Here is a 72,089-nt window from a genome sequence, read left to right as displayed (position 1 = left end):
GCGCTCATTCTATTTATTTATTTATTTTATCTGTCCAGTCCCGACACTAAGACAACACGACAGTTCACCCTTGCATATCAAATAATAGGGAGTGAATTTAGGCCAGGAGTCACAAAGATGCCATTTCTGTACATTTATTGTGCTTGGCCATTAACGTCAGCAGCTGTGAGAGCACAGTGAGGGCAAAAACATCAAGGAGTGATGGTTCCGTTTGAATGACTGATGCTGCCATTACCTCGTTCAGTCACTCTACCTGTAATCCCTTCTGGTCCTAGCCCTCTCCAGCCACCCATCATTCTGAAACTTAAACATATAATGGCCATTTGCACTTTTCCAGTTGGGTGGGTTATGAATGGAGTTTGCTGCCACGGAAGTCTCGTCCAATGCTCGTTATCCGTCCGCGCGACAGAGCCAGGACGTAGTTTAGGCCTCTGTCCTGGCCTGTTTCTGTGCTTCTCACGTTGAAGATCTAAGATGATCAGGGTCCAGGTTCATAGTAATCGCATTACATGATAGATGGGGCGGCTGAGTGGGTAGAGAGGGCTGTGGGAATCCGATGGTAGCCGGTTCACCCCCCCCCCCCCCCCCCCCACCCAGTATACATGTCGAAGTGTCCCTGAGCGAGACACTTAACCTTTAACAGTTCCCCCGTGCGCTCAAAGCCACAATTTCCCCTCCCCCCGGGCGACCAAAAAATACTACCTTTCCCTTTCCCCGTTCCCTGGTCAAGAGCATCATCCATCAGTCACTCCTCCTCGTAACCCAAAGCACGTCTCTCACCGACTTCAAGCCTTTGCCACGCTCCATCTGACATTCCCCCCCCCCCCATCCCATACCCCACCCAGTCACCAAGCACCAGCGGGCACCTCCCTCCCCTCACTGGGGCCCCAGGCCCCCCAGGGTGCTCTGGCCGTCGTTGTGGTCCGTGCCCCACAGCCTGTAGAACTGGCTGAAGTCCACGTAGGGCGGCACCCGGCCCGTCTCGTCCGGCTGAGCCGCCTGGCTGCCCCTCTGCCGGAACAGGCTGCCGTCCCCCGAGCTGGAGCTGGAGCTCTGCGTCTGGGTGTTGGTGGACTGGAGGGTGGCCGTAGGGCTCTGGCTGCTGAGGAGAAAGGCGGAGGACATGGGGAGAAGGGGTAGGGAGGGGGCGATGGAGGAGGAGGAGGAGGAGCAGAGAGGGACGAGAGCGGGGAGGGGGTACGCCGGGGGAGCGAGGGTCGGAGGAGGTTCGAGGTCAAGGTCGGGGGAGGAGAAACACATGAGGGAGGTGGAGAGAGGGAGGAGCGGTGGTCGAGGCGCGGTGGAGAGAGAGTAGAGGGAGGTGGATGAGGGGAGAGGGGGGAGCGGGAGGGGAGAGGGGGACAATTCAATTATGGGCTGCAGGACGTCAACGGGAGAGAGGCGGGCGGAGGCGTGGAGCGAGCTGAGGAGCGGTAAGAGGAGAGGAACGGGAGAGGGAAGGGAGGCGCGCAGCGGGACGCCATGTGGACAAACATGGCAGGTCCAAAACGAGAGACAGGGATGAATGCAGAGAGCAAACGTGCAAGAAATTCATGAATACGTCACATTCACACGGCGGCCATTTTGCTCTTACTTCATCCTTAAAGGGGTGGAGTATGAAGTAGGGCTGGGCAATATATGGATATTATATCAATATAATACTGAATGGTTAGTGAGCACGCCTAGAGGCCCTGGTTGCCCCAGGTTCGAGTCCAGGCCAGGTCAGCATATGTGTCGATGAAATGAAATTTGTCCCTGAGCAAGACTCTTAACCCCTAATTGCTCACAGGTTCTCATTGGAAACAAGACCGCAAGGACTTTCATGAACGACCTGTTAAAAGGAATTATCCTTATTATCCTTATTGTGATAGGAGACAATGATAGATGATATAATGTCTGGGATTTTGAAAATCATAATAGTTCTGTCTTTTTCTTATGATTAAACATTTTATCGTGTAAATATTTTGTGAAAGCACCAATAATCATCCCAACTACATCGTCACAATATTGATGCAGAGGTATTTCATCAAAAATAATGATATTTGATAAAGCAAAATGGCCACCTTGTGAATATGACATATCTATTGAAGAAACAACAATATAAGCAAGCATTTCATGTTGAGACAGAGCATAATAATAATAATGTATTTTAGAAGAGAGAAAAAAGGCAAAAGAACTAAACTCTTGGAGATAGGAAGCACACGCATGCACCAAAACCAAACATTGATTCAGGACAAACATTGGTGGACACCAGATGGTTGGCTTGAGTTAAATGTTCAAGCTGCACAGGACTCTTGGTTCTGTGTTGGGCGGCGGCAACAATGATCCATCACTGAACGGACATAAATTTGACAGAGCATTGCTGTCCCTCTCAGTCTGTTCATGCGTAGCCTATTCAGAACACAGCAACTCTGAAACATATCCAATTCCAAAAGGTTCAGCCTCTCTGAACTTTTGTTCAGACATAAATCTGGCGGGGGCGGGCGCATCTTTAGCCCTTTACAACAACAGATCAATGTGGCCGTAACCTTAAACGTTGTACAAAAAGCTTATGAAAGGCATGCACATCCAAATGATTAAATCACAGGTGCTGGGCAGAAGAACACAACATGGGAAAATAAGAGTCTGCAAACTAGATCATGCTCCCAGAGTTAATTTATTATATTACCACCAAAGGTGACATTTCAAGGATCTAGCTCTTCCTCAGTGCAAGATTCCAACGTTACAGTATAGAAAGACACTCCAACCATGCTGATAATTCTCACGAAATATGGAATTAGTACTGGACACTGATAATCACATGCAGTACTAAAGAGCATAATTTACATACAGTGCACGTTGGTAACCACTGTCTAAGAGTGTCTTTATGTCTAATAATACTGACCATAAAGCCAAATACCCATTATTACAGCAAATTATGCCCTTGAGGGCTTAACTGCTAAAATAGTTATGTCCTCATACTATTGTATGGTTGCTACAATATATCCTTGAATAGCTGCCTCTACTACAGTCGTTATAATCAGGGGTGCACATAACTGGTGCGCAGGTGCGCATGCGCACCCAAAATAAAAAATGCGCACCACATCAGGCGACGCGAGGCGCTTTTGCGCACCAACAGCTGGGACAGGAATTTCCAAGCTTTTATTTTTTAGCAAAACTAAAAAATAAAAGCCTGGAGATCGAGGCTAGGAATTTACTTCCTGAAGCCACACTCACACAATCACTCTAAAGCACCCGTTGGCCCCATGTACAGCCATTAGGCGGAGGGGTAGAGATATGACTCGCGTCGCCTCGCATCGCCTCGCATTGCCTCGCGTGCACGCAGCCAGCAGCGGCTGTTAGAGGCACTCGTCACCGATGATGAACGCACCGTAATGGTGCAAAATATGCCGTGAACGTCCCAATCTGGCGGATAAAATCAGCGCAGCAGCACAGGGCACCAACCTTGGGGGCTTTATCTAACAGCGTGAGAAAAAAAACGGCCAAAATCGGCGAAATGTAGAAGCAGAGCGTCCGTTTTTTCCCCCCCCCCCCCCGTTGACAAAACTGTCCGGTGGGCACCGTGCTGAACCAGCCCCCCCACCCCCCGTTGTCAAAACTGTCCGGGCTGACCCCCCCCCCCCCCGTGGAAAAAACGGGACGGGCGCCATGCGCACCAAGTCACATGTCCAGGTGCTCTTCTGCGTACCAGACCTAAAAAGTTATGTGCACCCCTGGTTATAATCTCAACGAAAGCAAACTCTGCAGGCTCTGACCGAGCAGAGCAAACGGCAAAGAAAATGAGTCAACCTTTTCTGGACCAGAGCCCATTTGAAAATCTCAGAAGTGTTCGTGGCTCACCCATCTGACTGACCCAGATGACCGTTAGTGTTTTGCCAGTTATGTGGGTGAAACCACACGCAATATCCTCATAGGTTGGGAACGGCTGCCATAGAACCCCATGGAAACAGGGGAACAGAGGAGTGAATGGATCCAAGCTTACCCGGGTGTGGGGGTTCCTTCCTCCAGGGTGGAGGCGGTGTTGGTTCCGTTGGTGAGGGTCCCCTGTCCGGGCATGACCAGAGAGAGGGTGACGCTGGTCTTACTGGTGCTCTGGCTGTTGGAGTAGGGAACTGACACCGGGTAGATGCGACCACCTGTGTGACACACAGCAGTGTTTCTCAAAACCTTCTCATTTCAAGAGACGGGGGCCGAACCCCCATTTGAGAATTTGTACTCATCTCTGGGACCCCGATCTACACTGTAAAATTCTTAGTGTTAGTTTAACTTGTTAAATTGCTAACTTGTGGTAGCAATATTTATGGACTGTCAAATGTATGTATTATTGTGTATTTGTCTGCATCCCATTCAATCTCAGTCAATGCTAGTCAGCCACTATTCACATCAATGTGCTAATTCTAACTCGACTACAGCTGTCCATCTTAACAGGTGACATCCCCCACAGACTGCTACTCCTAGCCTCTGTCAGCATCATCTGTCTATAGTAAACAATGCCATCTATGGAAGAGTTCTGTAACTATTTGTGTCCTTTATCTTTAGCATAGATCCTTGTCAGACCATTTAGAATAGCATCTCTCGTAGAGTGGACACCATAAGAACGGGCTGAGATTGGTGCTCAAGAGGCTTGTGCCCGAGGGGCTGCTGGAACAGGCCAGGAGGTCTGGTTCCTTATGATCTGTATGCTCTTGCTCTGCTGAATCTTCCTAATAAATGGTCAACATTTCACCCGGACTGGATATTCATATTTTCCATTATAGTGTACAAAATGGAACCAAATGGACCCAGTAAGGGTTCCTTTGACTAAAAGCAAGTCGTCGACCTGGTATGTCCAAAACCATTACTTTTCAGGAAATGGGGGGAAAAAGAACCAGTGTTTTAATGGGTCCAACGTAGTTATTAGTTAGACATTAGTATTACTTAGTCACAAGCTCATTAATTATTTTCATAGCTTAAATATTTATAAAACCCACAGATGGACGTTCAAAAACAGCAAGCTTAACACGAGCTTGTAGGCTACCTTTGGTACTTGTTCATGACACTCTCTCACTAAGTAGGGTTTTAACCCATTAAGACCTGGAACGCATCTGTGTAACTTTAAGATTGCTTTGGCTATTAAAAAATAGCAGATATACAAGCTCATAGCGCGGCACTCAGTGCCGCGCTATGAGCTTGTATATCTGCTATTTTTGAAAATTCTTGATTTTTTTTTTTCTTTTTTTTTAAAAAACTGTTAGGATTTAGAAAACATTTTTAAGAATTGCCTCAGGTCTTAATGGGTTAATTTACGAAATAACATTCAAAAGTTGAAATGTGGAGATACAAGATGTCAGCCTGACGGCAACAAAACGTGCAAGGCGATTTGGACAGAGTTACTATATTGGATGATTCCAAAACCGGTCAGTAATCTGCCAAATGGTACCCTGTATCCTACCCTGTGTGGGTGTGAGCGCGCCGTCGGCCAGCGTGTAGTTGAGCGTGCGGATGAGCAGGGTCAGGTCCTCGTGGCGGGAGCAGTAGGGCGCCCTCTGGCGGCCGGCCGAGTACACGTCATGGTGCAGCCGCTTGACGCGCTCCACCACAGACTGGGCCACCGCCTCCAGGCTGCTCTGCTGGGCCAGCTCCGCTGCCACCATGGCTACTAGCTCCTATGACAGGACAGGGGACAGAGGGACAGAGGGACAGAGGGACAGGAGGAACAGACAGAGGGTGTGAAAAGGACACATACCAGAGGACGACACAGAAGTAGGGCTCATGACATTTTAGTTGACGATTAACCACTTAAAGGGATCGTTCACCCCCATAATAACTTTTTTTCTATCGATTACATACCCCATGGAGCCTTGAATGCATGGAGATTTATTTATTTTTCGCATTCCTAAGCCAATAATTTGATGACCGGCGGAGACTCAAAGAGTCTCCATTGAGTCTCCGCCGGTCATCAAATTATTGGCTTAGGAATGCGACAAAAACAAAAAAGATCTCCATGAATTCAAGGCTCCATGGGGTGTGTAATTGATAAGAAATAAGCATTTTTTTGGGTGAACTATCCCTTTAAACTCTGTTGACCGGAGTCCCTCAGGGCTCTGTACTAGTGTATTTTCTGTTTTCGCCCTACATTAAATATCTTGGCTGAAAATAGCCAACCTGCTATTTTCTGCATAAGATTTCCCCACGATGCGGATGTTGGGGTTTGTCGTACAAATAATTGCGATTAACGATTTGATGTTTTGTTTTTTTGCATTGAACGTCGTTGGAACATATAAACAAAAGATATTCTGTTTGCCTTTTAGGCTTTCTTAACATAAAATGCACCGGCAGATATGACAAATAACTACAACAAATACAGAGAAATCCGAACAAATTAACAGAAGATACATTTTCAGGTAGGTGACAAAATGTCAGCCGATCAGGAGAGTACCCATTTATCAGCTTCATTTTTATAGTGTTCCAGTTCCAATTTTGTCTGCTCATTTATTTGTGTTATCACTTCCAATTGCACTCGTTTAACTCATTCACTGCCAGAATTATTGCTGGCCGCGTTTGCCCACTGCCAGAGATTTTTCATTGAAAAAAAAAAGTACTCAGGAGCCGAGATACAGAATTTTTACTTTTTCTTCATTTGTGTGTGTTTTTGGTCTCCCCCACCTCTCTTCTGTTCCAAAAAATACCCGACTTCGAGCATGCAGGCTTTCATAGGCTATCTGTGTTTTTTATGTAAATTGGTCTGAAAACAGTCCGTCAGATTTGTTCCCCCTGCCTACGTCACGTCAGGGAACAATTCCTCCCGTTTTTCGGTTCCAACCAAAAAAAAAATGTTTTTCAAAAAACGTATATATACGGTTTTGGCACTCCATGGTTGTATTCCCAAAACCGTATATATACGGTTTTGACACCCAATGTGTTAATAAAGAAATGGACCGACATGGAGACTCCTGTTACTGAACAAACCCTGTATAGCAATGAGTACTAGAATATAGAGCTATGTAAAACTTATTTTAACCAAAGAAAATCACGTACCCTACCTTTAATAATACTTTTTAAATGTTTTAAAAAATAGTGGAAATAGCCAATGTACAAGCTCACAACGTGTCACTACGCAACAAGTTGTGAGATTGTAGATCTGCTATTTTTGAAAAAGTTTCAACAGATGGATTTACACAGATGAATGGCAACGATTCTGACGATTATGCCAAAAATAATTGCTATTATCTCAAACAATTGTGATCGGGCCATTATGTAATAATAGTGACAGGCCTACACATATAGGACCAGAGGCGAGGACCGTCAAAGGTCCGGGTTGCCAAAGTTACTGCAGGCCAGCTTTACCTGATTGGCTCCTTCTGGGCCGTGGGCGGATTCCAGGGCGGTGATGAGTCCTTCTGACATAAGCAACAGGAAGCCCGTCACACCTTCCAATGACTGGCTGCCGTGGATCTCTGGCTCTGCGATGATTGGTTTGCCTTTGGCCATGCTGATGCCACGTGCATGATGGACGGTGTACCATGGGAGGATAGGAGGATGACCAAGTATGAGCCAGGTCGGAAATAAGACAGAAAGATTGGGAGGGGGGGGGGGGATAACACAGATAGAGATATAAATAGGAGATCAATTCCAAGGTGATTTCATTGTCATACAGCTAGGTCAGTGGGAGTCAAGAGGAAATATGTGGTCTAGCACAAGAAACAGCTACCATTGTGGATTTAGAATCTTCAAGGACTTTATCCATTATTTGCCTTAAAGGAGTAGTTCACCCAAACAATTAATTATTTTTCATCAATTACACACCCCATGAAGCCTTGAATTCGTGGAGATGTTTTTGTCGCATTCCTAAGCCAATAATTTGATGACCGGGTCATCAGTCAGTACGAGACTCAGTAGGAGACTCTTTGAGTCCGCCGGTCATCAAATTATTGGCTTAGGAATGCGACAAAAACATCTCCACGAATTCAAGGCTTCATGGGGTGTGTAACTGATGGATGAACTACTCCTTTAAGTCTTAACCAAAATGAATGATAATTGATATTTCAAATGTTTAGTCCAGTGACTACATGCCATGTATACTTTACATTACTGAAAGTTTTTCCAAAGTAATAAAAAATGTTTGAGTAATATTCATACTTCCCTAATATTGTAACTCAAACTTCCAGGTGATAAACCCACATTAAATCTAATCCCACAAATAATCTACTTCTACAGCTAATATTCATGTCACCATGATTAAGTCATGGATATGCGAATTTCATTAAAATAAAGGCCACGTAAAGTTCACTGTGTTGGATTTGATCTATCTCAAGCAATTTTAAAGTCTTTGCAAATTGATTTGCATACCATACTGCAATGAATGGAAATTAGTGGTTTCTTGGAAGGTCGAGACAATGGAACATTCTCAGCAGTAATATCAAGTCTACAGTATCTATGACTTCTAGACGGTGAGCTAAACATGCAAAAATGCATGGCCCATTTAGTACACATTCAGTGAAAGGAATATTGTACTTGATTCATGGACCAAATATGACCTAAAACACTAGAGTACATTTAGACAGGGCTTAAGTGGTCAAAATAAGTTACGGAAATTCAGCTTTAATTTGGTTAACAACGGCATAGCACAGATAAGCTGATAGGTCTGAAAACGGGCTAGTCAGTGTTTTCATTTTCATGCTCTGAGAAAAGCACACTTGTGTTTCCCACCAAATGCAGACTTTCTCGCATGTTAATGAATCCTGCCGGAGACCTTTTTGAACGTTGCCGTTGTAAAATGTACACTCGTCCAGACATTTCCCAATATCCATGTCTTTTTGTTCTCCCTCCAAAAGTGACTTTTGCCAGTCGCATTCCTCCCTGCTGCCTGTTTGTAACTTAATAAACCCCAATTCCTAATTTTCCAAAAGTGGAGCGAGAGCTCCATGAACTGCTTGACTCAATAACTCCTAACATTTCCCACGCATCCCCACCTTGTCTCTGCTGTTTTGCCTGATGCGGTCTGCCTGCCTTTAAAGAAATTTTTTCTGTTTGCTGCCTGCCTCTCTTAATAGCTTTATTTGAGCATTATCTGGCCAATAGGAAATGGTATAATGCGTTCCTCCAACAAGCATTTCACCTTGGCATACAAGGACATCTGTATTAGTGTGTTCCATGTTGTTAGATGCTTGTGTTAAGTAAGGACTCGTGGGAGTTGTTTTGAAAGAATTATATCCGTGCTCTTTTTCAAACGCATGTAGACACTTAAAAATAACGTAACCACTTAAAACCTATATACTTAGTTGACCGGAGTCCCCCAGAGCTCAATATAAGATCTGCTCCTTTTTCCGCACTACACTAAATATCTTAACTGAAAATAGCATTTGTTCTACAAGCGTGTAGAACAAAACATGTTATTACATTCTGATGATCATTCTTGTACTAAAATAAGAGTGAGAGCAGCTGTTCATGGTTTAACATTTCAGGCTGATTAAGGAAGACTGAAGGATTGTTGTTGTTCATCTGTTGACGTAAAATAAGAAGTTAAAAACAATACCACATAATGGAGAGTTGAATGAAATGAAATGTCAGTAGAGCACATTCACCATGATGTAGTTATTGGGTAAAGCCTTTACTAGCTTAATTACTATATCAACAAAAGAGTCTAAGACATATACTCATATCAATTAAACACTTCTTTCAAAAGACGTATTTTAAGCTGAATAAATTATTTATATAAATGGTTTGGTCAATCTAAACAAATGATGTTGGTCTTTGAGCTGCGCTGCAAGCTTGAACATCAGCTATTTTTGACATTTTTGAAAAATCTTGCAAGTGTGAGAACTACTGATTTAGAAGGCATTTGTAGAATTGCCCTCAGGCCTCATGGGATAAAGAGACAAGAGAGAAGATGAGCGACAGAGAGGGAGTGTGACATAAAGAGAGGACATGATTAGACCTATAAAAAGTGATCGGTATAAAAGAAGTGATACAAGCTAAGGAGACAGAGAGAGAGAGAGAGAAATACAAGATAAGTGCCTACAACCCAAACATGACAAACCTTTATTTCATCTGACGGATCGAAAACCATCTCGCCGCCTTTTTTTCAACTTCCAATTTCCTGTGCTTTGCTTTCAAGGCGCTGAGGGGGAAATTCTATTAAGTGCATTTTATTGAGGATCACGATGGTTCAAGATTTGGGCCTCATGTGCTTGTCTCGGGCTATACACAGGAACAGGAAATGAGACTGGAGGGGGTGTGGCCGGATAATAGAATTTCAAGGGACTCAGCAACGGTAATAGAGGAGCTGGACCCCACTCAAAAAACACAGAGCGCTATAATACGGACAGGCCAGAAGAGAGAGAGTGTGTGTTCCACTTTGTAGGCATTAACACAGACAAACAAGGTACACACTGTGTGTGTGTGTGTGTGTGTGTGTGTGTGTGTGTGTGTGTGTGTGTGTGTGTGTGTGTGAGAGAATGCTGCAGGCGTGTGTGAGCGAGAGTGCATGTGCGTCTGCCATGGCCAGACTAATATCATTGCGTAGACATTAGTCTGGAATCTGTGTGGAACCTGGATTTCCAAGGGGCGGATTAAAAACAAATGCCTCTGGTGATAAAACCGCCTTATATTTGCATACTGGGCCCCGATTAGTGGCCCACAATTTTTTTTTTTTGCACAGGCAGATTCGTCTGGTTTCCTGGCTAAGTCTGCCAATTCTGTCCTCTCCTCTCACCTGAGCAGGTCGATGTCCGTGTAGTTGAACTTGACCCTGTAGTCTCCGATCCTCCTGGTGCTGCTCTGACCAGCTATCTGAGCTGCCTGCCGCACGCGAGCCGCATCCACACCTGGACAGAGGGGCAGCAACGCAAAAGGTACAAGGTTAGAAAGGAGAGGAGTGGAACTGATACCTCTGAGCAGTACAGTAGTTCCCAAACGTTTTCATGTCAAGAACCCCTAAATTAGTATGTATTTGGCCGTGGACCCCCCCCCCCCCCCCACCCATCTTAAAATATTTCATGCCAGGGACCCCCATACAAGATTTGTTATTAAAATGTTTTAAATATATATAATATATATATTTTTTTTTTAAATAGCCTATCTAAAAGCTCTCAACAACACATCACATGCTTGAAGATTGTCTATTTGCAAATATAGGGTTAAAGTCACAGGCCGTAAAAAATATTGACAGCGTTACACCCATAGACTCTACTGACCGTAAATGAAGCCTATTTTTCAGCTATTTCAAATCCGCCATCTTTCTATATCCTATTGGCTCGGAAATTAATGCTATTGGTTGGGACCAGATGCTGATCGCTGTTTAACATAAACCGCTGTAGCTTCAAAATGGCAGATCGCCGATCGAAACGGTCTTCTCTGGGCCACTCACACAGCTACCCTGTGTGTCTACAAACAGTTGAACGCGCAATTTTAAGGTATTTAGCGAGGTCTGTGGCGACGTGAAAAAAACAAAAAAACAACAATAAATCGCTGGCACTGGTGAGTACATTATGATATTAAACTCTGGCGTGGAATGTGTTAATAGATGGGAGCATAATTTACCAAAACGCATATCATGGTGATTGAAAGAAGACTTTAAACTAGCGACTGGAAGCATATAGTATTTATGACAATGTTTATTAAGGTAATAAAATCAAGTGTAAAGTTTGGCAAAAACCCCTCCGCTTGAATGGAGCCTAATTGCTTCTGACACCAGCAGGGGTGAAACAGCGGGACTACAGGCCATTCATATGAGATGTCACTTCCTATATAGCTTCAATTGCCTAAACCCCATTCTGATGGTATATTCAAAAACTTTGCTGGAGAGCCCCTGGAACCCTCTCAACGACCCCTGGAGGTCCCCAGACCCTACTTTGAGAACCACTGCCTCAAAGGACAGCCGAGAGAGGGAGTAAGAGAGTAATCCAGACGGCTGTGATTTTTCTCAACAGATTTCCAATGCTTAATTTCTGTGTCTCGTGTGGGAAACAGCGGATCTACAAGCTCACAACGCGTGGCACCCACGGCATGTTGTGAGGAGATGCGCAGGGGGTGGAATGGGAGGGGTAGGAGCGGTGTCACATGGCCTTGATGAAAAAACTAAAAACTGAAAAGAGGACAGGAGGAAAGCGTGACGCCCGACGTAAGGCGATGAGAGATGGGGAGGATGGGACGTGGAGAGAAACATAGGGAGCGAGAGGAGAGAACAGGTGGAGGAGACACAGAGGAGAGGACATACTTCACCCAGAGACATGGGAAGAGAGAGAAGAAAGGAGGTATAATATAATGCCTACCGTAATTTATGTTCCGTCGTACCACAGCATCGCAGACCGAAAACAGCAGCTCCATAAGCTCACAACGTGTAACCTCCGCGGGCGTTGTGAGCTTATAGATCGGCTATGTTTGGTCCGCGACGCCGCCATATGACGAAGTATAAATCAGGCTCAAGACTGGGGGAGAAAGGTCACCTTCAGTCTGCCGAACTCCGGGGTTGTCTCACTGTTACATCTTAAATCATTCCAAAAACGGCCTCACCTACAGAAACCATTGTCTGACTTCAAATTCACATTAACCACGTTCTGCCCCATTTAAACAAAACGTCACATGGTGACACGCTGGTAGGTAATATAGATCTGATATTTTCAAAACATTTTCTAAATTCTTTTAAAATGTTCACTTACGAGAGGCCAAAAATAGGGATGCCAGGCTTAAAGCGGTTAATGATTATGTGACGTAAGAATAGATTCCCCTGTCATGTTTATTATCTGTGTTGTTCTGCTGCTAATCGATCCGCAGATCACGTAATGATGACTTGACTGTTTCCGACTCTAAAACACTACCGCCACGAGAGGGGCAGACGGGCGGTCTGTATGCTTTATCTCACTGCTAGCCTTGTCTGAGAACGCCATCTCAATGCCTGCCAGCCCGCCAGTCTGAACAGTTGTCTCTCTGTGTGCCCGTCTGCTGTCTTGTCTTCTAGTCTGGACTGAATCGCTTTTTGTCAGTGGGTTCTTTGAAGGTCTGTCCGTCTCACCCAGGGCAGCCAGTCTCTGCAGCTCGTCCTCGTTGTCGGTGGAGTGGGGCCGACCGATCTGGAGCACCTGGTTCTGCCCGTCGGTGCTCGACTTGCACAGCAGAGCCCTGTTGGTGCCTGGTACCATACATGCACACACAGACACACACACACACACACACATACAAAATCTGATGAATGAAGATGTAGTACAGATTCTACATCATAGATGTAGAATCACACATGGAGTTGTAAATGCAGCTGTACATTTAACATTGTGCTCAACTATGTTGCGTTTCTTCTGTCCGTTTAGTTTTTTTTATTAGACATTTTACACCACTTTCAACCTGGTGTCCCTATTTTGGCCATTTAATTGTGGACACAAATGTTTTCAGAGATTCCACACATAATCTACAAGCAATGTTTCACATCACAAACCGTTGTGATCGGTCGGTGGCAGCGGTGGCCTAGTGGTTAGAGGGGCGGCCTTGATACCGGAAGGTCCCTAGTTCGATTCCCCAATTCATCACATCAATCATGAATCACCGCTGAATAGCCCTTGAGCAAGGCTTCCATGCAGGGTCCGGCTGGAAACAAGCTTCGTGCTTAGTCCGACACCCTGGGTAAACAACAAACTTTGCTTTTGCTTTGAGCTTGTAATTAGGTGTTTTAGGCTATTTCTGAAAGTATAAAATAGGGCTTACAGTAAGTAAACCAAACACAGCAAACAGTCAGCCAGCGGTTCTGAGAGCGGCCATCAGCAAATAGTTATTCTGCTCAACTGTGCAGCTGTGAATCTTTGTGCACGAGAAGGCAGCCACCAACCCTGGGTCTGGCATTAGGCCTTGCCGCTGTGTTTACATTTAAATTAATAGAAGCGGCAGCCGCATTGGCTGCGTCACTTTACCCTGAGTCACCTACATTGGGCGCCCAAGGAGCACAGCCCGACCTACGCCAGATGGTTGAGTCTGATGCCAATCCGGAGCAACATTTTCTAATACATTTGAAAAACTTGGATTTGATTAAAGTTTCTATTTGAGAACATAAATGCATATATGCAAATATATAAAATTAAACAAATAACTTTTAATTTAACCACTTAAGACCTATTCAACTTTTTTTTTTTTATGTTTTGAGAAACATTCTCCTACATGTGCATCAATTTTCATAAATAGGAACACCAGGTTCAAGGTGGTAAAAAAAAAATCAGGACACAGCAGCTGCATAATTGCCAACACTGGTGTCAAAAAAGTCAAATAATGCCTGATATATCGTCCAGAGCCATGTATCGTTCTGTCTCTTAAGGAGTGTTTTAGCATCTTGCTCAAGGGCAGTCTGACAGGACATGTGACTATGTGCTGAAAGAAACAAATTAACCGCTGTCGGGTTCACACCTGTGACCTCTCCCATAATACAGGATGGACTCTGTAACCACGAGGGCACTGTGTGGCGTCCACATCCAACGTCACTTTTTAATGGCAAATGAACATGCACGCAGCACAACCCCTCCGAGCCGGTTAGAAGTTCACATACCCTTGACTGGCCACCCCCTCAACATATCGAATTATGGGTCAAGCGACCTTAACTGTCAAATATATTTCACATCAAGCCACAGCTGGAAGTGCTTTACTCAGCCCCCCATGCATGCTGAAACCTCCCTGGGATTCATATACTGTCAGGTCAGACCCCAACACACACACACACACGCACACACACACACACACACACACAGCGGGTAGGCGGAGCTAATGTCCCCCTCTCTCCTATTCTACTAATTAATGATCCCCATTTTCTGCTCCCTGCCTGTCCTTGAGGAGACAAAGAGGTGGAGGGGGAAAAAACGGGGGAGGGGTCTAAGTTATTTCCTTTAATTAGCCTCAAACTCAGAGACAAAGGCAGCGACAGCTTTACCCTTGAAACATTACATTTGAGACGTGAAGCCGAGGCAAAGCTTCGGTTCCTTTAGTTTTTCTGTCGAGCATGCCAAGCCAGCCACGGTGCTGTTTTGCGCTTGCAACGGGTCGCATGCAGCCGCGGTGGTCAGGCAATACAGATGAAATCAAGCTGGCGTCTGTTTTTTTTTTTTTGCAGGGGAGACTGTACGAGGAGCTGTGGTAATTGTCCCGACGAGAAACGCTGCAGAGAAATGGGTCTGGTTTTCATCGAACTGCAAGGAACTCCCCCGGGGTTGGGGTGGATTCTGTGTGTGTGTGTGTGTGTGTGTGGCTGTGAGTGGCTATGTTTCAATCTATTCTTCTCATTGTCTGCCCTTCAATTCAATTCTTTGGACTTAAAGACCCAAAATGATTTGGGGTGTGTGTGGTATGTGACACGTTATGGAACTATGTTTTTCTGTCCCTTGGTAGACGTGTCAGGGTGGGACAGGGTTATGGCTCAACACACACACACACACACACACACACACACACACACACACACAAAGCTGTCAGGCTACTGCCCCACAGCTGCCGTGTGAGGGAGCCCTTCAGAGGCTGAAATAACAGTGGGTGTCATTCTGGACAGATGTTTTGGATAAAAAGAGCCAATTTCATTCCCCAATCTGTCTGAAAGGCTGACAGACTGGCTATATCAGCAAGGGAAAATGCTCTCTGGTTGCTCCAAGTAGGTTGAGCCAGGACCACTGCATGCAACGTTAGAGCACTATGTACGTGCCAGCGGTAAGGTGTGCAACCGACATGTGTGTCATGTCATAGAGCAGTGGTTCTCAAACGTTTTAAGTTTGAAAGACCCTGATAACTCTTGAGTGTACAAATGGAAACTAATGGAGCTGTAACATTTGGCTCCATATCAGAGTTACAAACATGTTAAGGGTCCATTTGGAACCCCCTCAAGGAACCCTGAGAAGCAATGTCACAGAGAAGACTTCAGAAGACATGTATTTGTCACATATGTCGTCTCTCTTCACTTATGGTTCCTTATAAATGTCGCCACTTAAGCTTATTCCACTGTTGCATTTATTGTAAAAAAAAAAAAAAAAAAACAGTTCTAGCCTGGCATCAGCCACCATGTGCGAAGACGCATGCTCCCATGGCTGACACTGACCTACCGCAATCGACCTTTCAATAGCTGGGTTTCAGAATTATCTTACATAGCTGCCAAAAATAGGCAGAGTAGATTTCTATTATTAGAGATAATGGAACAGTCTGGAGTGCGAACACTGTGTGGAATCAAATAAGAATGGGAGTGATCATATCATAAATAGGCTTTCTGAGCGTAAACATGCGTAGCTCTATCAGCTTGTGTATGCGTCTTTCTTCATACAAAGACCTGATTTCTGTTTGTGAGTATAATATCTCAGTTTGTGTGCTCGCGTATTTGAAAGAGTACATCTGAATAGAAATGGACACGAGACATATAAGATGAGACTGTATATGTGTGGTGTGTGTGTGTGGGTGTGCCTCTGTCTTCATCCGTACCCACGTTGGCAACGTAGAGCTTGTGGTTGAGGATGAGCGCCACCACGGCCGTAGCTCCTCCCGACACCTCCTGCTCCAGGTCCTTCAGACGCTCCTGCACCTTCTGACTCTGCGGGGGCAGCTGGTGGAACGGCACGTTCTGCAGCCAGGAGGACAGGCAAGAGACGGAAGGACAACAGAATGAACAAAATGTCTTCACGCGAGGATACAAAGATGAAAGATGTGGAAAATGACAGAAATATATATTTTCTGGTCCTCACTTTTCAAGAGACTGTTTTAGGGTTACAACGTGGGTTGAGGGACAAACTTAGAGTTAGGGTACTAGGAAGTAGGAGGATAGAAAAAAATAGAAAACCCACAAGAAAGCACTGACCTTGAAACCACTGGTAAACCTACCGGTAATTGTAACTATGCAAAGTCATGAACTATGTATTCACATATATAATCATGTGATGTATCATTGCAAAACTGTGGAATAAAACTTAAATATAAAAAAAAGAAAAAAGAGTTAGGGTAAAGATTGTGGTTAGGCATGTAGTGGTGATGGTTACGGTTAGAACTTAGGCGACAGAAATCAGTCAAAAGACCTCACAAGTATAGCAGTTAGATTAGAATGTGTGTGTGTGTGTGTGTGTGTGTGTGTGTGTGTGTGTGTGTGTGTGTGTGTGTGTGTGTGTGTGTGTGTGTGTGTGTGTGTGTGTGCGTGCGTGCGTGCGTGCGTGCGTGCGTGCGTGCGTGCGTGCGTGCGTGCGTGCGTGCGTGCGTGCGTGCGTGCGTGCGTGCGTGCGTGCGTGCGTGCGTGCGTGCGTGCGTGCGTGCGTGCGTGTGTGTGTGTGAGACAAAGGGAGGGAATGAGTGAGAGAGAAAAAGTGTGTGGAAAAAGGCAGGGATAGAAAAGGCGATGAAGAGGAAAGAGATGGATGCCGTCCAGGCGAGAGAGAGAGACGGGGAACAGAGCAGACAGAAGAGATTCCAAACAAGAGGAGAGAATGTGGCCGCTGGCTTATCTAATGAAACAACTGATGAGACCCAATTAGCACGTAATGAAATCCCATGTCCAACGGCTGGGCATTAGTTTGCACCACAATCGAAATGAACCGAGACGGTTCCCATTTATCAGGTCAATGTGCAAATATGCTTCGTCTACTAGAGCCCGACCGATATGTGGGTCTGGCCGGTATATCAGCCATTTTTATTGTTGACATGCAGCCATTGTGTTCTGATTTTTAACCACGTTCAACCTGGGGCCCCTCTTTCGGGCATGTCATGGGCAAACCTTTTCAATACATTTAAAAAATAGCAGATCTACAAGCTCGCAGCATGACACGTTGTGAGCTGGTAGATTGCTCTATTTTTTTATGTTTTGAACATTGACACTTATTTGTGTTTATTTTTTACTCATTTATTTCCCTATAAGTTTTCAAATAGAAACATTAATGAACATTGATTTTAAGATTTTACACTTTATTAAAGAATATCGGTCAAAACATCTGTAATCTGTGGCCTAGGGCTCTCAAAAATCAAAATCGCGACAAGACCCACAAACTCTGGCATCAGTCAGGCTCTTGCTTTGTCTGCATGTGTGTGCGTGTGTGTGTGTCTGTCTGTGTTCACCTCATTGTGTGGCAGGAGGTAGTTGGACAGCAGGTCTGCTTTCTCAGCCAGAGCGTCGTCTATTGTCTCAAAGTAGCTCTTCTCCACCACGTCAAAGGCCTGAAAAATGAAACGATTGCGACAGATATGCGTACGTCTCAAAATCCTGGCCACAAATCTCAGTGAAAATGACAAATTCTAATTTGTACGCAACCTTAAACGAACGGAGAAGAGTACCATTTGGGGACAAGCCAGATGTTATAAGAAAGATGTCATACAAATCTTTTCAGTGCTATGTCACGCCAGTGTCATGATTATGATTCTAAACAAGTTACCAAGATTTTTGTACAATACATTGCAACCCTGACTGTTTGTGGGTAGTAAATAAGAGGTAATATTGCACAGTACCATACTGGTAAACAATATAAAACGGCATCCTACTATAATTCTAGTAACCTCTGTCCGTAGTGGTGAGTGAGTGAGTGAGTAGATGAAGCTACCGGTTCTCCTCAGTGGCTGGACCAATTGCTCTGATTTTGCACACAGCCATTGACCATTACCATCTGAACTTAACTGTGAAGCCCGTTTTTCAATTTCATCAAATCTCAGCTTCTTATTAGCGTTTTTGTGTCAAACACTGTCGCCATGGTTACGGGGCTGCCCAGCTATGGGACGAACTGCCTCCCGGGTTGCCAGATCATGTGCGCATATCCCCCCACGGATGCGCTGCGCCGACCGGGTATGGTCTAGTAAAAGTAACATGATTCATATTCTTTGCCCACACACACACACACACACACACACACCCCTACCTGTGTAAGAATCCGGCGAACATCGTTGTCTGTGTGACTGGAGTTGAGTTGCCCCAGTAGGAGTTCAGCCGTCAGACACTGAGAAACAAAATTGGCCACTCTGCTGCCATCGTAACCATTGAAGACCCCATACAGGAAGCACCCGTCCTCGCCTCTGATTGGTGGAGAGGACAGAAAATACTAACAACTCAGCAGTACTGGAAATTCGGCTTTACCTCAGTATTGGGCAAGTTACTCAGGAAGAGTAATACGTTTCTAGTTACTTATACTTCCTCAAAAAGTAATAATGTATAATATATTACTTGGTATCAAGCTAGTATTGTTGAATTACATAGTAATGTATGTTATGTAATGTTGTACTACATATTATATGACTTAAGAAAACATTCTGCATATTCCATATATACAACAATAATTATCCTTCCAGGAGTCAAAAATCAACCAAACAGCAGAACTAACTTTGTGTGTGTGAAATTATCATCATTTAAGCAACATCTCAACAAAGATGGGTGCTGGAAAATGAAACATGTGACCATTCTTAAATTGTTTTGCACATAGTCTCAATAATTTTGTACTATTTTATTCATTTATTTTTATTTAAAGTTAGTTTGAGCATTACTATACATTTGAATTGTATCTTTTGCGGTATCTTGTTTTATTGTTAAACGTTATATTTAAATGGATCCTTAACTGTACTGTATCTATTGTCATTGTATGCTACGTTCATTAATATATACTGTCCCTATCAAATAAACAAATAAAATAAAGCACATCAGATAGCTATAACTCATCCTCAACTCAAATTGTGAGTTTTTCTGAAGCATAACATATTAGCACTGTAACCTGGTCCATTCCGTAGGTGTTGGTACAGGCTGAAGTATCTCACCTAACAAATCTGAAGTGGCCATCTTCATTGGGATGGCTCTGGGTGCCTTTTCCATCTGAACCGTACACACAGTTGGGTGCTGTGCCAACTCCACACATCTGACACAGTGGGAGGTCATCTGTCCAGCTCTGATGCTGCAACCACAACACAAACAAGGCTTGTTTCTCTTGCAAGAAATTATAATTCAATATGATGACGTTGTCATTGTAATGAAGTGTGATTGTCAGTTGATTGGTTGACTGAATACTTTATTAACTGCTGACAACAGTACAGTACGTCAACAGTGCCATTATGACACTGTGTTGACATTGACAATCACACTTGACTTCACATTTGCAAATTGGGATTTGGTCTGTTTAAACACAGGGAGTACACAATTAAGATGTGTAATATAAGTTGCCAATCACAGATAAATATTAAGTGAATTAAATTAACTTTGAACTATTTTAATATTACTTTCTAAAACAACTGACAACTATTATGTGGCAATGGCAACATAACGAAAACATATGTTGTAGTTTTTCTTAAAATTTCCAGCTAATGTGAAGCAATAATTCATAATTGTTCTTTGATGTAATGGACAAACTGCACTCAAAACTTAGCTGCTACTTAATGTTGATGTGCCCCGACAATGTAGTGATGTAGCCGCAAGCAACTCTTAGATTCTATTTTTAATATCTGGAATCTAGAGTTGCGAAACCAACCCTTGACAGCCCATACATCCAAACAGAAAAGTGCTATCTGATTGTATTAAACAACGTTAAACTCACCAACATTGCAGCTGTACGGAAAGCTTGAATTATCCTCTTTCTATGTGCAAAGTTTTTGTTTCATATAGATTCACCGTAGAAATGTTATGAGCTACTTTCTGTCAATAAATTCTGTGCCGGTGATAAAAAAATGTTCTTCTATTTTTAAGTGTTCAAAGTTTGGAAGTGCTCATTGGAGATTACTCAATGGTCCTACGTACAAGCTGTTTCGAAATTGCACATAAAATGCAGGAGGCAGCAGGACGTTGCCTTATTGAAAACGAGCACTTCCAAACCATGACACATAGAAAAATAATCACCTGCATGGAATGTATTGACAGAAAGTAGCTCATGTCTACGGTGTATTTTTATGAAACAAAAACTTTACACATAGAAAAAAGGATAATTCAAGCTTTCCGTGCAGCTGCAATGTTGGTGACTTTACCGTTGTTTAGTACAATCAGACTTCAGGACTTTTCTGTTTGGATGTAAGGGCCTGTCAAGGGTTGGTATTGTAATTCTAGATTATTCCAGATGTTAAAAATAGAATCTAAGAGTTGCTTGCGGCTAGAAGTGATGTAGCTTTGCTTTTGTCAGGCTACCACAAGCTACATGGTGAAAGACAGCTACATAATTCTGAAAGTACTGAAACAACAGGGAACTGTAGATAAGCCAGTAGCTCAGGCACTTTTAGCTAAAACTACACACGCTACTGATGAAGGTTTTACTGAAGACATTTATCAAAGTAGCGTCCTGTTAGACACTCTTACAGTCTCCATTGACTGCATCAATCTAATCATTCTAAAAGCCCATAGCAGTGTTTTAGATAATTAATCATTTAACAGAGTGTTTTCAACCTTTTTTTTTTTTTTTTTCAACTTTTTTGCGCCAAGGACCCCCAAATTGACACACATTAGCCCAGGGACCCCCATTTGAAAAGATATGGCAGGGACCCCCGATAAGAGAAGATTTTTTTACGGCTCTAGCAGTGATTCTCAACCATTTTAATTTCAAGGACCCCCAGTTTGACATGCATTAGGATTACGGACCCCCATTTAACGGCATTTCTATCTCTGGGACCCCAATTTATATTATAAAATCAATGATAATTTAATGGAACCAAATGGACCCGGTTCCATTTGTACACTCTCAGAGTTACAGACCCATAAGGGTCCATTTGGTTCCTATCCATCATTTAGCTGGGGACCCCCTGGAACTCCCTCAAGGACCACTGGTTGAGAACCACTGATTTAACCCCTTTTATAAATTTGATTTAGCCAGTTACCATAGATTTGTTAACAAAATCATACCATAACAAAGTTCACCAGTAGCTAAATTAGTTCCTGGTTTGATAGCCAGCTGATATGTCACTGTCTAACAAATACAAATCATGTACATTCCTTGTTAGGTTGCACATAGTGTTGATCTTGTTTATAGTTATATTTACATTGAAACACTGTTAAGAAGACAGATGATCACTGACACTTTTAGAAAGTGACAGCTGATTAAACTAAACCAAGTTAGCATTAGCTCAGGTAGCATCATCGTAGGCTACAGAACAAACCAGGACAACAGCCGTACCACGGTGTCACTCGTGTACTAAACGGGTCAACATAGGTACTAAAGACATTCACACCCTCTATAATAACATATAATAATGACGCGGTGAAGGGAAATTAATGAGTGGTTTGTGTTTATCTTACGCTCTGCATTAGGCTCCTTCGCTGGGCAGCCATCTTGGATGCAGTGTTGCCAGGTTATGCGAGAGAAACAAGCAACTAGGTCTATATGAAAACAAGCCCAAAATAAGCCCTTTATTTATATACTTATATACATAATACGTTGGCTATTTGAAAATAGCAGATATACAAGCTCGTGCTTGTAGATCTGCTATTTTCCCCATAAAAGATCTTGAATAAAATTTGAAAAAAATGTGGAATATTTTTTAAACATTTTAACAACACAAATCTTGTATGGAGGTCGCTAGCATAAAATATTTTCAAATGGGGGTCCGCAGGCAAATACATATTAATCCGGTGGTCCTTGACTTAAACATGTTTGAGAACCACTGGTTTAAACAAAATTCAGTAAACAATGCCAAATGAGCAACAACACTTTAGAAACAAGCCCAAAAAACGCAACCCGCAACTTAATATTTACAAGCAACTTTACAGAAAAACAAGCCCAAAGTCGCTTTTAATAAGCAGACATGGCAACGCTTTTGGACGGAGCACTACTGACGTTTCAAGGGGGTCAACTGTGCCCAGTGTTTGTGCACAATCACATTCTGTTATCATGTCATGTTTTAACTATTGGTTGTAGGCTTGTAGATCTGCAATTTTTGGCAAAGGAGGGAAAAGGAGCATTACAAAGGAGCATTACCGTTACCGTTACTTAAAGGGGGTTTAAGTAACGGCTATCTCAAAACTGCACACACAAAACTGAAAACCTCACACACAAAATGCTAAACCCTTCACTCCCTTCGCAAGATGACTCTTTGCCATCAAATCTCTTAACCGTTCACAAAGTGGAACTTGTGTTTTCATTTGGTACACACAGCCATATTTTCAAATGACACACACATTCATTACAGTACACACAACTAAGCATATAGACGGGTTTCATGTTTGTAAACATTGAGAGGATATGACCGCGCAGAGGAGGGGGTAAGCCAAGACCCCTTAACAGACGACGTCATACTGGCTGCGTGCAGCCAGTATGCGCGCAACGAAACCCATTATATCAGGTCTCGTTAGGACGCGTCTCACTAGCCAACACACACAAGAGGGGGTTGGGGTGTGCTGAAACCAGTGCACCCCGAAACAGGTTGGGAATTGATTGCGTGAAACAATCACCTGTGCGTCCAGGCTCAATGTTAGTAAACAAATAATTGGTCTAGGGGTGCGTTTGGAAATTACGCACCGGAGCACACTCGCCTATTATGTATTGGCCAGTGCGCTCACTGCCGCTCAGGGCTGTATTTTCGAACGCGCCTTTCCCCCAGGCATGCGCAGATTGCGCATTCTGCTCTGTGATGACGTCGCTCGGAAACCCAACCAAGCATTTACAGCACACTGCAGGGAAAAATTGAACACAATCATAGAAATGGAACACACAATATGAATGACAATGACTCTGGAGAATGAGACATTTCTCCTTTTGTAAAATGACTCAGTGTGTAGGCCTACCTTTTTCATAGTCAAACATTAAAAACAACACAAATATGCACGCACAATGTTTTACAGTATTTCTCTACATGATTTAGAGGAATAGAGAGAGAGAGAGAGAAGGAGAGGAGATAGAGGAAGATTTGTGGAGGAGAGCAGAGTGAAAGTCAATAATTTTAATGCCCAAACGAATTCAATTCGTAATGATGCTTCTTTGCACCACGAACAAGCAGTTTAAGTAATTGATTTGAAATAAGACCAATATATTAAATAATTCACATGAATTGCGAGTGTTTGTACTGTGGGATTAAGCTGGAGAACCTGCAGCAAACCTACTGTATGTAAACATTGTTAGATTTATTGTATTAGACAGGAAAAAAACGGAACCGGTTCAACCCCGGTGGAAAGGTGGCCACATACACGCAGTGGTTTGATACCAATTGTTTTCTATGTGGTGCCACTAGATGGCGGCAAAGAGCAACTAATGCCCAGACACAGGCATTTTTTGTAAACATAGAAAATAATGCAGTCCTTAGGATGAATTCAAAAGCAATTGTTTCGTTAAACACAACTGTGTTTCATGGTCGAAGAAGTAGACAGACATTTTACTTAAGTAAAAGTAGCAATACCACAATATAAAAATACTCTATTACAACTAAAAGGCCTGTGTTCAAAATGTTACTTGAGTAAAGTACAAAAGCATGAAAATATACTTAAAGTACCAACAGTAAAAGTACTAAAATGTTTGAAAGTAACCAATCTACAAGCTTGTAGATCGTCTATTTTCAAATGGCCGTGGTATAAAATAGGGATAAAGTGGTTAATATATATGTTTTATAATATAATAATTTATATCTGCAAAGTAACTAAAGTTTTCAAATAATTGTAGCGGAGTAAAAGTACAATATTTGCCTCTGCAGATGTAGTGGAGTAGAAGTAAAAGTACAGTAATACTCCAGTAAAGTAAAAAAAACAGCAACATTTTTCACAGAGTTCTAGGCACCCCAAGTAGGAATCATACCCTGACCACCAACTTCATACACTTTCACTAACCACTAACCACTACACTACCGGTATAGTTGATTGAATGGCTGTATGTAATTAGAACACACTACACACAGAATGGGGCATCTCACTTCCAGCTGAAACAGTGAAATGTTACTTGAGTAAAAGTACAAAAGTATTGGCATCAAAATATACTTAAAGTACCAAAAGTAAAAGTACTAAAATGTTTGAAAGTAGCCGATCTACAAGCTTGTAGATCGGCTATTTTCAAATGGCGGTGGTATAAAATAGGGCTAAAGTGGTAAATATATATGTTTTATAATATAATAATTTATAATCTGCAAAGTAACTAAGTATTTGTATATTGTGGTATTGCTACTTTTACTTAAGTAAAATGTCTGTCTACTTCTTCCACCATGAAACACAGTTGTGTATAAAGAAACAATTGCTTTTGGATTCATCCTAAGGACTGCATTATTTTCTATGTTTACAAAAAATGTAAATAACAATCACTTTGAAATGCATTCATCCTTCCCCTGTTGCTAATAATGTACTGTAGGATTCATGGACTCACATGCGCCACATCGTGGCGGATCAGCCACACTACACCTAATAAAAGGTGTCAAATGTGGCACCACAGGCACTCAGATGGTATTACTGCCATTATCAAGTGCTAACCACTGTACTCCAATTTCTAATACAGTCAAGAGAGAGAGAGAGAATGTTTGAGGTGTCATCCACCTCCAACATTCTCTCTCTCTCTCTCTCTCTCTCTCTCTCTCTCTCTCTCTCTCTCTCTGTCTCTCTCCCTCTCCTCTCCTCTCCTCTCTCTCTCTCTCTCTCTCTCTCTCTCTCTCTCTCTCTCTCTCTCTCTCTCTCTCTCTCTCTCTCTCTCTCTCTCTCTCTCTCTTCCTTCATTGGTTCTCTCTCATAATGCAGCTTTTCCAGACTGACGTGTAACCTAAACCAGAGCCATTAGGCTCTGGCCTAAACTATGGGTCTGGGTTGCATAGAGATAAAATCTCCAACACGGTGGTGTCTCTCACAAGAGTAAAATCATCAATGGTCCATTTGAACTATAGCGGGGGTCTGTCTGTCTGTCTCTCTCACTCTGTCCATTCATCCAGCAGAGTCCTGCATTTTATTCACCTCCCCTCCTTGTTTTTAGCGGCGCTAGCCGCTCTTAGCCCTCTATACCTGGCTTTTGCGTCAACGTTCTGATTGGTCAGGCCCGTCAACGTTCTGATTGGTCAGGCTCGCCAAGGTTCTGATTGGTCAGGTCCGTCAACGTTCTGATTGGTCAGGCTCGCCAAGGTTCTGATTGGTCAGGTCCGTCAACGTTCTGATTGGTCAGGCTCGCCAAGGTTCTGATTGGTCAGGTCCGTCAACGTTCTGATTGGTCAGGCTCGCCAAGGTTCTGATTGGTCAGGTCCGTCAACGTTCTGATTGGTCAGGTCCGTCAACGTTCTGATTGGTCACTATTCATGACATCACTATGTTACTATTCATGACATCACTATGATGTCATGAATATAGAATTAGATGTCTATATAAACAATGACTAAATAAACAATGAGTACTATTTAGTGCCACTGGAAGCCTTGAAATAAATTTACAGAGATTTAATATTGTTTCTCTAGTAGAAACACATATCTATGACAAAATATATCAAAGGCGCCGCTACCTTCACACAGGTGTGATTTTCATATAAGAAAGAAGAGAGATATCGAGACTTGTTTGTGTTCTGTAAAACTGGTTGTAATGTTGTTACACAGGTATGAATTTTAATGTATTTCGCTATAGCGCACCTATTCCACTTTATACTTTGTACAATAACAAAATTATTATAATTATTTCATTATTGTATTTATTTATAATTTACACTGACTGTAGGCTACAAGAAGCACTGTCAACGGGGAGAGGGAAAATAAACAGTGGTGGAAGAAGTACTCTGATTTCTTACTTGAGTAAAAATGTATACCATGCACTCACACTTGCACTGTTTGTCACTTATGAGGGGAGGGGGAGCGTTCTGTAGGAACGGCAGAGTGACAAACAGTGCATGTGTGAGTGTCAGGACACTCTACATGGAGACGATTCGTGAAAAAAGAAAAAAAGTTTGGAGCGACGAAAATAGCCGAATTAGCGATATGCTCTAGGCTCCCTGCTGTGGAAGGGGTCTGCATAATGGAGAACAGGGGCTTCTAAGAAAAAAGTCCTTTAATGTATCTAAATTATAATAACTCTGTGTGTACAGATTGGTTTATTGATGGGGTATAGATACATTGGTCAAATAAATGTGTAAACTGCGTAAGTGAATAAAAATATAAAAAGAAGAAAAACACAACATCACGTGTTATTTATAGGGAGATCGGAGATCTCATCATTTTATTGGTTATCATGAGAAACAAACACTACCAACACTGCTCAGTTGATTTGACAATTTATGTTTCAGGGATTGCCAGCTTCATGGTTTCCGTGATCCATTCTTTGTAATAGCAGACATCCATGATTTCAACTGCTCTTGTGGCTGTGTAACCCTTAGTAATTTTACCAACTCTACAAACAACACCATGAATCTGTTTGACTTGGTGTGTGTCAGTATGCACCACTCCTCCACCAGAGTCACCCTGAGAGAGAGAGAGAGAGAGAGAGAGAGAGAGAGAGAGAGAGAGAGAGAGAGAGAGAGTGTGTGTAAGCACCTTAAGAGAGACATAATCTCAATCTAGATCTACTTTTATTCAAGTTTACAGACATTTCCAAAACAAAAAAAAATGGAACCCCATTTTAATTCTTTCGTTTTCTACACAAACAGGAATCTCAGACCTGTATTGTAGCCTACATCCAAATATAAACAAAATGAAATGTAAACAACTAAACATGAAATGGGAATGCTGCTCAGGCACCTGCAGCTGATTCAGAATGCCACTGCCCGTCTCCTCGTCCTCACTGGAAACAAAGAAGCAATAAGACAATATCCTGTCTTGGCCTTGCTGCTCGCTCCCTGTCCGCTTCCAAATTTATTTTAAGATTTTAATGTTTGTTTTTAAAATTCGAAATGGGCTGGCTCCCCCGTCCCTTGCAGAGCTCGTTTCCAACTAGCTTACCCTCCAGCACCCAGAACCCTGATGTAGGCCGACCAGCTGCGGCTGGAGGGGTGCCAACAACCAGGCTAAAAACCAGGGTTGAAGGCTCTGGAACCATTTGCCCGTACACATCAAAGACCCAGTCTTTATTCTATTAAAGACTCATTTCTTCACCCTGGCCTTCCGTGACAGCTGATGGAGCCCTATGTTTTGCCAAATGTTATTTCATTGTATTCTAAAGTCTGTTTGTATTGTATTGTTTTGCTTTTTGTTTTTAACCTGTACAGCACTTTGGTGTCATGTTAAATGTGCTACTACAGTATATAAATTACGTTTGAGTTGAGTTGAGTTGAGAGAATCACTGAGATCAAATTTCAAATTAACAGAAATGCACAGATGCACAGTTTCCAGTGGTGGAAAAAGTACTCACGTTTCTTACTTAAGTAAAATTATCAATTCTTCAATGTAGAAATACTCTGTTACAAGTAAAAGTCCAGAATTCAAAATTTACTTGAGTAAAAGTACAAAAGCATTGGCATAAAAATGTACTTAAAGTACCAAAAGTAGGAAGAACTCATTATGCAGAATGTCCTGTTTCACAAGTTTTCAAAATGTATAAAATCTTTTGAAACTAGCAATCTGCAAGCTCATAATGCATCAAGGCATTGTGACCTTGTAGATCTGCTATTTTCAAATGTCCGAAATGTATATATGGTTGAAGTGATTAATGTATGCTTTGTAATAATAATCAAAATCTACAAAGTAACTAGTAACTAAAGTTTTGCAAATAATTGTAGTGGAGTAAAAGTACAATATTTGACTCTGAGATGTAGTGGAGTAGAAGTAAAAGTACTGAAAATTGGAAAAACTCAAGTAAAGTTAAACTACCTCAACATTGTACTTAAGTACATTAGGCTACTTGAGTAAATATACTTAGTTACTTTACACCACAGACAGTTTATACAGATGCTGTGGTTGTGGAGGGGTGTAGCTGCATAAGAGCACATTTGCATTAGAAATTACATTTATTATATTACATAGAATGACACTTATTGGCAAGCAGAAATGGGATTTTGTTAGTTGAATGTAACATGTACTCACCACACATGCATCTCTACCAGGATGAGCAGCACAGAAGACTTGTGCGTCGTAATCTGGATTACTGATACGGCCTGTGGCCAAATTCAAATCAGGTGCCTCTGCACAGTCGCAAACTTCCATTTCTATACATTGCAGTACAGCTGAATCTTGAAGTTCTGTTGAGAATCAGAAGCAGTTTATATCCATAGATGAAAATTAACGCTAACTAATCAGTCATGTTTTAACTCTTCAATTGTCAAACCCTAAACTTTTATTATTACTATTATTTCAAACAAGGATTGTCAACCAGTAATAGTCGGTACTTGTATATGCAAAACATTCAAAGATGATTGAGAACTCACTTGCTCTGGGTTGTTTAGTAGTTGGAGCATGGCCTGCTATTTGAACTGTTGAATGAGATTGTAGAAGTGGAGTATGTATTTCTTGTGTATGTACATCTGTAATACAGTTCGGAAGTCCTATTGGTTGAATGTCTTTGATTTCAGTGTTTAACCTTAGTAGCATGATGTCATGCTTTTTTTCAGTGACTTTCATTTTCAAATCTATGAGGGTGGCTCCTGTTCCAAAGTAATAGATAAAGTGATGTGAAAATAGGATTTCCTCAGTTGTTTCCCCACTGGCGACATCTCGCTTAAACGCCCTGCCAAAATAGAAGATGAAGGTTATCATTTCAAAACAAACTGTAAACTCTATATATGTCACATCATAATCATTGCTTACATTTTATATTTTAAATTGATTCATTTGAATAAGATTTTGATCCTATATAATAACTCTCGGGTACTGGACAGTTCAGAAACCCGCCTACCAGTGACTTCATCAATGGGGAATCCAAGCTAATAGAAACTGCAGGCTTTCTATTCCTGGAAAGTTAGCATGCTATAATGGAAGCCATTGTTCTCGCGCCAATAAAGAAATATATACATGTATATATTTTTTAATTTTGTTTAAAAAAACAACAAAAAAAACTGCCTAACTATGATGTCACTGGTAGGCGGGTGTCTGAAGTGTTCAACCCTCCTATGAGACACAGACCGAGTAGGATTTGAACATATTATAATAAGCATTATAGTGAAGATCAATTATGAAGAGTTGAAAATGGGTGAAGTTTTTTACTTTTTAACTTTACTGGAGTATTTCCAATTTTTGTTACTTTTACTTCTACTCCATTACATCTTAGAGGCAAATATTGTACTTTTAATCTTACTTATTAGATTTGTATTATTACGAAACATACATTAAACACTTCAGCTATACTTTGGTTATTTGAAAATAGCAGATCTAGAAGCTCACAACGCACTGCAGAGTGACGCATTGTGAGCTTGTAGATCTGATATTTTCAAATGATTTGTATACATTGTATATATTTGAAAACTATACTACTGCATGATGAGCACTTTTACTTTTGGTACTTTAAGTATATTTGCCAATACCTTTGTACTTTCACTCAAGTACATTTTCAATACCAGACTCTTAACAGAGTATTTCTCATTGTGGGATTGATACTTTTACTTAAGTAAAAGTACTTCTTCCACCACTGCAGCTAAATGAACAGATAGAACAACTTATTGGATACTCCTATTGGTGTCTAAAAGATAAAAGGTCAAATAGATCAGTCATAATTCAAATAATAAAAGAATACAGAGTAGCTAATTATTAGAATAAACAGTGCTCTTCTCAACCTTCACTATCTTTTGGTGCATGTCTAAACGATACAAGTTCAAATATAGCAGTTTCACACTGATATTTATTTGTATAGTAGAAGTAAACACAATGCTCCAGCTCCTCTCACCGTAAAGGCTCATATTTCCAACAATGAGCTGCAGTTAGAACCCATCTAGGGTTGATCAGCGAGCCTCCACAAACTGCGTTGAGTGAGTGAGTATCTGTCAGTTTAATATGGTACAGCCGGTCCTTATCATCACAGTCCTGTCCACCAACGATCCTCTTTTCCACACTGCCTGCTGTGACACCTGTAGGAGAATGACAAAGACCTAGCTCCATCAATTGATTTGCTCATATTGACAAAGAAAACAATTTAATGTCCTTGAGAGCAGAAATACTACAGGTGATGTGGACAACTGAGGTGACCAACTATAACAAGATTGTATTAATAATAACAATAATAATAATGATTATTATTGTTCAATTAATGACGTAGCAGCTAAAATACAGTACAACCGATGGGCATAAGCATACTGTACATTGAGAAAGATAGAGAGAGAGAGAGAGAGAGAGAGAGAGAGAGAGAGAGAGAGAGAGAGAGAGAGAGAGAGAGAGAATGGTTGAAAACTCACCAGCCCACAACAGCAGAAGGAACATGAGTGGAGTCATGTTTGTCACTGATCTTCCAGTGACTGTCCTCCAGGTGGGACAGTGGAGTCCTTTTTAAATGTAGTCACACTGTCTTATTGGCCTTTCAACCACCAATCACCATGTCCAACTTTATCACCAACTATTCCATTGGCTGATGTGACCTCTGCAGGTATGCAAACTACTGAATGCTATTTTATCGTTTAATCAAACTGTAATTTGAACTCTTTAAACCACATGTACCCTAGCAACCCTAGTCTGGGGGTGAACATTTAGTGAACATTTAGTGAAATTTAGCAGATCTACAAGCTCCAAGCTACACAGTAATGTGTCAATAAATATCACAACTATCACAACATGATGCATCGCTATTTTCAGCAAAGATATTTGGTGTAGAGAGAAAAAGTTAGGGGGCCTAGAATAGACCCCTGGCCTGAGGGACTCCAGTCAACAAAGTACATGCATAGGGTTAATGGTTTTGTCATTTTGTTTTGCAGCTGTTGTATTAAAATTGTATTAATTGTTTAAAATAAACAATTTTTGTCAATCATTTCTACGTGTTGTAAAAAAGAAAAGGTACAAGGCATCTAATCTAGTTGTGTAAATAACACTGCCTAAACCTTAACAAATTAAACGATATATTTATTGATGATCGGAAATAGCGAAAATGTCAGATTTACGACATTACATGTAAACTTGTAGATCTGCTATATTTGCTGAATGATGGCCTATTATCGCAGAATATTTGCCTACTATGGCAAGCCCAGAATAGGGATGTTAGGGTTCTGCAGATACTGGGACGGATAGTATAGTTTGGTCTTTAAAAAACAATCCCCCACCCCCAACCCCACCCACCCCCCAGACACACTCACTCACTCACTCACACGCACGCACGCACGCACGCACGCACGCACACACACACACACATAGTGATCGGACAGGAAGAGAGAGAGAATGAATTGCAGGTGTTTACTGTGGGCTTAAGCTGGAGAACCTGCAGCAAACCTACTGAATGTAAACATTATGATGAACTTCATACAGAAAGATGAATGGCTTGATATACTTCATATGTGCATGACACTGGTGTGTAACTAAGTATAGAACCAGTTTTACAGTGCATCACCATGCTACATTTATAGACCAAAAGCAACTCAACCGAATCTCTACTCCTGCCCTAATAATTATAACCTGACTAGGAATAAAGTCATATTAGTATGAACATGAACAAGATGTATAGTTTATTTCAGATTGTGGTGGGCCTGTAACTAAGGATGCTGGTCAGTTACTGTGGTTCTAAACAAAACAATCTATACAACGGCTGACCCCCACTCCCATCTCTCTTCACAATATTTTTTCTAATAGCATACCTTCATAAGTGTATATTGTATAATTTTCTTTCAAAACACTATGTACTGCATTTACGCATGAAAGGTGCTATAGTCAGGATAACTATAATGATTATTCTTTTTTTTCTTTTTTTCATTGTAGCATTTTGCAAGGAAGCTCTTTATTTTATTCAATGAAATTATGAACAATAACATCAAGACCCAACTCAGCACAGTTTGTTTAATCTGTGTGAAACTGATACTCTACCAGTGAACAAGAATTGATAATACTTTATCTCACTCAGCTAGAAGCCTCTATTCAAATGTCTTATATAACAAATTATGTTATCTACTCGCTTTACTTAAACTGTCCTTCCAGTCAGTTAACTTTATTCAAATGTAACAATAAAGCATTGATAGAGGAGAGAGAGGAGAGGAGATAGAGAAGAGAGGAGGGGAGGTAATAGATGAGTGAAGGAGAGCATGGTGAAAGCCACACATTTCAATGATCAACTGAACTTGTGATATTCATGATAATGATAATTGAAATAAGACTTATAAAGGTATGTAAGTGATATTTTTTGGTTAAAACAAAAGGTTTTGTGTTAAAAGGTTAAAACACTATATTCTGATAATAATCATTGCTATATGCTGTTTGTTATATGCTTTTGTAGGAGTCTCCCTGTCTCTCCAGCTCTTTAATAAACAGAAAATACATTTTCGGGTAGGTGACAAAATTTCAGACAAACATTTGTCAGCTTCATTTTTATAGTGTTCCTGAGGCTGTTCCAATTACGTCTTCTCATTTATCTGAGTCATCACTTCTAATTTAACTTGTTTAATCTGTATCCTGTGTGAGTTCTCTATCCTGATTGGATAAAATTGGTATCCCGACCTGAAAATGCATTTTCTGTTTAATAAAGAGCTAGAGAGACATGGATACTCCTGTTACTGAACAAACACTCCATAGCAATGAGTATTATCAGAATATAGAACCATTTAACACGTATTTTAACCAAAGAAAATCACTTACCCTACCTTAAAATTATTCACCTGAATTGCAGGTGTACTGTGGGATTAAGCTGGAGAACCTGCAGCAAACCTACTGTATGTAAACATGAAGGTAACTTGCAAACTTCACACAGAAAGGTGAAGGGCTTGATATACTTCATTGTGTGTGACACGGTGCTACTAAGTATAGATCAGAGTTGATTCTACTACTCCTGTCTCCTGCCCTAACACTTCACACCCTGTCTAGGAATCAAGCCATAATAGTATGATAATGTTCTATCTGTAGCTTTGTCTCTCACACGACCAAACCAACCAGCGCTTTGTAGGTGCAGAATACTTCCTTGTGGTGGTGAAAAAATAGGCATGAGGCTGTATGCAGCACAAATAAGGATACATTATTTTAGTGACAGGGCTCTAACAATGTCAGTTAGTTGGTTGATCCTATTGCTCTGATGCAAGGTTTATTTAAGAAAAGCTTGCCCAGTAGCTTCATACATTAACCGCTTTGAAAAACTTAAATGCTTTTGTGGAGAGCTTTAATTTGTTTTAAAAGTCCATCCATTGCAGTTAAGAACACCAAAACAGATATCCAGGCGAATATGAACATTTATGTGAAAGCTGAAACAACCATAGATTTACATCTGTGGTATCGTTGGCTGTTGCCCAATATTGTTCTTGAGTTTTGGCCAAAGTTTACCTGCCCCGCTGTATCCAGGTTTAGTTAGGGGAGTCTTTAGAGGTGGAGTTAACCAGCTATTGTTCACACCCATTACCTGGCTGCCAGGTGTAAAACAAAATCACAATCTTTTAGAGACCTTTTCTCTGCTTCTAGATTTCAGGTTTAACAACAATCGACTAATCATTATCTGCTATTTTCAGATTTCAATGTATGATACATCATTTGAAAGTATACATTCTGTCACAATGTGACATTGTGTTCCCTGTATATTGGGTAAGGTATTGCAATCTCCTATATGTTATACATGTATACTATGATCTGTGTGCTGTTCATTTCCGTCTATGGATTTGTTTCTGCAATATCCTATTTACTCAACCTGCTACAAAGGAAGAAATAGCTTTGATGTAAAGAATAGTCTGAAACAATAAAACACACGCACGCACGCACGCACGCACACACGCACGCACGCACACACACACACACACACACACACACACACACACGCACACACATTCTATAATACAGCAATGTGAAACAGGAACTGTATTGCTCTGCATGATGTCATAAGCAAATTAGCTCTGGTAGACTACAAGACAGAACCAATAGACTATCTGTGTTTATTGTATTCACACTGAGCACTATAACTATAAAGATAACTATAACTGTATCGTTCACCATTGTATTTTTTTTTTATAGTTGGTGTATCTTTATAGTTATAGTGCTCAGTGTGAATGGCCCTTTATACAGAGAATTGCTCACCCACGGAGGGGTGCAGCAGAATGTACAGTAGGAGTATTTGCAGGTTGCTCTGGAAAAGAGTGTCAGTGTAAATGTCTACAATATGTAAATGATAGCAGAGGAAGAGAGAGAAAATGAGTGGAAGCTGAGAATCTCAATGTCCAACTGAACTTGTGATATTCATGATAATCACGTTTCTTTGCACCATGAACAAGCAGTTTAATGTAATTGGTTTGAATTAGGTCATATCGTCGCTGTCGGGCAAAAACCTGCTAACTCAATTTTTTATTGTCAACGTTTTATTTGAAAAAAAAAATGAACACCCTTTACGTCTGTGAGTGTGTTTCACAAATATTGAACCAATAAAATGTATTTTAAAAACGCCTCTGACTAAACCTCCTAACTCCATTGGATCCTCAAACTGTCGGTCAAACCACCTAACTCCAACTTGTGGAGTTAGGTGGTTTGTCCACCATTGATTAGAATGATGAAGTCAGACGGAAAAAACCCTATCTCCACATTAATGGTCAAAAACCCCTTAACTCCACTTGAGCTGCATTTGGGTAAAATGATAATATAAGGACACATTCAAGTATCTGACAATGTATAAAGTCACCATACCAACTTTGATGAGGCAGTATTGTGTTGTTCTAAAAACATAGTATTTTTTTTCTCCATTTCCTGATAAGTTAACATTTTGGACATAGCTGGTTTCTGCCCGACAGCAGAGATATATTAAATAATTATCCTGAATTGCAGGTGTTTTTTTTACTGTGGGTGCTATCAGATCAGGAAGCAGGGCGCGCTTTACCCAATCAAATGTAGTGGGCTGGATTTACGTGTGTACCGTTCCTTACCCACTAGAAACAAGCCGAAACAAAACTCATTTAACAATAGCGTCCTCGAAGCCGACAAGACCACGGAAAGTTAGTAACATTTTAAATTGCTCTTTCATCATAGAAACAAGTGTGCTTATAACCAAAACGATCCATGTTCTTTGGGAGAATTGGTGTTAGTGTTCCGTGGAGAAATATTGTGAGTGGGAATGAAAACATAGTCGCACCACCGGAAGTGGAGCGCTGAAGGCAGACCAAAAACCCCGGTTTCCTTGCGCACGGGTGCTCCGTTGAGCTTGTCCCAGAGCCAAGTGAATAAGTAGAAAACAGCAGAGGACGCTGTTTTTCCTTTTTATTTGGCGATGGGTTCCCAGATTGACCTGCAGCAAACCTACTGTATGTAGGCTAAACATGAAGATAACCTGCCAACTTCACAGAAAGGTGAATGCCTGACTTGATATACTTCATTGTGTGGCAGTTCTTACTATATACTTCATTGTGTGGCATTCACACCCTGTCAAGGAATCAAGTCATATTAATATGATAATGTTCTGTCTATAGTGTCCGGAAATCTGAATGGGAATGGGAATAAGATAGACAAAATAAGGCACAGACAAGTTCACAGTTTGAGAAGAATCGGTGATATATTTTGATATCAAAAGGAGCTACGAGACTTACAATGTCAGCAAAACAGAATTGTATTGCAACCACCTCAGCCCACCGACCTCAGTCATACTATGAACGCTGGTGTCTTATATACCTATGCCACCAAATGGCAACATATTGTAATCCCTCCTCCAACCCAACTGCTTGATATACATAGATAAACACCTGAAAACAAAAGTATTTTAAATCCTTTTTGTTCCAGGGGCAGAACACACCTATCTTTCAACTCTTCCTGCCACCCAGCCATAAACCAGCCAATTTGTTCTTTACCTATACTTAGAGACAAAAGAAGAAAATGTCCTTCCAGTCAGCTAACTTTATTCAAATATCATAATAAAGCAGTGATCATGCTGTGTTATCAGTGTTAGCAGGTGGCTCTGGATAAGAGTGTCATGTAAATGTGGATGATATGAATGTAAATGATAGGAGAGGAAGAGAGAGAGAGAGAGAGAGAGAGAGAGAGAGAGAGAGAGAGAGAGAGAACAAAAATAATGGATCCGTCTTGAGAGATTAGGGTTCAGGATCAGTATAGTTGGACTTTAAAATACATACACTCTCACACACACACACACACACACACGCACACGCACACGCACACGCACAAGCACAAGCACACGCACACGCACACTCTCACTCACGCACACACGCACACGCGCACACGCGCACACGCGCACACGCACACACACACACACACACACACACACACACACACACACACACACACACACACACACACACAAACAAACACACACACTGTCCTGTGTTTCATACAGAATTTCTTTTGTATGATATAAATAAAGTTTATATCAAACACAAACACACATGCACTCCTGTTCCTAAACATAGTCTCTGAAACTGCTGGCTGGATTGTCATGGGATGTACTGCACATGTGTTCCTGCTCCCATCCAGTAAAAATACATCAAATCTCCAAATCTAACAGACATGTGTGTCATGAAACAAGTGCATTACTGTAAAGCTCCCCAGCACAGTGGCTCTCAAACTATATAACTTCTAGGACCCCACAACTGTGTTAAAATGGAACCAAATGGACCTGTAAGGGTCCATTTGGAATCCCCTCAAGGAACCCTGAGGGTCCCTGGACCCCACTTTGAGAACCACTGTCCAGAGGCCTCTATGGAGTAACCTCACCTCTAGTGCCCCCATGTGGGAAAACTTTCCCCCCACACACACGCACACATAACCACACACACGTAACCACACACATACTATAACCCAGTCTTGCAATGTGAAACAGCTATGTTGCTCTGCATAAGCAAATGATCTCTGGTAGACTATACTAGACAGAACCAATCTTATTGTGAGCTTATTTCCATCAGCGACATAGTAAAATATTTCTCATATGATTTATCCTATCAATTACATGTGTATGCTTAGCAAATACGTCTTTCACACAACAAACTGATTTATTATAATTCAAGTTCATATCCTGTCTTATACAGAGAATTGCTCACCCACGGAGGGGTGCAGCAGAACGTACAGTAGGAGCATTTGCAGGTTGCTCTGGATAAGAGTGTCATGTAAATATCTACAATATGAATGTAAATGATAGCAGAGGAAGAGAGAGAAAATGATAGGAGATAGAGACAGAGAGGAGAGGAGGGAAGGGAAGGTATAAAGATGAGTGGAGGAGAGCAGAGTGGAAGCTGAGAATCTCAATGCCCAACTGAACCTGTGGTATTCATGATAATCATGTTTCTTTTCACCATGAACAAGCACTGAATTTATTTTGTGGGATATAATTTACTGTGTACATGTATTCCTGCTCCCTTCCACTTACACACAATATCTCAAAATCTAACAGACATGTGTGTCATGATCATGAAACAACAAGTGCATTAAAGCTCCCCAGAGCAGTGGCTCTCAACCTTTTTTACTTCAAGGACACCACAACTCTGTACATGTTAAAATGGAACCAAATGGATCTGTAAGGGTGCATTTGGTTGGGGGGGGGTCTGGTGCAACGCTCAGGTCCTGGACCTGGTGAAACGAAGGAGGGGCCCGGACAGGAGGCCATCCACAGAGCCTAGTCCTTCCACGTGCCAGAGCCTCCCCCAGTCCCGGCAGAGTAGTCCGGAGAAGCGGACCGAGGGGCCCTGTCTTGCCCTAAGAGGACTGACCGTGGGTAGCTGCTGGGACGTAAATCGGGGGCTTGATCAACGGCTGGGTCACCTGGGCGAGGGTGTATGTTGCGAGACCCGAAACACCCGTTGACCCCAGGCTAAAACACAAATGATACTGTATGTCCCAGGTGCATCCACGTGTTGTTTTTTATTTATGAGCTTGCAGATCTGCTATTTTCAAAAACAATGAAAATAATCAGAACATTTTTTATTATTTTAAAACATTTTAGCAACACAAATCTTGCATGGGGTCCTTGGCACAAAATATTTTCAGGTGTGGGTCTGCCTATCATTATCAACCCCCTGTTCAAGGCTGAACAGAGCCACTGTTGCAGGGCGTGCTGAGAACCAACACCTCCCCCTACTGCTACAAGTGAGTTAATACACTAAATACAAAACCGCGCGACAGGACGTGCATTAACCCCAACTTTGCAACTACTTTCACCTGCGCCTTTCACCGGGTATGGTCTAGTTGAGAGGAACACACTGATGCCATGTTTACAACCTTGATGAGGCAGGGCTTGACGCCGAAATGCGTACATTGCTGTCTGCTCTGCAGCATACCATGCCTACTTAATATATAAATAAAAGTGCCTTATAAGGACAGTTCCGTGAGTGCTGGACTGCTGGTATTCTCTTTTAGAGATTTATTGTAATGTTTACATTCACTAACATTGCATCTCAGGGCAAGTTGACTCTTCCAGGTAGCCAGATTCATAGTCATCGTTTTTTTTTTATTTGTCTGCTGAATAGGGATGCCTTGGTGGCTGCGGTAGGCCACCCAATAGAGGAACGTTTAGGTCACCTTTTCTAAAGCCTTCCCCTGTAAAAAGGGGTGAGCAGTGTGGACCCTGAATAGGGCTGCTCAGTCGCACAGGATGCTGCCGAAGGAGGATGTTGTTCCATCCCGTCTTCACGACGACCATCATAACCGTGCCGCCTCTGTGCAGGATTCAAGCTAAGCTCCCAGTCACTAGCCTGGTAAACCCTCCCTCCGGAAATCTCATTTGCATTTGATTCAAATACAAATGAGATTTCCGGAAAGGGGGGTTTACCAGGCTACCCAGTCACATCCTTGACCTGCCCCCGTTACTTTATCCCATTGCCAGAGGACTTCTATGGTGGATGCTGAAGCCTGCGCTGCTAGTGGATTTAGTGTGAGGGATGGGGCGCTCAGTTAACCTGGCTCTGCCAGATGCAAGAAGCTTGCTTCACACACACATTTGTTTCACAGCTGGGGAACCTGGTTTCTCAATACAGCCCCCATCTGGCAGAGTCAGGTTAGCGCTCAGTTCCTTCCCCCACAAACCTGGCCACACCCACCGTATTCCAGTGGCATGAGAAAGGACTCAAGACGACCTTCGGGTGAGTGGGGTTGCAGGGGGCTGCCACTAGTGTCGCCGCTTTTCAGTGCCTGCATATGTGTGTGCCCCCAGTAACCCAGTCACAATGTTTGGATGGTAGGCCTACTTAGTCTGGCACCTCGACCTTACCTTACCTCGAGCCGAAACTCCCGACGGCATCGCTGATGAACGCTCTAAGGTTCACTGGAACACAAGCCGTCCCACCACTACAAGGTGAAGGTCCTTGGAAAGGCACTGTCTTGAGAGATTAGGGTTCATGTGGTTAGATACAGGGAAAAGGATAGTGTTGTAGTTGGTCTTTAATATAAATAAAATAGATTGAACACACACACACACACACACACACACACACACAGTCCTGTGTTTCATACTGCTGAGCTGCAAAGTCAACTGAATTTATTTTGTGGCACAGACACGTGAGCATGCACACACACGCACACACACACACACACACACACACACACACACACACACACACACACACACACACACAGGAGCCAGGACAGGGAGGTATTTAGGCCTGCAGTTCAAATACGCTTCAGTTGTTTCAGATGTCATTGATTACATTTAGGTCACTGGCTGATGATCTGAGAGTTATGATTGGTTCACAGGCAGTGAGCATAAACATACTGTTTAAACATGTTTTGATTAACATGAGGTGTGTTCTATATCAGCCATGTGAAATATGTGACATCTATACTAAAAGTAAAACTCATTATTAGATATAATTTATTTTCACATCTTGATGATGAGTGGAATATTTTTGGAAGATGCACTCTGATCGTTGAATGTAAAGTCAAACTTTAACCACATGAACCCTTGCGTCCGTATTCTGGGGGCAAACATTCGGCTCAGAGATTTATTGTAGAGGGAAAAGAGTTGAGGGCTTACCAGTATAGACCCCTGGGAGACTCTGGCCAAACAGTGTTTAACCACTTAAATCCCATATGGGGGACCGGCTCTATACTAGTGTCTTTTCTGTTTTCCGTTATTGTAGGGAAAGCTTTTGCTGAAAATTCTGTGGTTAAAGCACTAAATGAAACACTCCATTTTCTGTAATCTGCGGACCCCCATCTGTTTTGTGCCAGGGATCCCCAGAAGAGAAGATATGTATCTAACTATATAAATGGCGAGCAACTTCCGTGCCCTCGGTGTCCACACCCCACAGCTCTGTTATCGACTAAACACAACACCGTCAGACCACATGTCGCCAACACTGTCGCCACGGCGGGCGGCCTGAATTTACGTTTCGCGTAGGGCACCTGGCATGCCTCACTACACCGTTCCCACCTCGCAACATAATTAATTCTACTCACCAAATGTCGGACACAACGGAAGTGGAAGCAGCTTCCTACCGCTTACCGTGCTACCACCGAGGCCAACACAACACGACGGCCCGCCATTGAAAATCCCCAAAACAACAAGAGCACGTTGCTCTGCTCTGCTCCACACACCAGGCTAGGTTCATGACACCAAAGGATTAGCCAGTGATGTCATCATTACTGGTCAACACACCAGGCTATGTTCATGACAGCAAAGGATTCGACAGTGATGTCATCATTATGCAACCCGGAAGTACACATCGCCGGCATTGGGATGCCAGGTTGGGATGCCACGCCAGAAACAAGCAAGAACCTGCATGATTTTTTTTTTTTTTTTTTTTTTTACCGTTTGGAGATTTTCATCCGACGACTTTGGCGCGGACCACCAGGGGGTCCGCGGACCCCCTGAAACATAAAAAAAATTATTTCTTCCCAATTTTTTTCTCAATTTTTTTACTTTTACATTACAACTTTTTTTTTTTTTTTTTTTTTTTCCCAAATGTTCATCCCATATATACACGCGCCCACGCTGGGCCCCGTGCGCGGCTAGGGGTTTCGGGCGGCCGTAGGCCGCCCGGACCTCTAGTATATATATAATTCCAAATGTTTCAAACATTTTCAATATTAAAAAAAGAAAATCTAAAATAGCAGATGTACAAGCTGTGAGCTTGCAGATCTGCTGTTTTTGAATATCCAACATATAAATGGATAAAGTTGTTAAAATGATTGTGATGCTATATTAATTAATTAATGTTTTGTTTCATGTGCATGAAGCTGATACTCTACCAGTCAATTATCATATTTGATAATACTTTATTTCAAAGGAGTTCATTGACCCAGGACAGCTAGAAGCCTCAATTCAAATGTCTTATATAACAATTGATGTTATTTATTGTTATTTGTTTTCTTTGCTTAAAATGTCCTTCCAGTCAGTTAACTTTATTCAAATATCCTAATGAAGCCGAGATCGTGTTGTCGTGTAAGTGAGAGACTTTGTGTAGGGAACAGAGTGGAAGCCAAGAATTTCAATGCCCAACTGAACTTGTGATATTCATGATAATGATGTTTCTTTGCACCATGAACAAGCACTTTAATGTAATTGGTTTGAAATTAGCCCAATATATTAAATAATCCACCTGAATTTGCGTTTGTACTGTGGTATTAAGCTGGAGCCTGGAGCAAACCTATATGTAAACATGAAGGTAACCTGCAAACTTCACACAGAAAACTGAAGGGCTTGAATACTTTGTGCGTGCAGCGTGACAGTGGTGTAACTAAGTATAGATCTAGTTTGACAGTGCTTCACCATGCTATATTTATAGGCCAAAAGTAACTCAACCAAATGTCTAATCCTGCCCTAATAATTCATAACCCTGTAGGAATCAAGCCATATATTCTAATATAATGATGTTCTGTCTATAGCTTTGTCTTCCACACAATCAAACCAACCAGAGGTTTGAGCTGCAGAATACTTCCTTGTAGTGGTGAACAGGCAAGACATGCGCTTCCATAAAAAGCCACTTGGGGGAGCCCAAGGTCATTATTGTGATGCTGGTGGCATACCAAGATCAAGGCTCTCATTAGCTGCCTATTGGTGCCTGATAGTATTCTTTTTTTTTTTACACAATATAAGGAGATGATTCATAGCATAAAGTTTGATTGATACGATTTAGCAAATATGTCTGATAAATGGAGCCAGCAGACAAATCATGTTGAGCATATGTCTGGAGGATTATCATTCTCTCCCTTTCTTTGTTACCTACATTTTCCCTGGAAATATTTTTATAAAGAAGAAAAACACACATGTGTTGTTTATCGGGAGATCTGAGGTCTCATCATTTTATTGGTTATCATGCAGAGAAACCAACACTGCTCAGTTGAGATTACAACTTTACTGTTTCAGGTTTATTTCGTGTTCATGGTGTCCACGATCCATTGTTTGTAATAGCAGACATTCATGAAGAATACGTGATAAAAGCATACTGGATCAAGAGATGCAGCATTAATCCCATAAATCTGACTGTCATGCTCCATTCCTGAACCTGAGTCACCCTGCGAGAGAGAGAGAGAGAGAGAGAGAGAGAGAGAGAGAGAGAGAGAGAGAGAGAGAGCGCAACACATCACTTTCTGAGAAACATTTATCTCTATCAGATCAACTTTCAAATAAATTACCAAACAAAACTTTCACTAAAGACTTAATCTCAAATGCATTCCTTTTCAAATGATTCAATCTGAGACCTGTTTGGAGGTATTCAAATAAAAACAAAACAAATAAATAGGCTATGTAACGTGATATGTTACTGAAATTAGAATTTGTTTCTACAGATTCATTTATTATATTATTTATATCAGTTATTGGTGAACAGAAATTGGAATGTAGTAGTTGTATGTTAACATGTTCACATACTGGACATAGATCAGCAGGATGTTCACCATAGCCCATAGCACAGAAGACCATTTTGTAGAATTTACCACTTGAAATAATTAAGTGGCCACCTGGAACTGTTCTAGGGGAACAGTCGACAACTTTCATGTCTGCACATTGAAGCGTGTCAGTCTCTGAACCTTCTCCTTCGATCGCTGTTGAGAACCAGAATCAGTTTATATTCACTGATGACATCTAATACAAACTGACCCAATGATATGTTCAACAGTATATAATAATCAGTCATATTGTAACTTTTCAAAAATCAAACCTAAACTTTTTTGTTTTACATAAAAATATTCTCAACCAGTAAAAAAGGGTATTTAGAACTGCAAAATAACCAAAGATTATTGAAAACTCACCTTTACTTGCAAATTGTGTTTTAGGTTCAGTATTACCATGGCCTGCTACTTTAACTGGAACACCACGTTTTAGTGGATATTGATACGTAGCAGTTTGTTCTGGGCAGTTTTGTGGAAGATCAATCTTATGAGTCCCGTTGATGGTTTGCAGCTTCAGTAGCATGATGTCATGCTGGCCATTTTCATCACTGAAGATGTGGTGGTTTTCATCCTGGATTATTTCAGACTGTAGCGGTCCTGTCAATGGGTGCACATCTATTTGTGCTTCATTCTCCCTGCCAAAATAGAAGATAAGAGGTGTTTCATTTCAAAACATTATACACTTTATCCAGTCTCTTGCATGGCCTATGTCATGGGATTGTCTAAAAGTAAAGTCAAATACAGCAATTTCACAATGATTTTTGAGAACAATATAGAGTATAGATAAATATGAAAATAAACACAGTGATCCTCTCACCGTCCATCCTTCCAACAATGAGCTGATGTTAGAATCCATGTGTCATTGATCAGAGAGCCTCCACAAAGAGATGTTGTCCCAGATGTCTCATTAAGTGCAAACAGCCTTACATGGTACGGATGTTCCTTAACAGTACAGTCATGACCATTGATGACCCTCTTCTCTACACTGCCTGTTGTGACACCTGTTGGAGAATGACAAAGACGTCCATCAATTGATTCGCTCATATTGACAAAGAAAACAATGGAATGCATGAGAGCAGAGCTACTACAGGTGACGTGGACAGCTGAGATTAGATTGCAATTTAATATGAATTATTATTATTATTATAATAATGATTATTGTAAGTAAGGCTTATTAGCGTAAAATACAATACAATGATACATAATCATCATTATAAAGTAGAACATGGTGACCATGGTTGAATACTCACCAGCCCACAACAGCAGAAGGAACATGAGTGGAGTCATGTTTGTCACTGATCTTCCAGTGACTGTCCTCCAGGTGGGACAGTGGAGTCTTTTTAAATGTAGTCACACTGTTTTATTGGCCTTTCAACCACCAATCACCATGTCCAACTTTATCACAAACTATTCAATTGGCTGATGTGACCTCTGCAGGTATGCAAACTACTGAATGATTTTCCTCCTTTTCTTGGTGAAAACTAGCACGTCATCTACAATCTCACATCATAACACGAAGCCTATGGCTATTTTCAGTGAATATTATTTGGTGTACAGGGAAAACATTAGTGGGCCTAGTATAGACCCCTGGGGGACTCCAGTCAACGAAGTATATGCTTAGGGTTTAAGTAGTTAATGGTTTAGTCAGTTTGTTTTGCAGCTGTTGTATTAAAGGTCCTATGACATGGCCCAAAAATATCATATTTGATACTATACATCACATGGTAATTCGTTATGAGAAACACTCTTTTTCAAGCTTTTCTATGTGATCAATTGTAGTAAAAAAAAAAAAAAAAAAAGTATGAGACATTTAATTTAGTTGTGTAAAGAACACTACTGTCAAAAACATTTTAACCACTTAAACTATATTTTGATGTACCTGAAATAGATGTACAAGCTCAGATGTACAAGGTCACATGTCGAGACAGCTTTATTTGAGTGCTATAGTGAGGATGACTGTTATTCGCAGAATGTTTGCCAGAGACATGCCCAGAGTAGGGATGTTAGGGTTGTGGTCAGATGCTGGGAAGGATAGTAGTTGGTCTTTAAAAGAAATAAAACATTTATGAACACGCACGCACGCACACACACACACACACACACACACACACACACACACACACACACACACACACACACACACACACACACACACACACACACACACACACACACACACACACACACACACACACACACTGGATAGTTAAAATATACTTCAGTTGTGACAGATGTCATTTCATCAGGCAGTGTGTTCAGAGAATAGGATCATAGTGACTAAATGAACCTTCAACATGTTTACATTTGATTACAGTTAGATCACTGTCTGATGATCTGAGAGCTCTGATTGGTACATCAGGTACTTTGTAAATATGTAGATAACTTGTTTGGCCTTCTGTTGTTCTCTTGTTTGATCTCCTTCCCACTTGCCCCCCACCCCTCTTCTTCTTCCTCCCCCCCCTCTTCTTTCTATGGAAATTAACGTTGCGATGGGAATAATGTACAAAAACGAATATCACCCACTTTTTTACCATGTAAACCTGTGATGTGACAATAAACCTGATTCTGATTCTGATTCTGATGAGGTGTTTTCCATATCAGCCATGTGAAATATGTGACATCCACTCAAAGTAAAATCCATTATTAAATATATTTTCACATCTTGATGATGAGTGGAATATTTTTGGAAGATGCACTCTGATCACATGAACCCTTTCGCCTGTATTCTGCGGGCAAATATTTGGCAAAAATAGCCAATCTACAAGCGCAAGCTCAAACCCCTTTTGAGGTTGTACAGTAGATCAGCTTAGAGACTTGTTGTAGAGCAGTGTTTAAGAGGTTAAAGCACACAAATAAACACTCAGTTTTCTGTCATCCAAGAAATCATTATAAAGTGCTTGAAACGATAGAATATAAAAAAAGGCGAATCGATATGTTTCATTTCGTTTTATTTAAATTACTGGAATAGTACAATCATGTCTTTGCTGGTCTTCCCCAAAGGTTACATTGAAATATTATAACGTATGAAGAATGATGCAGTTATATAGAATATTATATTCAATCTCTCTTCAAAATAATTGTTCTAATACTGTTCCTTGTTATTCTGTTTAACGCTGTATCATATCTTATAATTTCACACTATAAAAAGATGAATTTAGTGACCTTGAGCGGTACATACATTGTATGTATTATTATTATTTAGGCGTGAAAGGTGCTATAGTGAGGATGACTGTAATACTTACTGTAATACTAAGGAAGCTCTTCATTTTATTCAATGAAAGTATGAACAATTACATCCAGACATGTCAGGACAGAGTTCCTTTGTGTTTCGTCTCATGAGCATGAAGCTGGTACTCTACCAGTCAACTGTCATATTTGATAAAAAATAATTTCAAAGAAGTTCATTCACTCAGGACAGCTAGAAGCCTCAATTCAAATGTCTTATTTAACAAAAGATGTTGTCATGCTCACTTTGCTTAAAATGTCCTTCCAGTCAGCTAACTGTATTCAAATATCATATAAAGCACTGATCGTGTAGGAGTTTGCAGGTGACTCTGTGAAAAAGAATGTTATGTTAACGTGTATGTGTATGATATGAATGTAAATGATAGGAGAGGAATAGAGAGAGAGAAGGAGAGGAGATAGAGAAAGATTTGTGGAGGAGAGCAGAGTGAAAGAGAAGAATTTCAATGACCAACTAAACCTATGATATTTATGATAACGATGTTTCTTTGCACCACGAACAAGCAGTTTAAGTAATTGGTTTTAAATAAGACCTAAATATTAAATAATTCACATTAATTGCGGGGGTTTATACTGTGGGAGTAAACTGGAGAACCTGCAGCAAACCTACTGTATGTAAATATGAAGATAACCTGTAAACTTCACGCAGAAAGGTGAATGCCTGGCTTCATATACTTCATTGTACGTGACACTGGTGTGCAACTAGGTATAGATCCCTCTTGACAGTGCATCACCATGATACATTTATAGACCAAAAGTAATCAACCAAATCTCTACTCCTGCCCTAATAATTCATACCCTGTCTAGGAATCAAGCAATATTAATATGATAGTGTTCTGTCTGTATCTTTGTCCCTCACACAACCAAACCAATCGTAGGTTTGTAGGTGCAGAATACCTCCTTGTAGTGGTGAAAGAAAACAGGCATGAGGCTGCACTGTAATAACTGTAGACGTGATGCAGCACAAATAAGGATAGATTATTTTTAGTTGTGGGGCTGTAAGGATGTCAGTTAGTTGGTTTGTCTGACACCTTGTTCCTAAACATAATCTCTGAGACTGAAACTGAAATAAAACATTCACATATACTTACGCACACACACGCAAGCACGCACGCACGCACGCACGCACACACCCACACACACCCACACACACCCACACACACCCACACACACACACACACACACACACACACACACACACACACACACACACACACAGAGAGAGAATAGGGTGGTCTTAGGCCTACAGTTAAAATATACTTCAGTTGTATCATATGTCATTTCATCAAACAGTTCAGAGAATAGGACCATAGTGACTAGATGAACCTTCAACATGTTTACATGTATTAGTTAAATAGGTCTGATGACCTGAGAGCTCTGATCTGAGCATAAAACAAACATGTTTTTATTAACATGAGGTGTTTTCCATATCAGCCATGTGAAATATGTGACATCTACTCAAAGTAAAACCTATTATTAAATATATTTTCACATCTTGATGATGAGTGGAATATATTTGGAAGATGCACTCTGATCTTTGAAGTATACCGTCATGCTTAAAACGACGAATATAAAAAAAGGCGAATCGATATTTTTGAATAGTACAATCATGTCTTTGCTGGTCTTCCCCAAAAGGTTACATTGAAATATTATAATGTATGCAGAATGATGCAGTTATATAGAATATTATATTCAATCTCTATTCAAAATAATTGTTTTAATATTGTTCCTTGTTATTCTGTTTAAGGCTGTATTATTTCTAGCTTATAATTCACTTGCGAAACACTGTAAGCTGCATTTGGGGATCTTGAGCGCTACATAAATTGTATGTATCATTATTATTATTATTTAGGAGTGAAAGGTGCTATAGTGCAGGATGACTGTAATACTTTTTATTGTAAGGAAGCTCTTCATTTTATTCAATGAAAGTATGAACAAGAGTTCCTTTGTGTTTTGTTTCATGAGCATGAAGCTGATACTCTACCAGTCAACTGTCATATTTGATAAAAAAATAATTTCAAAGAAGTTCATTCACTCAGGACAGCTGGAAGCCTCAATTCAAATGTCTTATTTAACAAAAGATGTTGTCATGCTCGCTTTGCTTAAAATGTCCTTCCAGTCAGCTAACTTTATTCAAATATCATATAAAGCATTGATCATGCATGTCTTGTGTTAGCAGGTATCTCTAGAGTCTAGATAAGAGTGTCATGTTAATGTGAACAAAATGAATGTAAATGATAGGAGAGGAAGAGAGAGGTCAACTGAATTTCTTTTGTTTTTCGTTGCTTTAAAAACAAGCCGTAAAATCTTAAAATCAATTCTAAAACTCACAGGTAACCAGTGAAGGGCCGCAAGGACTGGTGTAATGTGCTCACTTGTCTTTGTGTGGGTCAGAAGCCAGTCTTTGCATATTTCGCTTACTGATCCCTGAATAAAGTGCATTGCAATAGTCAAGTCTGGAGGAGATAAAAGCGTGGATGACCTTTTCTAGGTCTGCAGCTGTAAGGAAAGGGTCTGACCTTTGCTTGGTGTCTCAGCTGGACAAAGCAGGACTGAACTACTTTGGTCACCTGGATGTCAAAAGACAGCTCTGGGTCAAGCCTGACACCCAGGGTTAGGGTTAGGGTTAGGTGTGCCTCTGTCGGTGAAACCGATCTGACTGGTTTTCCAATCGTACTGTGACATACATAAATATATATATACTGTCTTGCCCTAAGAAGACTGACCGTGGGTAGCTACTGGGACGTAAGTCGGGGCTTGATCAACCCCGGCTGGGTCACCTGGGCGAGGGTGTATGTTGCGAGACCCGAAACACCCCAGGCTACAACACTGATGATACGTCCCAGGTGCATCCACGTGATGTTTTTTATTTACATACAAATCACTTAACCACTTAAGCTTCGTTTTATACTTAGTTTATATGTCATTAGATTAGATATAGATCTGCTATTTTCCACACAACTAAGCATACAGTACGTAGCTCAGGCTTAAGCCGAACATCCCATGATTGTTAGCTCGGTAGCTAGCTGCTCCATGCCAAGACAGACAGGTCTGTATTCCTCACTCTGACATTCTGCTGGTGACGGCCAATACTCTATCCATGTCTTCCCACCTAGCACATACTGATACCTAAGGACACAAGAAGAACAATATCACCAGCTATAATGCTGCGAAAAGGCATTCACCTACATGATCAAATCAGAGGTCACATTTCTGGGGGCACCCGCTAGACTAGCTTATAGCGGTCCAAGTTGGAGCACCGCTGATACAGCAACATACTGTTAGGATTTAGAAAACATTTTTAGATTTTTGGCCACGTACCCCCATCTCAAAGTGTTTTGTTCCAGGGACCCCCAGAAGCAAAGACTTGAGTTACCAAAGTTTGCTTTAAAAATATAGATATTCAAGGATTTGCACAAATTCCCAAGATTTTTCAAAAAATAGCAGATCTACAAGCTCATAGCGTGGCACTCGGTGCCGCGCTATGAGCTTGTAGATCTGCTATTTTTCAATAGCCAGAGAAATCTTAAAATGACACAGATGCGTTCCCGGATTGAATGGGTTAACAGCAAGCTCACCCTTGATTGTCATCGTTCCCGTGCACATCTTGTTCCAAACCCATGATGAGGAACGTCTTATCTTTCTGCAGTGCCAAAGACTCCCTGCAATGGGGAGGACTTACGAATACACGCAGCTTCTGCATCGCACCCACATCTGTTCCTAAAACATGAAGAGAAATGGCAGGGATACATTATTTGTCCGGTACGAGTATGACAACACTTGATTAAAATGTGATGGAAATGGGTTTTATGTGAGAAAAGAAGGATTCAGTCAATTCAGTCGATTCAAATGGTGGAAAGAGGAGAGAGGGACATCTACCTTCCTTAAGTGTGTCCTCTATGCGCATGTGGTAAATGTCCACAGATAAATCATCTTCTGTAGCACTTTCCACTCTCACTTTGTACACTATAAGACAGACAGGTTGCACTGTTTAATCCATTCTCTCTCTCTCTCTCTCTCACTCGCTTGTGCGTGCGCACACACGGACGGGCGCGCGCACACACACACACACACACACACACACACACACACACACACACACACACACACACACACACACACACACACACACACGCACACACACTTAATAATTTATACAAGGACACAAATATTACAAGGTGCTGTAAAAAATGTACAGTCAGCAAATCGTGGACAAATACCCCCACACCCTTCAGGGGTACAAATAACAGCGTCTTTGCCATATTTGGCATAGAGTTAAAAAATAATAGAGAGGGCACCTGAAATCCACTTGCATTGAGTTCTTCACCCAGCGCATGAGGCGAATTCACCCCTTCTTCCGGGTTGGAAAATGTGTTGGGCGTAGCCTATTTGGGGCCACTGTGACACGTTTTGCGTGGAGGGCCCACGGTGACCACCCCGCGTGTCGGGGCCCACTGTCGCCTTGTTACACCGCTATATGGAGGAGCGGCTGGTATTCAATACTTTGGTCATAAAAGCTTCCTCTAAGCTAGAGTCAAAGGTGCAGGCCATTTCAAGAATGGAAACTGATCTGGAGCCTTCATTGACAACAACAACATCTGGTGTATTAGCAGAGAGATGTCCAAAGATTTCAGGATTTTCTGTACAGAGTTGAAACATGGAGGGTTTGACACAGGAATGTTTGTACATTCTCACTGACGGTGTAAAATGTTTAGATATGTCCTTAGTTATGAGATCAACTATTCTGTCGTGGCGTGCTATGTAAAGCCCTTCATAGGCATAGCAGCCATTCAGAATGTGTGACATGGTTTCTGTAACAAGCCATGGGTGGTGGGAAACCAGAGGGAAAGGTTGAGTCTGGTGGGAAGGATCTGTAACCTGGCTTTTACTGTAAAGGTGATAATGTCCTCATTGAGAGCAGTGTTCCTTAGAAATGAATGGGAAACATAGTGATCAGCAGAGGGAAGACAAGCCAGTTTTCACTGAAGTTTAAGACCAGTCCAGTGTTGTTGTTGCTGATATTGACAAAGATCCAGCAGGGTCCGCCGAGCACCTGCAGATGTCAACAGGTGAGTGTGTCCACCGTAGGTCACTGTAGCTCTCACAGAGGTGAGGGGGTTAGACACACACACACACACACACACACACACACACACACACACACACACACACACACACACACACACACACACACACACACACACACACACACACACACACACACACACACACACACACACACACACACACAGTTACTAATACAGGCACACTTACCATAATCTACTTTATTGTTCGTTTCTGTCTGACAGGCCATAGAAATACGTTCGTCGGCATTAGTAATTCGGTCCTTCTTCTGCATACTGCAGCTCACTGGAAACACACAGTTTGCATTAAAGAATAAAGCCAGAACAGCAGGCACCAGAGACATACATAGACACCACATTGGCCACTGGATCATAGGTCCACGTCAACGCCATATTGGCAGGAGCAACTTGCCATAACTCCACTGCAATAAATATACCTGAGTTGTACAGGATAGCCCATAAGTATACCTAAAACCCTTTTCTGTTTTATAACCATTACTGTAATGATAAGGTGTTTTGGTATGAAAGACCAATTTATTTTATTTAACCAAGTATCCTATATCATACTCTACATGGTCTGACATTTCTAACAAACTAAAGTAACAACAAAAGCAATAGCTTATCGTTTCGCCCATGTAGTGGTTGCAAGCAGCTCTGCCAGACCAAGAAAGTTACCATTATTATTATCAATTCTTTCATTTTAATGCAATATGACAGACTATGACAAAAACATCACCCAGTGTTTTTTTGTTTATTTTCTACCTGCTGATGTAACCTATATTCTAGCATGCATCCTGGCATGCATGGGAAATACAAGGATTCTGAGGGTGAGTTGGGCTTAAGCGGTTAAGACTGGATATACATTTACGTGTATGACAGTCTCGTCTCATATTCCCCATGTCAATGTAGTCTCCTCTCCTCTCACTGATACTCAAACAGTAATTAGTTTTCTTACCATCAGCACATGTACATGCATCCTTTTGACAGAGCTGTAGCAGCCGTGCTTGTGTCTTCTTTGGATGGTAGAATCTTATACATGGTTTCTCTACAAGGAGACAGAGAGAGAGAGAGAGAGAGAGAGAGAGAGAGAGAGAGAGAGAGAGAGCTATCAATTTGTGCCAATTTGATCCAGGTGTTCAGCATCTGAAAATGAATTTATATGAATGTATAAATAAGTTAACTTAGTATATGATAATAAAAAAAAACTCAGGTATGGTAAAGAATAGTTATAGTTATTTTTTTTTTAACATGAAAAAATGCTCAAAATGTCCCTTAAGTTGGCATGTTCTGTCTGTGTCTTTTTTTGGGACTTACGGTTATAGTACTCATGAACCGACACGGCTGCAGGTTGCATGACGCCCACTTTCATGACCTGGTTGATTCTGAAAGCGATCTCCTCTGGCTGTACATGAGACACCTGGATAAAGAGAAACAAAAGGTGACAGACACACAGATAAACAGACACAGACAGAGAGAGAGGGAAACAGTCTCTCCTCTGTGTGTGTGTGTGTGTGTGTGTGTGTGTGTGTGTGTGTGTGTGTGTGTGTGTGTGTGTGGGTGTGTGCGTGTGCGTGCGTGCGTGTGTGCGTGCGTGCGTGTGTGTGTTTGTGTGTCTTAGGTTGTGAGACCCAGAGAGAAAGTGGTGTAAAGCTTACCTTATCCATGTGGATGATGATGGAACCTATTCCAGACACAACACTGTTGCCGACCCCTCTGGACAGCTATGCGCACACACACACACACACACACACACACACACACACACACACACACACACACACACACACACACACACACACACACACACACACACACACACACACACACACACACACACACACACACACACGCACACGCACACAGAAAGACAGACAGTTCCTCTTATAGAAGGTGTGTAAAACATGCAAAGCACATAACTTCATAAAACAATATATTTGAAAGTCTGAAAGACTAGCCGTCTATAAGAGATAAAATGTCTTGTTCACAATGCCAGTAGGCCACAGAAGTACCTCCGCTATTTATTCATCTATTTTTTAAAATATATTTTACTGACATTTATAATGGAAGTCATAGGGGCTCTGATCGATGACTCCAAATTTGGAGTCATAGATATGTCATACATGATGTCATAGATATATCATACATGATGTCATAGATATATCATACATGATGTCATAGATATATCATACATGATGTCATAGAATTATCATACATGATGTCATAGGTGACTGAGGTCACAGGCTGGCCACATGAAGTCTGATTTCCTAGACCTAGTTGGAGTGCATTTTTCTAGTTCCTACATGTTTAGAACACAGCAATACTCCAACACCTGACCAGAAATGATGAAGTAGATACCAACAGAGAATGTATTGCAACAAAATAAACATATACGCTAAATAAGCAGTAACATGGATCTTTTCATTTTGATGAGTAGTAATTAAAATCAATTTTGCTACTTTTACTGCCAAAGTGGAAAATATTTTGGAATAATGCTATCGTTTTATTTTAGCGTACCTTTATTGAAAATGACTTTTTGATATGGAATGTTGTTTATGCAGCAATTTTCCAATTTTCCATTGGACTTTGAAAGGAAAACAAACAACGAAACAAGCATTAAACTGGTTAGATTTGATGTGGACCGGCTGAACCAGTATATGTCATTATGAGTTGAGTCGCCAATAAAAGGAAAAAAAGCCTACGACAACAGTTGTTTATCGAAGGCATTAAATATTGTATTGCACTAGACTAGTAATGAGCAATATGACAATGTGACTAACATTATTGTGTTTGTTTATAAACTGAGCCATGGAAATCAATATCACGTAGCACTGCACTGTTCAGCCAACACCTACACTCCCTGGACTTGCCGTTAATATGTCGCAGGGACTTACAACCATTGATGCCGAGTGCCAAGCAGGGTGGTATTGGTACTATTTTTTATAGTTTTAGAGTATTAGGCCTACTCAACCGGAGATTGAACTCTGACCTCCCAATCTTAGGGCGGACACTGTAACCCCAAGGCCACTGAGCTGGCATTAATCAATTTGGACATTTTGTTTAATCGGCAAATTCAAGGTTAGTTGACTTTCTGTTCGAAACCCGGGGGAAGAATGATAACAAAATTCTCTGAGCGGCGAGTCCACTCATACTTTGGTGTAGGCTCTTACCATGTCCAGATCTCTGCTGTCTGCAACAAAACCGATTGGTAAGCCAATATCTAAAATTGACATAGTCGCATCTTGATGCTTGTCCTTATACCTGTGTGGGGATAATGGCGAAAGGAACAGGTTAAAGAACAATGGTTGAAGGGCTGATAAAAAGGGACAGCGTTCCCTCTGTTAAATGTCAACTTTTCAAAGTTTAAGACCTTTTTGAACAACAACCGATATTAAGAGTGTGTGTGCGTGCGTGCGTGCGTGCTGGGGAAGCTGAGTGCCTGATGTTCTATAATGCTAGTCACAACCCTTGTGTGAATTGTGCAATGGTAATGTACATAACAACACCGCATAAAAACACCAATTATACTCCAGGAATTATTTCTAAAATATTTCTTTTTACATTTTTGTTTGCATTGCTGTGCGGCAGGGCATGTACTGTAGGTGTGGGGGTCGCAGGAGTATCCTTTATGGCCCTGGGTTCACATCTGCAGAACTCTCTTCATTAGTGTGGTTGCCCAACAGGGCAACCAGACTATAGTACTCTATACACTTTATTTCTTTATTTCTTTATAGATAAACAATACTTTACAGCGCATCTCCTCCCACAGTTTTTATCCCCTAATGTTGTGCCATATATCAAAATGACCGTCTAAATCGGGAATCGTGCGCGTGTATAGGGCTAAGAGATTGGTTAAATAGTTTAATTGATATTGATTTATTAGTGCATTAAATTTCCCCATCCACTTTAATGTAAAAGTGAAAAAATTCACATTCAAGTATTTTTTTCTCAGAAACCGTAAGAGCTAGAGCTACCAAATTTGGAGGGAAGGTTCATAATATTATCCGAAATTATTGAAAAAATAATTAAACCATTCGGCCTCATGGTGGCGCTATAACAGCCCACTTTACCTTTTGGCCTATAACTCTTGAACCGTAGGTCCTAAAATCAAAATTTCTTTTCACCTGGATTCATTGGGTCACGACGCATCTCCCCATATAGGTCACGCCCATTTGCGTCAGGATAGATTTTTTGATATTGATTTATTAGTGCATTAAATTTCCCCATCCACTTTAATGGGAATTGCAAAAACTCCCATTCAAGTATTTTTTTCTCAGAAACCGTAAGAGCTACAGTTACCACATTTGGAAGGGAGGTTCATAATTTAGTCCAAAATTATTAGAAAAATAATTACACCAATCGGCCACATGGTGGCGCTATAACAGCCCACTTTACCTTTTGGCCTATAACTCTTGAACCGTAGCTCGTAAAATCGAAATTTCTTTTCACCTGGATTCCTTGGGTCCCGACGCATCTCCCCATATAGGTCACGTCCATTTGCGTCAGGATAGATTTTTTGATATTGATTTATTAGTGCATTAAATTTCCCCATCCACTTTAATGGGAATTGCAAAAACTCCCATTCAAGTATTTTTTTCTCAGAAACCGTAAGAGCTACAGTTACCACATTTGGAAGGGAGGTTCATAATTTAGTCCAAAATTATTAGAAAAATAATTACACCAATCGGCCACATGGTGGCGCTATAACAGCCCACTTTACCTTTTGGCCTATAACTCTTGAACCGTAGCTCGTAAAATCAAAATTTCTTTTCACCTGGATTCCTTGGGTCCCGACGCATCTCCCAATATAGGCCACGCCCATTTGCGTCAGGATAGATTTTCCGCCATTTTGAATTTCCTTCAAAACACACTTTTTGCTCCTTTTCCTTCAAATTTTGTCCTAATCTCACACAAATCGGTACACATGATCTATGGACCCATGCGATAAAGATATCCAAACGGCATTTTGATTGTCCTTACCGTTCGTCCGTAAATGGCTTCCAAAGTTAGCGGGAGGGGCCCGTTTGACCAAAAATGCCATAAATCACGAACGAAACGTCCGGTCAATCCCAAATTTGAATCACATGTCGAGGGTGGTATACTAAACCAATCCCCAAAAGCATTTCTACTTTGATCCATAGGGGGCGCCACGAATGCTCAAAATGTAACCGTTCAATGCAAAAACCTTATTTTGGGGGGATCGATCCTCTCAAAATGAAACGCAAGCGATCTCAGGAGTGACGACACAATGTAATTGGCGCAGCCTCCGACGTTATTCCTCCCGGCGTATTCCTCGAGTCCCGGCGGCCGCGTCCCGCGACCGGCGTCGGCGCAACCACACTCTGCAATTTCCCCGGAATTGCGACGCGTCTAGTTATAGGTGTTATTTATATTGATACATATCTTGAAATGAAAATTCTAATCAATATTGGCTAATTCATTATTTCAAGGCCTGGAGAGGCACAAAGGAAATATTGTGTCTGGTTATAGAATATCAAGTCAGAAATGCCTTTTACTTACATGACCTCAATTCTCAGCATGTATACATCCTCATCACCATTAGCTTTCTCTGGTGGACAGAAACATGTGTTTAAACAAACAGGGCATCGGTTAGAAAAGATGAACATTAGACAGATGAACAGATGCAACAAAACACTCATATGGAAGAAAAGACACATAACAGACAAACACATGAGACATGAGACATGAGACAGACAGACAGACAGACAGACAGAGACAGAGACAGAGAGACAGACAGACAGACAGACAGACAGACAGACAGCACCCAATTCACCTGGGGTGAGGTTCACTGAGAGGTCAAACTTCTCACAGTCCTTAACCTGTGGTCGAGCATAATAGAGTGGCCCTGGGCCCCTACTCTGAGCTTGTGAATTCCGTGAAGAAAAAGCCAGAGAGGCCAGGCTGAGCCACAGTAGGGTCCCCCGCATCCTGTCAACTGATTCTGTGACCTGCTGTCAATGACTTCTCTAGGACTCTGTACCTTCTTTTTATCCTCCTCCTATTCCTGGCACTGTCAATGGTCGTTGCCACACCCCCAGAACAGTGTCCCGTCTGTCCAATACCCCCCACCCCCACCCCGGGTTGGGTTCAAAGTTAAAACATTTCTGTAGAGCTACTGACAATTCTTACTAGCCTACTATAACAAAAATAAATAAAGACACATTAATAAAACCAAACAGTACCAAAACAGGAATTACAAATATGATTTATTGATGGTCTACCTTAATATGCAACCAAGGCCTAATAGTCTGATCTCTTTATTCTTTATTTATATGTGTGGGAGTCCTTCCCTGCTCTTATGTGACTTTTTGCCTTGACTGACGCACCAGTGACAAAGATAAACAAGGGACAGTTTACTAAGGCCCAGATCAACTTGCTAACCACATGAAACAATTTACATCAATTTCATATTTCTAAAGGCTTCGCCTGAATCCATTACTCAGAAATGGTGCTGTTGATTGATAGCAGGAGTGAATGATAACGTTAAAGAAACTAAAGAGTACCACCAACACAATGTATTTGGACTGGGACAAAACATTGTTTGCGTAGCAATCCTGAATGTAGGCCACATCAGCAGATCAAACAGTGCAGTCAGTAAACATACCCTTTAATCTAGCAAAAGGGCTTATTTGTGTAATTGTCAGTTCTTATGTTTTTGGGTTGTATATGATCATTTGAATTTGTAAAGATTTTTTTTTTGAATAAAAGTAGATCTGATCGACATGAAGGTTACTCCACTGGTTCTCAATGTCGGATCCGGGGACCACCAGCGGTCCAAAAGGCCCCATATGGGTCTGTAATTCAATTTCTGAGCGTGTTCAAATGGAACCAAATGGACTGTAACAGGCCTGTAACTCTGAGGGAGAAGAAAATTGACTCTTATGGGTCCATTTGGTTCCATTTGTAAACTGTCAAGAGTTATTTGAAACTTTTTTATCAAATGGGGGATATCAAACAAATACTGAATCTGCCCCCCCCCCCTCTCTCTCAGGGTGACCCAGGTGCAGGGGTGGAGCACAACAGAGAGATCTACTATGGTGTCGTTATTGGATCTGGTGAACAAGTATGTAAATATCCCTCTGCTGTCATGGATCCAGGAGACCATGAAAAACAATACAGACAACCTACACAGCAAACCCCGTCCCAATCTCTTTGGATAGTCCGTGTTCAAAATGAGTCGCTGAAACATATTGCATTGATAATAAAGAGAAAATTACTTTGTCATTTGTACTTTTGAATACTTAGGTCTTTTTAAAAGCATACTTGTAACTTAAGCATGTATTATTATTACTGGGTAAGTACGTACTCTGGTACTTTAACTCAAGTATACATTTGACAAGAGCATCTTTCACTTGTAACTCAAGTATACATTTGACAAGAGCATCTTTCACTTGTAGTTGAGTATCATACTGACTCGAGTACTGGAGTCGAGTACTTTGTTCACCACTGCATGCTAGCCAATACAATTATTTGTAAAATCTCTCAGAGGGAAATAGGTGACAAAGAGGAGTGAATGATAAGTGGAAACATAGCCCAGACTCATTGGGGTTTTAATTAAGACTTTGATACTGAAATGTAACTCCGTGTGCATGAGCTGTGATTGAAAGTAGTGGTTCTCAAAGTGGGGTTGGGGGGGTCCAGAGGGTCCCCAGCAAAATGTATTAACATAGCATCAAACCTGTATACATTGGCTATTTGACAAGAGCCAATCTACAAGCTCACAACGCATCGCAATGTGGCACATTGTGAGCTTGTAGATCTGCCATTTGAAAAAAAAAAATGTAAATAATAAAAAAAAAATACGGAATTCTTTTAAAACATCCTAGCAACACAAATCTTGCATGGGGGTCCTTGGCACGAAATCTTTTCAGGTGTGGGTCTGCCTATCAGTATCAACCCCCTGTACAAGGCTGAACAGAGCCACTGATGCAGGGCGTGCTGAGAACAGCAGTTTAAATTAATGTGAATTAGTCGCACGAAATAAAGGCTCCTGGTGTATAAGGACCGTTAGGCTCGATACTGAAGCAGCACAACTGTGGAGCGCAACCGTGAGAGAATTTGATGGTCTGTAAATCCCTGAAGCTCAAAGCCATGTGTCCTACACCATTAGCCTGTGGTGTCGTATGTGTTCTATATCCATTGATGTAAAATGATCATCTAATCAATCTCTTTGGCACTGCCAAAGAGATTGAGTGCCATTTATACCTTGACGACAATTCTTGCTGAAATACTACCAAAAGCACCCACCTTGGTGTAAAACCCAGGGAGGTTCTGCATGTATCTCTCACAGTTTCACAGTTACAGCACATTTAATGTGTGAGTGTGGGAGAATATATCACAGACACAGAGGTTTATTCTAAATGCTTTATTCCCCTAACAAATTAAATAAGAACATAAAAGTGTCTTTGATTACCATAAAGCCTATTATTAACATTATAAATACAGTATCCATTGTGGTGGTTGAGTATTTCTGTAGCTCTTTCTGCACAACATTCCATCTCAATACCGTTCCAAATTCAACAATTCTAAAAATAATAATAATTCAAGTACATATGTGCATCAGAAAAAACACCATCGTCGTTAGTTATCTTTATCATCAGGGTGAAGGAAACGCTATAATGCTATTTAGGAAGTGTTGGGCCCGGGTGAGTGGGGGACATTTCCTACGTTGTCATCAACAGAGCTTGACTGCTGTCAACACCTCCACTGGGTTCAAACTCTTGTGACAACGCTGTTCTCCTCGCCGTTCCCTGTTGGCTTGGAGGTGGTAAAACTCCCTGCTCAGAGTTGACTGTTCATGTCTGTGTTTATGAGACATGGCAACTCTGGGGCAGATATAGTTTCATGATTAGTGTGTCAAGAGTTATTGGCCTGGGTCTGCAATAGAAATGGAAACAGAAAGTGTCGTGGAGCAGTGAGAGGGTCTTTGTCTGTTCCAACGGGGTCAGATTTATGAATCGAATTGCAATCGGTTGGATTCCAGAAATAAGATTGACCCATTCTGATTGTTTTCTCCTGTCTGTGCAGATGGGGTATGAGGGGGAAGGGGCAGGGGGTTGTTTGACCTAAACGTGGCCACAGCATTGGACTGTGTCTTTAGGTCTAATCATCGTCATCACTGTGGGGTAGGGGGGGGGGGGTCTTTGACCCAAATGTGGCCACAGCATTGGACTGAGTCTTTAGGTCTAATCATCATCGTCACCGTCATGTTAGTTGTCCTCCTCATCGTCTGTGTGCTTCTCATTGCCTCTATAACTTCTTAACCTTTTGGGTGCCAGTTGCTGGTTGAGAGAACTCCAGCCCTATAGCCCAAAACAGAATGTCTGCAATTAACTAAAACATATATAGATAGAGGTATTTAACACTTATTTTAACAAAAAAAAAAAAATCACCTACACCCTTTTTATTTGGTGTGTGAAACCTGTGTGTGTGTGTGTGTGTGTGTGTGTGTGTGTGTGTGTGGGTGTGTGTGTGTGTGTGTGTGTGTGTGTGTGTGTGTGTGTGTGTGTGTGTGTGTGTGTGTGTGTGTGTGTGTGTGTGTGTGTGTGTGTGTGTGTGTGTGTGTGCGTGCGCGTGCGTGTGTGTGTTTTACCTTGAGTTCTAGTGGCTGGTGGGGAACTGTCCATGTGTGTTAATGGCCTGTTGTAGCTTCTCCTCTTTGGCCCTTCTGCTGTGGCAAAGCTGTAGAAAGTCACATGAAGTTACACTTAGACATGCACTTAACTCATAATGTGACTGATATACTAATAAGAACCTGTGTTTACCACATCTACGCTTAAGTACTTTAACACCACATCTGCCAGTGCAAATCAAACAACATTCTGACACGCTCAGGTCTTGCAGGGTGTCGATGCTTATTTTGAAACAGAAACTGATCCCAAGCGATGTTCTGGAGCTTTGCATCTCAGTAATAAATAATTATTGTAAAACATTGTAACAATGTGTTAAATACGTTTTAAAGCATGGATTGATTTAACTGGGTGGCAGTTTGCCACCCAGTGCGACAAATCTGCCAGCTAGAATTTGCTAGTTAGAGAAAATGATGTAGTTGTCACTTCCTTGATCTATTTTCCTTTGAAAGTTAGCACGCTGAAATAGAAGCCATCTTTCTTGCATAAACACGTTTGATGATGTCACGGCAGGTTTCTGAATAGCCCACAGCCCACCTGAGACACAGACCAAGTAGACAGAAAAGGATACTTGTTCCTCTCAGACAAATTATTCCTACATTTTGTTTAATTATTTCTAAATATAAAAAAAAAGGAATTCAAACATCTTTCAAAAGAATTTCATCAATTAAAAAGAAAATACCTTATCTAAAAGCTTGTACAGCAGCTATTTTTTTCACTAGCTTGGGTCCCTTTTCTTGCACCTGACCTGGGTGCTTGGACAGACATGCACAAGCTCACTTTTTGCACCATTGGGTGCCTGGACTTGAGCCCCCCCCGCCACACACACACACACACACACACACACACACACACACGCGCACGCGCGCGATGAAAATAATCCGCATATTTTTTGCGTTTTAGCGTTTTGATAATGATGTGACAATGTATGTATTTTACATATTATTATTATCAAGAAAGAGGTCAAAGTCAAAGCCTCTGTTACCGTTCTCTTCTCCATGAAGCTGGCCAGGAAGTCCTCTATTTCTGTCCGTCCCTCCAGGAAGGTCTCAGCCGTCTCCTCTGCTTCTTCCTCCGCCTGGTGGGCTGCCACCTTTAAACGGGCCTGAAGCGCACTCAGACTGCAACCCTGACACACACAGGACCACAAACATACAGGAGACACACATTAGTGGGCAGGGGTTCAATCCATGCCGCCGCCCTTACTTACTGTTGATAACTCGGACATTATACTATCAGAGCAAAGAAGCAAAGAAGCTCTACATTACACATTACACAATATTTGGACCCACACAGACTGCATTTTGTATAGAAGCCGCTAGAAAGGCCTTAATTATTGGAAGGATATGTACAAAATGTCAATGTAGATGTGATGGCGAACATATAACATTCAGTAGCCTTGGCGGCTCCTGAGTCATGTGACCCATAAGGAAGGAGCCCATCTCCCGTTTCTGCAGCGTGAGGCGGCTTGATGTACAAGCACAGCCCCTGGATATTTTTTTGCTTTGCTTCGTTTGGGAAAAATGCGATAAAAATCACAGTACAGTATTCTCAGACCTCAGCTCACCTCCCCACCGAACAGGGCAAGCTGTAGGAGTCGCTAGTGAAAGAGAACACTGTCCCTGTCTGGCTTCCTTCCCGCAAACATGGCCAATTGTGTTTGTTGGGAGTGACTTGGCCAGACCGGAGGCACAGCAGACAAGCAGAGGTGAAACCAGTGTAAAATCCTGGATCAATTGCATCAACAACAACACCACCATGTAGCTCTACGGAGTCAAAAGGCAGGAATGGTTGTTAACCTATTATCGTATGACGGTGCTGCGTGCCGAAAATAGCAGATCGACCCAAAATATTTAGGCTCTCTTACCTCACTCAACTCATGCTGTCTCTGCATCTTCGTCTCAAAGGCAGACTTCATCTGGGTGAGCAGCTCGTACTGTGAACACAACACAACAGCGGTCACACTGCAGTACAGGCTCATGTGTTGGGTGTGTGCTCAAGTGTTGGTGGAGATGAATGCTCTACACTGACCTTGTAGAGCATTTCCTGCCTTTTCTCCTCCAACTGTGGTTCCATATGCAGGTTCTTCTCTGAGAGGAACGGAAAGGGGTGAAAAGGCCTTTAGGGAAACCCATTCCGCTCGATATGGCTCTCTCTACTTCTGTCTACTTTCTGACAAACAGACGCTCACTGAGGGCTATTTATCCTTGCAGAGCCTGTTCAACATACTGCCTTGCTCTCGTCAGAAATGGCAAGTCATCTATTGTTCAAGTCCATTCGAGCTAACATGCATCTGGATTACCTTAAGTTACCAATGCGTACGCTAACATTCACACGTTATGACCATTCATTTTTGTTATTTATTCTATGTATTATCAATGCCATTTGTCAAGTGAATGATCTGGTTCAAAGGCGGGGGAAGGGTACTCACTGGCCATGGCCACTATACTGGTAACCAGTTCTTCTTTGTCACTGGTCACCTGTTTGAGCTGTGGCAGGCTCATGAAGCAGTCCAGCAGCATATCCTCCTGCTCAGACATGTCCTTCAGCTGGGACACACTGGGGACACACCAACAGACGAAAGGCAGGTTAAAAACAAATGCCAGCGGTTATGTCCAGAAGGCTTTCTTTGTCAGTAGTTCTCAAACTTTTTCGTGCCAAGGACCACTAAATTGATGTGAATTTGGCCCAGAAGAAGATTTGTGTTTAAATAATACAAAATGATTCAAAAGTTTCCAGTTTCCAAAATAGCAGATGTACGAGCTTGTGTCGCACTGTGAGCTTGTAGATCTGCTATTTTTGAATAGCCATGTATAAATGGATAAAGTGGTTCAAATGATTGTGATGCTACATTAACTGTTATTGCTGGGGACCCCACTTTGAGAACCAATGTTCTATGTCAAACACAAACATATTATAACCTACTAAGCAACTGGCAAGAAAATACTGAAAATGTATTTACAGCATTTTAGACTGTACACAGGAAACGCTGAGTGTTAGTGTAACTCTCTAGTGTACAAATGGAACCAAATGGTCCCATAATAAGGGTCCATTTTACAGTGTATGAGTCTACCTTATTTCAGAGAGTTCAGGAAAAGACTCTGGAATCTCTGGCATCTTGTACATGTGTCCATTTAGCCCAGCCTGGGAGAGTCAGAGAGAAAGAAACACAGACAGACAGACAGACACATTAAACCTCTACTGATGAACACTGGACCACTTGTTAAGCAATGTGTCAGGTAGAGGTCATCACACTGGCAGAGAGACGTTTTACACACTTTTACTAAATTAAATGGTCTCACTTCAACACTGCATTTTGACCCACTGGCGCTGGGCAAAGCAGCATTCCATGATAAACTTTTGACAGATGAGCTTCATTTATTGACCTTTCTTCTATATCTAGGTATATACACAAAGAAATAGTAATGTTGCACCCCTGTTTCTGAGAAAACATAATTATTTAAATTGTCCACCAGATGGAGCTGTACGTTGATAGGCTATATCCTGGTACTGGGGCCACATTCAAGTGTGTCAGCATTGGCAAGACAAAAGAATTGTATAGGCTGAAGTATTGTTTTTCCCATGCTCCAGGCTTTAACTGAAGAATGGGGCGTTTCTCCTTTGAGCCTATATGGACATTAATTGCACAATGTTCCATGTTGGTGAGCTGACGTTACAATAAAGTTGTGTAGCTGTGACCAAAATGTTTTCCATTTATTACAACACAGACCAAGACAATATCCTTGGGCTACATCTGCACTGTTTTAGACAATTTAATGCTGCACTGCTGAAATCCTTCAAACCGTTGTTTTCAAAATAAGCAGAAGAGACATCAAATTGTTGATTATGTTGCAATTTACTCTATATTTAACAGCAGCATGGGTCACAGGGGGAGGCTTGAGGCCATGACTGTTTAGAGGTAGTCAACAAATGTTAAACATGTTGCACAATCTCATAACTCATTTTTTTTTTTTCCTGACCATTTCTAAACAAATCCTTGCTTTCATCCACTATCTCTGCCTGTGTGTTGTCAACGTTATACCAGTTCAACTCCTGTTACCCTGTAACTTTAACATCCCATTGTGAAGCACAGTAATAACATTGTTAAATTGAAACATTTCTTTTTTTTCTTCCCCTGAGTTTTTTATCCCACGATTTTGTAACTGAAACATTTCGCACACATTTCTTAGACATGTTTCAATTTATGTTTTTTGTGTAAGGGGTGGTAGAAACATCTGGCATGTAATCAGGCAATTTCTCAGAAATGATCCTCCGACACAAATAAAAGTGAAACTCTGCCTTGTTGCCAGCCCAGTACACAACCCCATTAGTCAAACCCCATTAGTGTGATTAATACACCTCAAATATTACTCCTTGAAAGTCACATTTGTACTTGAGTTGAAGTAGTGGAGTACATGCTTTTGGAAGAACATTTGTTTTTAAATATCAGTGGGGATTCACAAAGCATTTACAGAACCTCACCACTCTCTGAAACCACCTAGAAAACACTGACTTGCTTGTGGAACCACTATAAAAAACGTAAGTATTTAAATGCAATCGAATAGACAACACTGCATGGCAGTGCTCTGATAGAGCGGTGTGTGTGTGTGCGCGTGTGCACGTGTGTGTGCTTGTGTTAAGGATCTTTGCCCGAACCTGGCGGGACCTGGCGAGTTCGGGCTCGGTCTGTCTTTATTTCTGACATATTTCACGGCTCATGTCAGGTTTGGCCTTTATATTCATACATTTGTATTACGAGACTTTTATATCACAAAGCATACTGCAGGGTAGTGCAGCCGATATCAGTAGGGCTGTGCAGCGAAGCCAAGCAGCAGTCTCATTATACAGTAGACAGTCAGCCTACAAGGTGAACAGTGTCCAAATAACAAACAGTCATCTGTCTTTCTGGAAATGTTTTCCATTACTGGTTTGCTAGATGTCTCTCTATCAACTACGGTTTCCAATCAAAGCCTTTTGTCTAAAAGAGAAAATGACACCATATAGATTAGAATATAGAATAGCATACAAAGCAATCGTTTCCAACTTTACGTGCAACTAAGTTTTGATGTTAAAATAAATGACAGATTCTGTGGCGGCCAGCAACATTGGACACAAGTTGATCCAAAAGGATCGTGGCTTCTGACAGAGGAAATGTAGCTCAGCTGTCACTACCAGCAATGCACCTCCTCTGCACATTTCAGTGTGCATCCCACATTAGAATGAAGCGCTTGTCTAACTAATTAATGTTTTAATCTGAAAACTGCCAACGGTCTCTTTGAAAAATAGAATGAGCGTAACACTGCTAGTTGGACAAAACATGGAATGACTCCTGTTCTTGATGAGTAACCATTCCTAGATGCAGGTACAGTACAATATAAGATTTAATAAGGAGAAAAAAGGCTGCTGCTGTCAGACTGTAATCGGTTTCGGGCTTCATAAAAGTTCAGACAGAACATTGACAGGTTCCCAGTTGGGCTAAACTTTTCAGGCCCCATTAAAGAGAGAGAGAGAGAGAGAGTGTGTGTGTGTGTGTGAGTGAGTGAGTGAGTGAGTGAGTGAGTGAGTGAGTGTGTGTGTGTGTGTGTTTGAGACTATCATCAGCCTACCTGTGAGTCTACCATGGGCACAGGCAGTGGTAGGTCACTTATCAGGCCATATGGTGCTGGCGCTCTAGGAGGGCAGTGCGTAGTGTCTACCCCGGGATGGGGCATCGGAGCTGGGCCTGGTGACTGACCGGGCCGAGGACCATAGTGGAAGCCTTGTGCCGGGTACGGTGGCATGCCTGATGGTTTGTACATACTGCTGGGATGGAAGGGACACAGTAAGTTTATTTGCTAAGATAGAAATATTGGTTTTCTAGTGAATCAAATCAGGAGCTGCAATGACAAATGCTACAGCCGTATTCTTACAGCTCAGCATGACGCGGCAGAAATGAACATGGGTTTCATTATTTCACTTGAACTGGTGATAATATGATAATTACTGAATTCACGCACAAGTGGAAGGATGTATAGTATGTACACACTGACTGCTACCCACCGAATGGTGCTTCTTTGGAATATATGACATGAGAATGTACTCACTATGGGAACCCAGTGGGGCCACTAGACGTCAGGGCAGGCGGACTCTTCCAGAACTCATCCAACAGACTCTGGATGACCTTACCCAAGTCTGAGTGCATCCCGAACTACAAAAAACACACACACACACACACACACACACACACACACACACATATCTCAATGAGCATAAAAGACTACAAGAAACAACAAAAAAGAGCAGGTAAAACTAAACATGCTGACTACGACCAGAGATGGAGATCCATTTTCTTGCTTTTTGTCGTTTTATTTATGCCTTCCTCGAACATTATAACATAGGGTTTCTCACGCTGCGCAAACACTTTAACCCTCAAACTTTATCTCCTTTTTCCCTCTACATTGCTTTTTTTTCTTGACAAAATTACAAAAATATTGGTCAAAACATCAGTAATTAGGGGTCTAGAACTCAAAATCGGGAAAGGTATCGGCCCCTAACATCTGCCATGGGTTGGGCGCTGTCCTTACATTAGTGATGACGGGGCTTGTAACCATGGTGCCATTGTTGCTGTCCACTAGATGATGGCCGACAGGAGGGTAGACGCTGACCACCGGCTTCTCCTGAGGGAACTGAGGAGGCAGCAGACTACAGGAGGGAGGGGTGGAGAGACAGGGGAGAGAAGGGTGGCAAGGAAGGAAGAAAGGAGAAAAGCAAGATGGCAGGAGAAGGAGAGATAGTGTGAAAACAGAAGAGGAGAGAGGGATAGAGTGAAGAAAGCAGTAATGGGGAGAGAAATGAAAAGAATGAGCAAAGAGGAATGGCAGAGAGGACCAGAGAGAGAGGGAGGGGAAAGAAGGAGAGGAAGAAATGGAGAGAAAAAAAACAGGGAGACAGAGAGGAGAACAAGGAATAGGATGACTGTTAAGGACATCAGAGAGAGAACACGGTATGTCTCAGAGATCATAATCAATCCCACAGTACAAATGAAATATAAAAAACAGACGCTTCTATTTTAGTCTGTGGATTTCCAGAATTGGACCACACTCAATACTAAAATGCCCAGCTCTGTTTATGACTGATTTACTGCCATTCATGTAATACTGGAAAGTGAGCCCACAACTTGCTCCTGTCACTGTTTACTGTTATTACGGAGTCACGAGTGTCATCACTAGAGTAATTTCGCAATTGTATTAGGATGGGCTCCCTTATAGGGCATGGAAGCTCCTGAATACTGTTAACACACTTTTAAACTAGCCGTTATAAATTAATCAATATTGAGCGACTGCAGACCCAGTTTTTTGTTGAACTGTACAGGTTAAATAGAGATTATTTCCAGACAGCATTAGCGTTAACCCTATATAGTTGACCGGAGTCCCTCAGGGCTTTATACTAGTGTATTTTCTATTTTTGTGCTAAATAAAATATTTTTGCTAAAAGAAGCGAGTCATGTTGAGTAGAGCTGAACTAGTTCTGTACAATGGAAAGGCACCAATAGTGAACTTAGAGGTGAACTGGGCTAGAAAGCCAGTATTAGAAGACAGGAATGAGATCTGAAAGCATACTCACACATTGAGGCTAATGGTGGAGTTGTTGACTGTGAATGGTATCCTATACTCCACATCCTTCTGGATCTCTGCTAGGCTGCAGAGAGAGAGAGAGAGAGAGAGAGAGAGAGAGAGAGAGAGAGAAGAGAGATGAGAGAGAGGAGAGAGAGAGGAAAAGGCAGATTTATTACTAATCATTCCCAAATCAACCTTTTGGAACACTAAATGGTGCATAAATCTGTATGCTAGACTGACGGCATGACAAAATGTGCTCAGCTGAGCACAGATATGAGTGAGATATGTATATGCATTTTTTTTGTTGATAAAAACCTCAATCAATCAATCAATACGAGAAGTGAGATTTTGAGAGATTTTTCCCCATACAATGAGGGAATCAGACTGCTACTTCTGGGTTAAGTCACAAAGCACAGACACATAGCAGATAAAATTGATTGGCAATATTGTGACTTGAGGGCCGTTCAAGCACAATAACTATAACGATAACTATGTGATCATCACGAAGAACGATTATGTTTTTTACTTGCGCTGTGCTGCGTTGGGAGTGCACACACGGAGGCAGAGAGCGAGAGTGAGATGAGATCTCTGCCTCTGAGGTGCTGGAATAAAGGAGGTGAGACAATTATCTATACCTGAGCTAGCGTTAGCTATTCATAATCGTCTCCTCATCGCCATTTCATAATACAATTCACTCATGTGATTCAGAGAGTGAGTGAGACCAACTGCATCCCAGATGTCCTTCTGATGGGTTTGATTGACTGTCAAGTGTTTCTAACTTTCATAAAATCGCTCTGAAATTGATCCAAACAATATCATTATAGTTGTGGAGTGGTGTGTGGACTGCAATCCAATTGAGTTAGACACTGGGGAGACTGTGTCTCCCTATAGGATGTTAAATTTTTCATGGGCGCAACCCACATACTCAGCTGTGCTGCTCATCCTAAAAATGCATGTTCCTTACAAATAATAGGGCACCATTTTTAAAGGAAATAAACAGGCTTTCCGAAGGTATAAAAGTTATTGCCACGAAACATTGTTACAATAGAGAAATAATCTACCAAACACGCATTTCCAAACTTTTTGTGCTATGTAGTATGTTTTAGTTATCGTGCTTTGTGTGAACACTAGCCCTTTAGGCTATATCATGTCCAGGACTCCAGGTAGCTAGCTATACAACCGGTTCTGCCACAGTTCACTTCCAACAACATCACTATAAACACAGCTGCTTTTAGGTAATGACCATTATAAAGTGGTCTGAAACATTATTGTGCAGCATTTAGTACGTCGTGTTGACATACTTGGACTAGACTTTGCCCATGTCGTCACAGGCATCTCACACTATTAGCTTCAACCTAGATAAAGCATGTGATTTGTTTGTTCCTTCTGTGATCACATGCCACAAATGTCATGGCTTGTGCATGGTAGTTTGTGTACTAATATGTCTGCTATGCCTGGTGTCTGTGGGAAAATGTTGTCGTTTATCTCTGGATTATTCAGGGATCCCGGGTTTTCGTGTAGGCTGTGAGGGAAACACATTTTCCTCACACACACACACACACACACACACACACACACACACCACACAAAATACATATATTTCTAAATAATACATACATACATACATACATACATACATACATACATATTATTTGATGACTAGCAACAGTAGAGTATACCATATATATATTTGACTTATATATTAGCTTATATCAAATATGTCATATTTGACTACCAACAGTGTAGAATAGATTATATCATATTTGATTATAGCAACAGTGTAGATTATATCAAAGTGGTTTAGACTTTCTTTCTGTGCTAAAGCTACCTGTGAAGCTGTTCAGTGGGTGGGTCACGGTAGGAGAGGATTCTAGGAAACACCTAACGTATAATACTTTAATCTGTGTACTGAGCTGTTGTTTGTTTACTTCTGTTAATGACCCGTATGAATTAATGCGCCAAGAGACAAGACACGCAAAGGGATCACAAGACATGAAAGACCTAAAAATAGATGCTACAAGGATCTATTAAGCCTGATTTTGTTCCGACGGTGTCGCTTGTCGAAAAGAAGCGTTCCACACGCTTTTAGAAATGCTCTGTTCCTCGAGCGACATCTTAAGCCAACCTCATCCATGCCAATTAAGTGACCACCCAGTCACAAAATAAAGCCACTGGCCGGGGGGCAACAGTATACATGTATCCAATGCTAGGCTAACAGCTAGGCTAACTCTAGCCCCGCTTGGAACCTCACTCTCCACGATAGCTCGGAGATGAGGTCCCGCGGTCTCGGGTCCCGGCAGAGGTAGAGTCCGCCCAAATGCAGTGAAGATCACCTTTTTAGCAACATCGTATCCAAAAAGTAAAGGTAGTCCCGGAAACCTAGAGATGTTTGCAATTTCGCCGGAAACTAAAATTTCACCAACGGGGTTGAAAAAACAGCTTAAATCGCTTATTTAGTCAGCCTGTGCCATGTTTTCCCATTGAGGCCGAATGGGGAGCAGTACTGGCACCTGCCGTCGGGGGTTCACCCGGGTTGAATGGGAAAACATGGCACAGGCTGACTAAATAAGCGATTTAAACGTTTTTTTCAACCCCGTCGGTTACATTTTACTTCCCGGCGAAATTGCAAACCTATGTAGGTGTCTCAGCCTCCCTTTATTTTCTGCATACGATGTTGCCAAAAAGGTGATCTTCACTGCATTTGGACGGACCCTACCTCTGCCAAGACCCGAGGCAGCGGGACCTCATCTCAGGAGCCATCGCGGAGAGCGAGGCTCCACAAACGGGGCTAGGCTAACTCGTGCACTTCCTCCAGCCCCCAGCGTGTCAAGGTACCTGGGGTGAGCCGCTTTGAGTGAGTCTATCTGCCGCTGGCGTTGCTGCTGGAGGCT

General features: G+C 41.6%; 4 protein-coding genes across 6 annotated transcripts in view; all 4 read right to left on the bottom strand.

The window, feature by feature from the left end:
* Window positions 1-846: 846 nt before the first annotated feature.
* Window positions 847-22,189, bottom strand: tab1 (TGF-beta activated kinase 1/MAP3K7 binding protein 1). 2 transcript variants are annotated; one of them, XM_084076910.1, is made up of 11 exons: window positions 22,151-22,189; window positions 19,699-19,832; window positions 18,813-18,966; window positions 18,022-18,120; window positions 16,408-16,546; window positions 12,992-13,108; window positions 10,694-10,805; window positions 7,327-7,471; window positions 5,432-5,645; window positions 3,983-4,136; window positions 847-1,102 (listed from the first exon to the last, which is right to left on the bottom strand). In XM_084076910.1, exons 1-11 carry the CDS (start codon window positions 22,181-22,183, stop codon window positions 877-879), a joined length of 1,527 nt encoding a protein of 508 aa, XP_083933036.1. In that variant the 5' UTR covers window positions 22,184-22,189; the 3' UTR covers window positions 847-876. The 2 variants fall into 2 exon arrangements, with proteins under 2 accessions (XP_083933036.1, XP_083933037.1); XM_084076911.1 differs by having other exon boundaries at window positions 847-1,099.
* An 8,405-nt stretch (window positions 22,190-30,594) lies between these two features.
* LOC311054204 (kallikrein-8-like) lies at window positions 30,595-44,944 on the bottom strand (the record flags this gene model as incomplete). Its single annotated transcript, XM_084070082.1, has 4 exons — window positions 44,880-44,944; window positions 44,447-44,630; window positions 44,026-44,264; window positions 30,595-30,779 (listed from the first exon to the last, which is right to left on the bottom strand). The coding sequence occupies exons 1-4, from the start codon at window positions 44,914-44,916 to the stop codon at window positions 30,595-30,597; spliced, it is 645 nt and encodes a 214-aa protein (XP_083926208.1). The 5' UTR covers window positions 44,917-44,944.
* A 4,871-nt stretch (window positions 44,945-49,815) lies between these two features.
* On the bottom strand, window positions 49,816-57,901 carry LOC311054193 (complement C3-like; the record flags this gene model as incomplete). Its single annotated transcript, XM_084070071.1, has 10 exons — window positions 49,816-50,001; window positions 50,451-50,592; window positions 50,752-50,838; window positions 52,147-52,242; window positions 52,912-53,001; window positions 53,271-53,373; window positions 53,612-53,677; window positions 55,124-55,214; window positions 57,474-57,522; window positions 57,748-57,901. 10 exons carry the CDS (start codon window positions 57,899-57,901, stop codon window positions 49,860-49,862), a joined length of 1,020 nt encoding a protein of 339 aa, XP_083926197.1. The 3' UTR covers window positions 49,816-49,859.
* Window positions 57,902-60,324: 2,423 nt separating this feature from the next.
* The window catches only part of vps37a (VPS37A subunit of ESCRT-I), a 12,156-nt gene continuing 391 nt past the window's right edge, over window positions 60,325-72,089 (bottom strand). The window contains exons 1-12 of one of the 2 annotated variants that reach the window (XM_084074889.1): window positions 72,034-72,089; window positions 69,206-69,280; window positions 68,167-68,284; window positions 67,687-67,790; window positions 67,210-67,405; window positions 64,677-64,747; window positions 64,035-64,162; window positions 63,635-63,693; window positions 63,471-63,539; window positions 62,589-62,732; window positions 61,567-61,655; window positions 60,325-61,276 (exon numbers count right to left, since the gene is read on the bottom strand). The exon at window positions 72,034-72,089 is cut by the window's right edge and continues 391 nt beyond it. In XM_084074889.1, the coding sequence (XP_083931015.1) occupies window positions 61,575-61,655; window positions 62,589-62,732; window positions 63,471-63,539; window positions 63,635-63,693; window positions 64,035-64,162; window positions 64,677-64,747; window positions 67,210-67,405; window positions 67,687-67,790; window positions 68,167-68,284; window positions 69,206-69,280; window positions 72,034-72,089 (1,101 nt within the window). In that variant the 3' untranslated portion in view covers window positions 60,325-61,276; window positions 61,567-61,574. The remainder of the gene's footprint in view (window positions 61,277-61,566; window positions 61,656-62,588; window positions 62,733-63,470; window positions 63,540-63,634; window positions 63,694-64,034; window positions 64,163-64,676; window positions 64,748-67,209; window positions 67,406-67,686; window positions 67,791-68,166; window positions 68,285-69,205; window positions 69,281-72,033) is intronic. The other variant, XM_084074890.1, reaches the window with a different exon arrangement.

This window comes from Gymnoscopelus microlampas, assembly GCF_963454915.1.
Source record: "Gymnoscopelus microlampas genome assembly, chromosome: 2".
NCBI classification, from domain to species: Eukaryota; Metazoa; Chordata; class Actinopteri; order Myctophiformes; family Myctophidae; genus Gymnoscopelus; species Gymnoscopelus microlampas.
The sequence above is the reverse complement of the archived record's forward strand: the minus strand, read 5'-3'. Positions and strand labels throughout refer to the sequence as shown.

What these genes read in the sequence shown, in the direction of transcription:
- tab1 (XM_084076910.1), bottom strand. Translation starts at nt 22,183, where the DNA reads ATGGCTGCCCAGCGAAGGAGCCTAATGCAGAGC. An exon ending in GCTCTACGTTGCCAACGTGG is followed by an intron (nt 13,109 to 16,407) that starts GTACGGATGAAG and finishes GTATGGTACCAG; the next exon opens with GCACCAACAGGGCTCTGCTG. An exon ending in ACGGACATCGACCTGCTCAG is followed by an intron (nt 7,472 to 10,693) that starts GTGAGAGGAGAG and finishes ACGTGGCATCAG; the next exon opens with CATGGCCAAAGGCAAACCAA.